This window comes from Gouania willdenowi, chromosome 9, assembly GCF_900634775.1.
Source record: "Gouania willdenowi chromosome 9, fGouWil2.1, whole genome shotgun sequence".
In the NCBI taxonomy this organism is placed as follows: domain Eukaryota; kingdom Metazoa; phylum Chordata; class Actinopteri; order Blenniiformes; family Gobiesocidae; genus Gouania; species Gouania willdenowi.
In genome coordinates, this window is record NC_041052.1 from 28,054,161 (window position 1) to 28,111,113 (window position 56,953).

At 40.0% G+C, this 56,953-nt stretch overlaps 1 protein-coding gene across 5 annotated transcripts; it reads right to left on the reverse strand.

Annotated features, from left to right (window-relative positions):
* Positions 1–1,935: 1,935 nt before the first annotated feature.
* golga3 (golgin A3) lies at positions 1,936–55,556 on the reverse strand. Of its 5 annotated transcripts, none has more exons than XM_028456765.1 (24): positions 55,290–55,412; positions 53,436–53,719; positions 46,344–46,487; positions 43,420–43,532; positions 27,191–27,912; positions 26,971–27,079; positions 26,194–26,500; positions 25,912–26,114; positions 25,682–25,819; positions 25,061–25,222; positions 24,303–24,671; positions 22,163–22,240; positions 20,324–20,587; positions 20,126–20,220; positions 19,642–19,858; positions 10,558–10,701; positions 10,220–10,417; positions 10,026–10,142; positions 9,572–9,711; positions 9,350–9,482; positions 7,095–7,217; positions 6,803–6,967; positions 3,591–3,757; positions 1,936–3,502 (listed from the first exon to the last, which is right to left on the reverse strand). In XM_028456765.1, exons 2-24 carry the CDS (start codon positions 53,566–53,568, stop codon positions 3,364–3,366), a joined length of 4,380 nt encoding a protein of 1,459 aa, XP_028312566.1. In that variant the 5' UTR covers positions 53,569–53,719; positions 55,290–55,412; the 3' UTR covers positions 1,936–3,363. The 5 variants fall into 5 exon arrangements, 4 of the variants coding, with proteins under 4 accessions (XP_028312566.1, XP_028312565.1, XP_028312567.1 ...); XM_028456764.1 differs by having other exon boundaries at positions 46,218–46,487; positions 55,290–55,411; XM_028456766.1 differs by lacking the exon at positions 46,344–46,487 and having other exon boundaries at positions 55,290–55,410.
* Between the last annotated feature and the right edge of the window lie 1,397 nt (positions 55,557–56,953).

Genomic DNA, 56,953 nt, shown 5'->3' on the forward strand with positions numbered 1-56,953 from the left:
TATGGAATATTTTGTCACTTGGCGCAACCTTGACATTTTGGCGCCAAAAAAGGTTGACTGCACATCCTTGACATTGTCCCTATGAGATGACATATGTGTCACTTGTGCTGCAATATTTGCCTAGGAGGAGTTCTCGGACGAAGGAGTTGCGAAAGAAAAATTATAGTAATAAGAACTCCTACGAGAACAACATATCTGGCAATTTTCAATTGCCAAATACAATTTTTTAATGTTCAAAAATGGGGCGCACAGTGACTTAGTAGTTAGCACGTTAGCCTCACAGCTACAAAGGTTAAAGTCCTTGGGTGGACACTTTCCTCCGGGTACTCCGGTTTCTTTCCACAATCTAAAAACATGATCGTTCTCTTGATTGGAATTTTGAAATTGCTCCAGAGGAGTGGATTGCAGTGTGAGTGATTGTCAATGTGTCTATCGTCCTGTGATGGACTGGTTCTCTGTCCAGGGTGTACACCCACTTATCGTCCAAAGGAAGCCGGAGATAGGCACCAGCAGACCCACCACATTTATATGTGGTCATAATGTAAAAATTTGGTAGGGTATTTTGCCCTGATCAATGTCAAGTTATGACAAAGACAATTGTTGGTCATTTTGTCTGCTCTTAATGACAAGTTGTCATGACTACAACAGTGGATGATTATTTTGCCCTGGTTAATGACAAGTTGTCATGGCAAAAACAATTGTTGGTCATTTTGAACGCTCTTAATGATCAATCAATCAATCTTTTATTTGTATAGCGCCAAATCATAACCAATGGTATCTCAAGGCACTTTACAGTAGAGCAGTCTTAAGGACGAACTCTTCATTTTATGGATACACACATATGCGTGTATACGTATATACACATATGTATCCCACACCCAACATGAATTCATCATGGCGGCAAGGAAAACCTTCTGTTAAGCAGCAGGAACCTTGTGTGGATCCCATTCCTATGATGAACAGCCATCCACGTTATGCTGTGTTGGGTGTGTGCAGAGGAAAGGGTGGAGACAGAGTTGTTGAGACTCTGTAACTCCACACTAAGGATCCCACGGACCTGCAAGACAAAAGCCAGAAGGAGTACAGGAGCAAACACACAAGGGAAGAAGCAGACATAGAGGGAGTGTTTGAGAGAGGAATGGAACCCTCTCCGGTCCCTCTCTAACCTAAATGACCTCTCTCTTAACGCCCTCTCCAACTGAGCGTGCCAGACCCCCCCGGCAGTCTATGCCTATTGCATCTTAACTATAAGCTTAACTATGAGCTATGAGCTGGTTCCTAACTAAAAGCTTTACCAAAGAGGAATGTTTTGAGCCTAACCTTAAAGGTAGAGAGGGTGTCTGCCCCCCGAACCATGGTTGGTAGATGGTTCCAGAGAAGCGGGGCCTGATAACTGAAAGCTCTTCCTCCTATACTACTTTTAGAGACAAATGGAACAACGAGTAGGCCAGCATTTTGAGAGCGTAGTGTTCTGGGGGGGATTGTATGGCACTACCAAAAAAAAGACTGGACAGTGTTCACATCTAAATGGACAGACGGTTAACTCTGCACCAACCACAGTGAGACTTTCTTTCTCATAATTATGACTTTGTTTCCCATAATTATGACTTTCCTTGGTGATTAGTGGCGGAAACGGGCTTCCACAGGTTTCTATTGGCAGTTTAATCAGAGTAATCAGTTTATTCACGTCTCTGATCATTAAATCTTCAAGCTGAGAAGATGACTGGTTTAAGAACACTTTGATTAATTACACCCCAGGCCTTTTGCAAAGCCTGATGCATTTTTAAAAATCCAAATGTGTTTAAACACACAAAAGGAATGTAATGGGATCTGGGATATGCTTACCAACTAATGCCACACTGACTAAGCATTTTTTCTCTTCGCACACACCATGCCTTGAGAGCATATTCAGATTTAGTAAAACAAGAGACTTAATTTGCAAGTCATTAATCAGCACAGATTAGTGCAACTTTATAACAAATACAATAACATAGTCCAAGACAAATGTTACCTTAATAATTAATCCTTTCAAGTCTTTGAAAACAGATAATACAGTCCAAATTATTAGGTTGTCTCAGCAAGTTACTGGTCCTGTTAAATTGCTGCAATATATATTCCTCTCAATGAGAAGAACTAATAATGTAGCAAATATTTTCAATATTCATTGTACAATCTTGACAGTTAAGTACAGCTGTTAGAGAATTCAGAACAAATCAGTTTCATATTTTCCAAGTTATACCTTAAATTTAATCTATGTACTATCAACTAACTGTTTTATAAACAATCATAAAAACACATCTGCATATATTAAACTCTGGAAACAAATAACTTATCCCATACCCCAAAAAATGCAGCTTAACAGTAACAAGATTGTTTTTTCCCTTTTAAAGTCTGTACCAATGCAACAAAAGAAACATCTCATTGCACAACCTATCATTCCAAAGAAATACCTTTTTTTTCATTTCACCGTATAACTTTTTATCAATTTCTTGTTGAACATGTTAATACAACAACCATCCATGTTTCATCTACAGTCCTTCAGTAATAAATTGCTTTGATTTACATTTTGACATATTCACCCTCATCACATTGCACAGCATATTTAAAGATTGCTTAAGGCTTTTTTTTTGTACAAATAACTGCAGTCCATGCAAACAAATACAAAAAAATATTTTTGAAGCCCATAAACGTACTGTAAGGAGATATGGTTACATCATTAATGAACACTGTATTATTGAGAATACAAAGTAACAAGCGCGAGCTTAGTTTAACTTCATGACAAGGAGCGATTATGTTTATTAAATGTAGCAGAAAATGATACAAAAATGTAGCTGTGTTAGGCGAATCTGAAATCTACACAGGCATGGATGAATTGAATTGTGGGTCAAAAGCCAAAGCCAGTCAAGTTGTTAGACGGGCGACCATCCCAATAAACTATTTTCTTTAAAAAAAAAAAGAAAATTGACGGTCACAAATGAGCAGCCTTCAAAGTCCCAAACACAAGGGATTTAATTGTTCTTCAAGGAAAATTTGGTCAAACTAAATGTCATACTCAGCATGAACAGAACCCTGCTGCTATTTTCATTCATGCATTTGTATGTATGCATGTAGAAAAACAACAAATGTATAGAGGGAGATCCTCTCAGAAAGAACAAGGGATAAAGTCATTGTTTAAAAATATGATTCTGCAAAAGCATCTCAGATGGAAGAAAAGACAAAAGTTGGCAGCAATTGTTATTTCAAAAAATCCTAATTGAGCAAAAGCCTGCAAAGTGCTTCTGTGGGTAAAACTAGACTATCCCTCCATTACCATCTTGTTACAATTGCTGCTTTGTCTACTATTGTTTTCACTTGAGATGTTACTTAGTGGAGTGATGATGTCATGCTTTTTGGAGGACCCAGTGGATCCAGTCCATCCTCCGTGTTTGCCCATGAGCCTATTGACTCATGTACTGTCACTGTGTGCTCCTCCATCTGTCTCTGCAGGCTGTCCATTTCCTCTCTGGAAGAAAAGAAGAGCATTAGTTTGGGTGTTCATAAAAACTGCTACGAGACAAAAATGAGTGTTTCCGAGATGAGGCATAGCCTACTTGAGCTGTCGCAGACAGGTGTGCAAATTGTTGAGAGGCTCCTTGTTGACAGAGGACGATGGTTTTAATAACTCATCCAGAAGGGAGGGGGGCACTGGGCAGTCTGGGATCTTAACAGGTGTCACTGCATTGGACGAGTTCCCCTCACTCTTCAGCTCAATGCGCTGCTGCTCCAACAGCAACAACAAGACAGGGTTATACTTCCTACAGTACATTTTCTGCATTGAAATCAATAGACCCATTGCAAAAGGTAACAGTAGCAAAGGGTTTTCCTCCCAAACTCCCCTTCTCTTGTATTTCCCCCTTTAATAGGGTGTAACACTGCCCTCCCTTCTTAAGTTTTTTTCTTCTCCTTCTAATAATGTCTGGTTCACCCTTCCCTTGAGAGGACTGGTGACGGTTACAATAAAAAAAAGAAGTAGGCTTAACAAGTTCTTTCAAAGTACTGTAGATATATGATGTACATGATTAATAATAGTAAGGTGTGAGAGGGTCCATGTGTTTATCGGTTAATTTCAGAAATATGATGATATTGTCACACAACACAAAATTTCCTATCAGATTTCAAAAAATTACGAGGGACTTTTTCACTTCTTTAAAATTATACAGATATTGCAGTCTTGCGTAATGGCTGATACCAATATTGATCTGATACGAATCATACATACTTTTATTACTTATTTTGTATTGTGGAATGTTAGAAACGGCTTGATCAAGTGATGTTACTCAAACAAAGAAAAACAGTCAGCAAGAGTAGGTTACTTTGTTAGAGTGTGAACCACAGTCACCTATTGATAGAAGGGCTGGAGCAGAAAATTTTATTGGAGCGCTTATATCAGCGATTTTAGATGCAGTCCGATAAAATCTAATATTCGTTTATAGGGTGATATCAAACCGATATCCGATATCAATATCGGATCGAGACACCTCTAAAAAATACAATATCGAACCTCTACTATTTACTCAAGTTATCTATCTATAATGCAAGAAAAGTCTGTGTGTGTATATGAGCGAATATCTCCCCGATGCGGTATGAGTATGACCTGAAACGTAGTGTTATGGCAATTATTATATTCATCATCATATCGTCAAATGTGTGTTCAGGTGTACAATTTGTCATGTTTTAATACATGATGACTGCATTACTCTTTGCACTTTTGAACAGCTGAGTCATGTTAGATTAAACAGTACAGATCATATTGTATCCACAGTGCAACACAGAGTCTCTGCTGAAGGCCAAACTCAAACTCACATGCAGATATACACGCACACACACGATCAAGGACAGATAAGAGTGGCGCCCAACCTTCCTCATAATATACACGTCTTCATCATCCTCAAAACGTTTCCACTGTTGGGCATCTGACCCCCTCCTTCTCCTCACCTCAGGGTGGAACTTTTTCTGTCATCGGTATAAAGCTAAAACTGTGAAACTGTGGGGGAGTCATGAATATCCTGAGCCGGACACAACACCTTTTGAACCATCCTGCTTAGTACCTGGCCGTCTTTACTCCAAACAGGATGGGACACTTCTTCTTTTTTACTCCTTTTTTATTTAGTTTTATAATAAATATTTTTTATAAAATCATCATGGTTCGACTGGACTCTAACATTCAACCAGAGCAATAAATCATGTCTCCAAATGAGGTCAACCGCAAATTTGCCGTGACAGTAGTCAACGGCTTCCAAATACCACGAGTGTGTGCATCTGTTATTTTGGAGTAATTTGGTGTGGGAAAACATTCAAAATGTTCATTTAAAGATTACGACACTCGGCAATGAGCGCGGTATTGAGTGACGTCATGAACCGGGTTCATGACGTCACTGTGTCACAGTTTGTTTGGGTTTAAACAAGAAAAGGTCAATATTGAAAACATTTTTGTACTGCTAAAAGTTATTTAAGTTAATATTTCATGGTTATTTAATATTTCATGGTTATTTAAAATTATTCCCGTGATCCCAAACTTCCTTTAAATTGCGGGTCATGGACTCCACTTCCTTCTGTGCCATGCTATCTTCAGCGTCCCAAACACAGGAGCTCTCTGAATAGATCATTTGAAACCATCAGCCACTGGTTGTCTCGTTGTTTAAACCATATAACTGTCCGTGTAATTGCTCATTAGCGCGCTGTTTCACTAGAGTCGGTATTGAGCTCAACCCGTTCAATACTCCATCTGGAAAACTGCGCATTCTCTGTTGTGCCGCGCATAAAAGCAAAGATCTGGCCACTCGGTTCAAAGGTAAACAATGATTTTTGTTTTAAAAAAAAAGACAGCCAAATTGTAGATAATACTTTAATTTACTTACTCACTCATGTAGTTTGGAGCATTGCATTTTGTTTTGGCAGTTTTGTCATTTTTCTGATTGGCGCTACAATGTCTATGAAGTTTTTTTTTATCAGCGTCTCAAACATTTCACGGGAACACACGCACACACACACACACCACACATAAGGCATTTATAATAAAAAATATACTAAATGAGTAAAATAAAACAAAAAACTAAACAATATTTATACAAAAAGTACACAACACAACAACAGAATAAAAATATGAAAATGAACACCAAAAAAGACACAAAAATACAAAAAATGACTCCAGAATCACAAGACAATGGAAACAAAAAACAATTATACAAAAAATGCACAAAAAGACAACTGTAAGATAAAAAAAAAAACACAATTACTCCAAATAACATACATTAAAGAAAAATACACCAAACAACAAAAATGTGAAAATGATTCAAAATACAGAAAACTAAATATTTATACAAAAAATGCACAAAAACACAAAGACTCCAAAAAACATACATTACAGAAAAATACACCAAACACCATAATTGACAACTCCACTTAAGCTCCCACTATATGAATACATACATACTTCCGACGGGCACTGTAATAGTTCCTATAAATTATGAAAGGCACCTTGCAAATGTATGGACAGGTTAATTGAGTATTGGATAAGGAAATAAAGGGATATGCAGTGACTGATAAAATTAAAGTCAAATAAAAAATGGTAAACTGGATTATTATATATAAAACACTTGCAAAGCCACTAATGATATACTTTTAAAAAGTGGCACTGCTTTCACTAATCTGGTAATAAATGAGGGTGGTTGCAACGTTTTTGCTGAATTTCAATCCATAGAAAACTAAATATAACAAAATAACAAACAAACAATGGTGTTTTGTTAATAAAAGAATGCGTTACCTGTCTCATACGACTCTGTTTGATGTCTTGTTTGAGTTGCTGGTTCTGAAGCAGGACTGACTTCATACCGTTTCTCAGCTCACCTACTTTAGCCTGCAGCATGAACTTATCTTTTCTTGTACTGCCGAGCTCCTCCTGCACCAACTCCAGCTCCACCTTGATGTTCTGGCACAGAAACATAAATGTTAACTGACAGTAAGATGAGTGTAATATTAAATTTAAGACAAACACACATCTCTGTGAACATCATACCTTTGAAAAATATACATTTATATTTTTAATGAGTGCTTGCCTGCAGAGCAGTCTGTAGATTGTCCAACTCTTTGTGGTGACACTGCTCAATCATCTCCTGCTGTTGCTTCTGAACCTCGAGCTCCCTCTGCCTCTGCTCCACTTCCCATTTTAAGTCCTCAACCTAAGCCAGAAATTAATTTTACACATTAGTGTCTATAGCAGGGGTCTAATTCATTCCAGTTCAAGGGTCCTCTCAATTCGATCATAGGTGAGCCAGACCATCAAAGTCATGGTACAAAGTATAGTAAAGTTTTGGCAATACATTTTTAACTTAAAATAATAAGTACATGAGCAATATGACTTACAGCTAGTTAAAAAAAAAAACAATCTAGTATTTTACTTTATGTTTTCAACAATAACATTCTAAAATGTCTGTACAAACATTTCTACATCTTTGGTGAAATATTGAAAGAGTAAGGAACAAGGATCTGTCGTTTATTTACCTTGTAAAAGTCTACTGTAAAATGTTTAGAATTAAAAAACATAAAATATAATTATAGTGGCCCTTTGACACTATATGTGCACGCTGGTGTTAAGTACAGGTGTAAGCGCTCAAACACCACAAGAATATCCAAACATTGTCCTTTTCTTGTGCTGATTGGCAACTTTTTAAAGTCTTGCCCAATAAATTGCGTTTTCAACAGCTCAAATACACAAGCATACTCCTGACCCATGGTGTTACATACGATAGCACGGTCAAAAGCCATATGGTTTGGAAATTGTTCTGGTAGCTGGAGAGGCGCCAGGTTACTTCTCGAGCACTGCCGAGGTGCTCTTGAGCATTGCACCGAACCACAAAACTGCTCTGGTGTGCTCCCTTCATAGTAAAAACAGCCCCACTCTGACATCTCCATTAATGCATGTCCACAGGTCCCGTTTGTGCATGTGTGATATTCAGGCCTATGTGTGTGAGAAGCATGTCCCTAAAATAACAGAGTGTAAAAACCCGTATTTCCTCCTGGAATTAATAAAGCATTTCAAATACAAAATGGACAATCTGGCTCCTACAGACAGGGCCTCAATTAAAAAAACAAACAAAAGAGCCAAATTTTCATCATTGGTGGTAAATGTACACATAAAATATCTTAGACTGTAATGTTTAATTGGTATTTATGACTAACGTCCATGGACAAGGCTTAGTTACAGGCCTTTCCATAATACTGTATTTTGTCTTAAGAATGGCAGGTCGCCCAAAACCATTAGAGATTGCATCACTAATGAGGTTTGCATATTCATGATGGAACAGCTCATCTATTGTAAATCTCCTCTTGAGCCCAAATAGCCTTTGCTTGGACCTTGGACAAATAGTTTAGGAGTGTCGGATGCTCTTTCCTGAAAAGCACTTTTAGACGTAACGTCCTAACAATTTTCCAAAACCTCATGTCTTCTCTTGACATTTCCTCTTTATCATAAATCTTTTCATTGAAATCATGCAAATACTGACTGTTCAGCAATCCCACCAACTTCCTCACAGCGATTCTGTTCACTGTGGCAGAAGGAAACTCTGTCTCCAAGGTACTACTGCTTCCACTCAGTGGACTATTAATGATCCATCCCAATGGTTCTTGCAGTGTATGGGCCATTCCTGTGGCCGGTACCATATTGGCACGTGGTTCCAATACTTTGGGAGTGTTGGTACCAATCGACAAATCAACATTTGCCTGTATGTGTGGGATGTCTGATTGGTAAGACCATTTATCCAATTCCTCAGTTGTTACCATGGTGTTAGTGCTGACTGGCATTTTCTTTTTAGTCAGGACCTCAGGGAGTTTATAATAGTCATGACTATAGAATCCAACCACCTCCAAATCAACGATTGAAAATGATAGAACAACAATCTCCTGGCTCATTGTGCTCAGCAAAAAGCTGGTTCTTTTTCCAGTAACATTTTATGAATTAAATTATATAGAATAATTTAAATTTTTAAATGCTTTATTTATTCTGTTTAGATAGGGGCAGATGGTTCAAATTTATACTTCTTTCTGCTAATTTTTATAAATTTTTTAATGTACATTTATTGTATGTATGCATGTTCATTTTATCTTTGTTGAAAGAATGAAATACACAAGAAAATTAAATTAAATGAAATAAAATGCCACCTCTGGCACGGTTACGTTTTTGGTCATTTTTACAATTACACTTTGGTTTACTGTTAGACACCAATGATTTATATTATATAATTGAATCAGTCTTGTCAATGTATTAAAATACAAGTATATAAAAACACATTTTCCATTTAGTTAGTATTCCTACCTCTTGGTTAGTGAGAGGCTGCTTGGCCAACTCCTCATCTAGTTTTCTTTGCAGGGTCTGAAGCAGTAAGTAAGCTTCTGACAGCTCTTCTTGGAACTTGGAAACCTCCCGTGCATGTTCTTCATCCTGAGATCTACAACAAGATAGAAAAAAATGTGAAATTGAAATTTTGCATAGATTTTGTAATAGTATTCTGAATCTTAAATCATCCAAAGCTCATACTGTATTCTATTTGCTTCACTCTGCATGTTTTTAACCAGGTCATCTTTGGCTTGCAAATCTTTCTTTATCTCTGTAAGTTCCAGCATGGCTGCTCTGTAGTGCCGTCTATTATGCGCTGCCTCAGCCTTTGCTGCTGCCACCTACAGGAAAAATAGATTTGTATCAGCCAATATTAAGTTAAAGTATATCCCAAAATATATATCAACTGGCGTCAAATTTCAACATTTTAACAACTTGTTGAAAGAGCTTCATAGAATGGGTTTCAATTGCTGAGCAGCTGCATCAAAAACTAATTGTTGTTGAGGAACTATTTAAGGAAAGGCCCATTTCATTCCCACATGACATGTCCAAAGACACTGATGAGTATCAAAAGCTTCACATTGGAAAACCCAAAGCCTTTTTAGTTTATTGAGGACACACTACTTTATAGTAATAAGCTTATTAGATCTTCTACCTGCTCCTTTAGATTGTTAACTTTGGTTTTCTCTTTTTCCAAAGCAAGCTGTAAAGTCTGCACCACATGCTTCATTTGCTGGTCCTCTTCCTCCTTTCGTTTTAAGACAGCTTGAACCTGCAAGAAAATTCAAATATTTTTATCCACGTTAACATCCATGATTGTTCCCAATAAGAGCATGATCCACATCTCACCTGTAAATTAAGATGGACCAGATCTGCTTCCCGTTTTGCTAAAGCTGACTCCAAAATGTTAGCATGCTCCCGCAATGAACTGTGGGATTGTGCCAATCCGGCGAGTTTCCCCTTTTCGCGTTCAAGCTCGAGTGCTAACTTTTTGTTGGCATCTTCTAACTTCCTTATTCGCTTTTTGAAGCAGCGAGATTCTTGCAGCTGTAAAGGCAAACAACAATATTGACATTAAAATGTATTGTGCAAGTAAAGATTCTGCTCATAGGGTGTTTATTTATCAGAACGAAACCCTTTACATTTAAGAGGATATTAGTTCTATTTTATATGTAGTGAACACCAACCTCATCCTCGAGCTCCAAAACCTTCTCTTGGTACTCCTCAAGCTCTGTAGAGGTGAGAGAGATCACTTCCTGTAGTTCTTTCTCCAGCATCATCTTGTTTGCGGTGACGCCCTGCAACTCCGTCTGTAGAGTCTCAAACTTCTCCTGACACACAAAAATAAGCAACACACAGTTATTACTATGACTCTTTACTATGAATTTTCCACAACCTCTTGTCCTCACTGGGGATGAATTGAGATATGCATTAAAAATCTGGTTCACAGAGGGGGACTGTTGAAGCCCCTATTCAGAGTACACGGCTGACAAAGAAATCCTACAGATGTTTGAAAGGCTGGGATCTATCACACTAGAAATAAACATCTACAATTCTACATGAATGGTAGAAAATGACAGTGCACACCCATGATATGGTAAATTGCAGAACTTGCTCTCCTGGTCAGTTCTGGTCAGACCGCCTTAAGTAGGCCAGCAACAGCACACTGATAACGTACACAAAAGTTTCTGCACAAAGACTCACCCATGTTTAAACATTAGCAAAACACTTAAGCAGCAGAATTGCAGTGAAACTCTCTCCCAGCTGGTTAACCTCCGAATGTTAGCTGGCCCATCTGTTGCAACCTTTGACAAATAAACCCTGTGTCTGCATCTGACCAACCACCTCTAAAGCTTAATTCCGTTAGGGTTGTGAATTGGTTGGGTTTTTTGCGATATCACTTACTACTCTGTCATTTTTTCTGGTGCATACATTATGCTTCTACAGGTACTTTAAAACCTCAGAATGCACAAATTTGCAAAAAAACAATGCCGTTTCACTTCCAGAGCCAAGTTGAAACAATTAAATCTGCAGTATGTAGAACCGTGAGACGCTCCACGCTCCCACCTCCCCTCTTGAATGAAACTTAAACCTCCCTTAATGGTATTCTTGTGAATGCTTGCGTGAACGCACAGAGCTGTGGAACTTTTCCATAGTAACGAGTGACAAATGTAGGGACTATCTAGTGTTATACGAGTTTTCTGATGTTTTAGAGACAGGAAAGCATGAATCACTAGCTGCTGTGAGGACAGTAACTAAATGCTCAGAGCTACTCCTCACACACAAGCAGCCGAGCCCAGCTAAGCAGAAATACAGACACTTCACGTCCAGACTGTAAATGAATTGCGTCTGTTCTCTCCAAGTTGGATATAATTATCTTAGATTTTCAAGCAATTTATCCCGTCTGTTATCACTCTCTCTCTCTGACTTGGTATGAGGGGCGGACTGTGCCCACATACCAAGTCAGAGGGACCTTTGCGTAGTCTGTTCCTATCGAACGCATTTGTACCTTTAGACCAGAGGTCTCATTCTCACGGCCCAATGTGAAAATGTAATGTTAGTGTGGCTCGTGTGTTTTATACTGTATTGTAATGACATGCCTCCCAGCCAGTCAACATGCAAAACACATGTAAACAAAGACGAACATTGGCAGAGAAAGCTGCACGTAACAACGATGCTTCAAATGCCATGGGAAACCACAACACCTGTTAAACATTGAATAAACGGCACGTGGAACATAACTCAGTTAAATAGGACCCAGTTTGTTACAATATGAATGGCACTTTACAGCACTGTGCATTGACGATGTCACCAAGGGAAGCACACCTCCGATGGAACCACCCACCTAGCCAGCTCGCACCCGCCGTCCGGCTTCCGAGGCTGGGAGCTCATAGGAGACCTATCCGCCTCGGTTATAGTCTACGAAACATCGGTGTTGTAGACTAGGAAATAAAAGCCAGTAAATAACGCCTCTGTGGCTGCGTCCCATGGTTTATATCGGCTAATGTCTCACTGTCCCGAAGGATAGTAAACGCCCCACTGGCGATTGCCTTTTTTCCGCTCTCTATCTTGGTACTTTCTACAATCTAAAAATGTCATGATGTTCATGTCGTCACAAAATACATGAACACTGAGCGCAAAAAAAGGCGATTGCTGCCGAGTGGTTCATTATCTGCCTTGTTGTCGCCGGAAGAAAAAGCGAAAATGACGTTCTCCGTGCGTCTGGTTGGCTAAACACGTGACTAACATCATTGCTTGAAAAAAAAACTTTATTAGGAGAGCGACAGCAATTAGCCGACATCATGTCATGTTCAAATCCTGCAGTGAAGAGAAAGGCCGGTGACAAGCACAGACTTTCTTCCCTCAAGCCAAATGTAGCTCATGTTCAGGGCAGTTCATGTTCAGAAGAACCCATTTAAATTAAAGAATTGTTAGTAATGACATTTATGAAGATTTAATGTATATTAACCAAAGTTTTGTGTGGAATACCTGAAATTAAAGCTAGGGTTGGTGATTTTCTCCAGATACACTTTTTACATTTTTGGTTGAAAAATTAAGGTCTTATGCGCTCTGAAAAAGGAACGACAAAAATCCATCAACTGTAGCAGCTGTAAACCTGTAATAACTTCGACCAATGGAAAAAAAAAAAAACGTTTTTTTTAACCAATCACGTCTCCCTGCTCGTTCTCGACCCCTCGCATGCACAAGCTCACACTGAAAGTGCGTCACCGCTCGCAAACTGAAAACAGAGTTTTTGGTCATGTTTTTTAAACATATGATGGTAAAGTTTGTTTACTTACTGCTGAATGAGACAACGTTTTTACACAATACAAGCGATGAGCTGAGCTCCTCTTCTGCCACAGCTGTGCGCATGCATGTGAGTGAGACGGAGCACAGAGTAAAGGGCGGAAAAGGCAGAGCCGTTGGGAAGGCAACATTTAAAATCATGCTAGCTTTCGAAAATCACCTACCCTACTTTTAAAGAACTGTTAGTAATGACGTTTATGAAGATTTACATTTTTTACCAAAGTGTTTTGGTATGCGGCCCAGCCTCACCCAGACTCTGCCTACTGTGGCCCCCAGGTAATTTGAGTTTGCGACCCCTACTTTAGACTGTTGCTTCTGGAGACTTCTGCTGGAACGTCAGCTATTGCACTTTCCCTACTCTCAGATCGTGAATGTGCATAGACTGACAAGCAGCTTGAGCAGCCAATATTAACGTCTAAAACAGCTCATGGAGCACTCTGTTGGGAGAAAGATCTCTGATTGGCTGATTGCCCTCTACTGAAAAATTAGCAGTTCAAATTCTAGTGAAGTCACTAGCATTCTGAACCGTCCCCTCCAGGAAGTGCCTGCTGCCTGTGCCGCACCAAGTCTACAGTGAACACTGCAGTGTAGGCACCCAGAGAGAAGACATCGTATCCCATTTGACTTGATCTGAAGTGTTTGTGACCCAATGCAACGCAACGGTTGAGGTGATAAACAAATGATTACCACCTTAAATGCACTATTCCTGTATTTAATATAGATGAGGAGTAGAAGAAAGTGAATTAGCAGCTTGAAACTCCGGTGAGTGTTTGAAGCTGCTGCTGGATGAACTCACAGCGCAGAGACTGACTCACACAATAGCCGCTTAAATAGCCATGTGTTTTACCGTAATGTTCAGTTTTTTGGCTGAAAACAAGAACAGCAATGTGTGGATAGCAAGAGAAAATTGCTTTGGTGATCGCTGATCTGCCTCAGAGCGAGTCATGCAGGAGCCTCGCAGGCAAGTCAGTGTATAGACATGCTCACTCATTGAATATGCATAAGCAGGCAGCAAACAGCCCGTTGGACAGAAAGTCACTTTTTAGAGGGCTAAAACTCTGGAAAACAGGCGAGTTTGGGAAAATAACCGCCAAATACCGTAATTTCCAGACGATAAGCCGTGACTTTTTTCTTAAGCTGTGAACCCTGCGACTAAAACAGTGACGCGGTTAAATTGTGGATTTTTTCCGGTTTTATAAGCTTCATGCCGCTACAAAATTGAGCTCTGTCACATTAGACCAGGTGCAACAATGAAATTGTTAACATTAAATTGTTCTTGCTCGCACTGAATCATTCTGATCACTCATTTTGTCATGATGCACACTGCCTCATCATAGCAACAATGCGGAGAAATGTTGTCAGAGAGAGAGAGAGAGAGAGAGAGCGCGCCCGCTGCAGCAGCAGCGTGGATGAAGTAAAAGTCAGCTAGTTTATAATAGAAAGATATACAGTAAAAAGTTGTTAAATCGCTGGGTTAGGTTTGTTCAGGAAACGTATTAGTTGAAACACGAACATTTCCGTGATACCTAACTTGAGTACAGCAGTCCGCCTACCTGCCCGTTCTGATTGGCCGAGTTGTCTGAAGGGCATCCTCATCAGCAAATAGAGTGCGGCCTATGTTAGGCTGCGGCATTTGAATGGATTTTTCATGGAAAATTGCTAAATTATTGTAACGCGGCCAATAAAACAGTGCGCTTTATAGCCCAGAAACTACGGTACTATGTTTTTGGGGTTCTTAGAACAAATGGAGATGGGTGAAAAATGCATGATATGGGACCTTTAACTTAAAACAACAGACGGGAAGTAAACTATATATAAATAAAATGCTCATGAAAATAGATCATGAATGTTTTTTGGATCAAAATGAGCCTGCTGACTAATGGGATTTTAGGCTCCGTCATGGCAGAAAAGACAAGGAAAAGGAGTTTCATAATGAGAAAGAGGTGTTTGTGAGTGATGGGGCCAGAAAAAGTATAGTCATTATGTGTATATTCACTAATAAATGAAAAGTAAGTTATTTACAGCAGTCATCACTGCTATAATATGTGTGAGTGCCACAGAGCAAGCAAAAAAAAAACAAAACAAAAAAACACCCGAGCCCATTCGTGCTACCTTCACAGTTGAAACTCCTCACATCAGGGAGGCGTGCAAATCTGACTTCAATACACCCCCAGCGCCATCATTCCTGTACGTCTCTGAAATATTCGTTTGCTTGGAAAGTATTGTGCTCATCTTTCAGGCCCAGTTTTGTGCGGAACAGCTATGAATGAGACCCCTGTACAATAAAATGCCCTAAATATAAAAATGAATATAAACATAAAACGCACATACACTGGCAGGACTGGGACTTGTGACAGGCCATGAAATAACCAGGAACATGTTGGCCAGGGGGTGTTTTGAGTTATTTACATATCCTGAAATTGTGGATTCTAAGCTTTCCAATGGTGTCATACACAGAGGAATTAAATTATATTTGAAGAAGTTATGGACGTTTCAATGTTGTCATTCTATAAAGTATAGATAGTATTCATTTGACTTCACCACCCATGTGACCACACCTCTGATCGCCATTTGAGGGGTAAGCGGCTGTGCGGTATGTGGACACTGAATAATATTGCCGGGAAAAAATATAAGAAACTACAGCTAATCGGAGGGGATATTTTCCTATATGAGGTCCATCCAACAGACTGGTCCACAGAGTCCAGTGATTAACTGCTGTTTGTTATCAAGACATCGTGAACACACTGGTTATACACTGGTGGATTTAAAAGCATTTAAATGGAAGGTTACAACCATTTCATGTGTGGATGGGTGAAGGATGTAAAGTCTCTTCAACTAAAGAATCGAGTGTTGGTGATTGTTAAGATGAGTTCAGAATATTATTAAAATGTGTGATGCACCACGGGAAAGCAAATCAGTGTCTGTGTTTGGGATGTGGAATTCCAACAGCTGATTAGCATAGCGATTGTCTGGCTATCGACACATTATTGTTATTGTTTTTGGATAAAAAACTGCACATGGGTACCCATGGCTATTCAAGTGGCTATTGTGAATCAGAAAAATGTGAATGGCACAGGAGCTAAAGGTCCAGTATTATGCATTTTTTTTTTACCATTTGTTCTGAGAACAACATAATGTGTGGTTTATTTTCCCAAACTTGTCTGTTTTCCGGAGTTTAAAGGGCCCATGTTAACTCACTCAGTGCCACTGACGAGATAACTCGTCATTTGCATTTTTTCACAGGGATTACTAGAAAACACCCTGGTGGAGGTCCCTCATCAATATATAAGCTGTGGGGTGTTGTAGTGACCAACTGTGTCCTGAAGATGGCAGCAGTGCACCTTTAGAGGAGAGATTAGCCACTGATGCTACCCAGCAAAGCAGGAAGAAGCAGGAAAAAGGGAGATTATGGCACTACAGACTGATATTGTGACGTATACAGCAGCTCACAGCTCCACATACTAACACATGTGTGGACCTGAGTGGATTATTGATAATGTTGTGATCGTGAGATAAAACCATCAACTAACCGGGCCAAACGGGTCATTGTTGCGTGTCGGGAGGAGGGGGGTGGAGGAGGGTACAAAATACGTTCCCAGCAGCGCACACTCGACCAGAGCAAGTGTGGAACTCATGGATAATGTGGCGATAGTGAGATAAAACCATAAAAAACAGGGCAAGCAGTGAGACCTTGTATGTCAGGGAGAAAGAGGAAGTTACGCGTGTGCAGACTGACGGGAGAGAAAGTTGGAGGAATACAGTAAGAAATATATTCAACTCTGACCCAGATAGCAAAATAATAATTTTGCCATCAAAAGCCTGGTCTCAGTGGTTTTTTTCAATGTTTTATATAAGGAAACAATGTTCAGATGTTAGAGTTGTCACGAAAGCAAAAAAAAAAAGCTTTAAAGTCACTGACAGGGTATTTTTTACAAAAAGGCTTTTTTCTCAGCTTTTTGCTCTGAAACTGAAGATTTGTGTAAAACTTGCTCTATTCAATGGCTGATTACAAAAGAACAAAACGAGTCAGAAACAAATTTTTTTTTTGATGAAAGTAGAGGCTTCAATCTTTCAGAATCTGGTGTCAGATTTCAGATAGTCATAGTAGAAAATATTTTGTGGGTCTTTAAAATCAGTCAAAATGCTCAAAAACGGCTGGCACTGAGGGGGGTAGAAAATCTGAAAATGGCTGGCACTGAATGAGTTAAGCTAAATTGACTTCTCTGTGCTTTAAACATCATAAAACTGCTATTTGGGCTTCATACACATACCCAAAGTGTTTTTTCATTGATTTCCTCAATAATTTGTTAGAGGGTGATTTGCTCCTTTCTTACTGCAGGGCGAGCCCAAACATCAAATTTGATGACGAATTGAACTGGAGAAGCCGCACCTCCAGGAAGCTCTTTGTCGTGATTGACATGTAAACAGACACGCCCACGAAGGTGAACATTTCAGTGTCTTTTGCGCAGTGCTATGTATGTATTTTCTACAGTCTATGTATGTACCGGCGAACGCCCAACCCGTGCTCTGTCTCGTGTTTAAAGCAGCATGAACTCGGCTACGGAGTGGGTGGGAGGAGGGCGGAGCATCCACTGGCCCTACGTCACCGTGCAGGGAGGAGGAAGTCAGTGTCCCGCAAATCAGCCTGTTTGTGTAGAGTTGCTCAGAAAGTGACTTTTCAGAGGCTAAAACTCTGGAAAACAGGTGAGTTTGGGAAAATAAACCTCAAATACTATGTTTTTAGAGTTCTTAGAACAAATGAAGATGGGTGAAAAATAGCATAATATGAGACCTTTAAGCCCTCTGAAAAGTCACTTTCATGACGCTTCTAAAAACAGGCTGTTTCGGGGGCTTTATGCATATGCATGAGTAGGCATGTCTATAGACTTCATGCATTGCTCTTGTAGAGGGTGATCAGTGATCGCCATAGTGATTTTCTTTTGCTATCCACACACACTTAATTGTTTTCAGCCTAACTACACATTACAGTAAAACACATGGCTATATAAGAGGCTATTGTGATTGTGAGTCTGACAAACAATGCTTTAGAGTGTGTGTGCACGCGTAAACTGTCATGCGAGTCAGCTGTTTTGGAGATTTAAGCTGCTAATTCACTTTCTTGTCATCCTCTCCTTTTCTGACCACATGGATAGTCCATTTAAGGTGATAATCATTAGTTTTGTCCTACCTCTGCATCGCATTGGGTCACAAACACGTCAGATCATGTCAAAGGCAATACAAGGCGATAGACCGGTTACTAAAAATTAAACTAATTGTGAGCAATCACACTGTGCTTCGGATTATCTATACACTGGATTAACTATATACTGCAAGTAAATATATTCTCAGTGGATAAAAGGACTAGTGGTTAAGGGAGCAGGTTTGTAATTGTAGGCTCACTGGTTTGAATCTCCCTGGTCCATCACTGTGGGATGTTGATCAGTAACTTATATTAACCCTAACTGCTCACTGGGTGCTACACCGTGGCTGCCCACTGCTCCTCAGGGAGGGGTTAAATGCAGAGAACACATTGTGTATGTAGCTTTATATATATGATAATAAAGTATAATGTACAGTATGTTCTATATTAAACCACAGTGTTTGTTTTACCTGTGACGTAGTTTGAAAGGGAGGAGCTCACATTCTCATGTAGAGTAGGAGGAGCCGGGATTGTCAGGAGGAGGAGTTTCCCCCTTATTATAACCCTTTTTACAAAATGTGGAATAACAAGGAAGGGATGAATCATAACTTTTTCAACTTTGGCCCTTTGAGGCTAAAGGAATGTTCATCACTATAGCAAAACCCTTATAAAGTGGATTTTTCATAATACTGTGCCCCTTTAACCATTGTCCTGTCCAATTTTGCTTGTGTGTGTTCACAATCAGTTTCACTTTTAGCAGCCGTATTCCGTCTCGTATCGCCTTATCAACATTTGTGGCTCAATGCGATGCAGCGGTAGGACAAAACAATGAACTGTCTTCTTAAATTAACTATTTTTGTGGTCAGAAGAGGACAAGAAAGCAAATTGTCATATAATTCGTGAAAGCGGATATTTTGGAAACAACGGTTCATAATGAAGCGCAACAAAATGTGTTGCTCCGTGTGAATTTGTAGTAGCTCATGTCAGTTCTTGACGCGTGAAAAATTCACCCTACGAACCAACATAAATATACTGAATGCTTTCACTCTTGCGAAGCAACTCAAATGTTTACGCGCTGCTACGCACTCCATGAATATGATCATATTCGCTGCCTTCGAGGAAGATTTTTTGATTGTCAAAAATGTCTATGAATGGTACGCGCTGTTACAAACCTTCTCCAGCTCGTTTGTGCTTCGTTGACTGTCACAAATTACAGAGAATTGACATTTGTAATGTGTCGGAGCTCTGTGCAACACCAGCATTAACTAAGAAAGTGTGCTATAGCTGTGCTTTTCTTAAAATGATTGGCAGGTGTTCATACTACCTGTAAGGCCTGGCTGTTCCCTCCATCTTCCAATTGGGATTTGAGTTTACCCAGCTCAGCTTCAGCCGTCTCTTTGTCAGTCAGAGCCTCCTGAAGCCTCCTGCTCAGAATACCCACGGCATTCTCGTAGGCCTTGTGTTTTGCCTTCATCTCCCTCTGAGCACTGGTAAGGTCTGTTCCCAGCCGCTTCATGCGCACTTTTTGCTCTGAGATGGCCCTGATTTAATGAGGGAAACATTGACACCGTCATAACATCACATAAGGTTAAAGAAAACAAACAGATAAACATAAACCAATTTGTTAATATTGAATTCAAAATGCATACTGACATAGTTAAATGTAGTAACAGGAACTGAGTAACATAACTTCAAACTTACTATATATCTATAATCAACACTTGCTGACAGAGAAATTATATCTTGTCTGAGTCCATACTCTTTCGATAATTTAAGCTTCTGAGAGCTGTAATCTGCCGATGACTCACTTCTTGGCTTCTGCTTCCATTTGTTCCACTCGTTTCCTTAGGCCTACGTTCTCCTGCGTCACTGCTCCCAGCTGGTTCTGATCAAACTGTAAAGACTGGGTCGGGAGAAAAACTCATTACTACCAAATCTGTAACAATAACAGATGCCTGTCCCACTATAAATCCTGCAATATTAACTTGCAGACCAAACCTACAAACCTGAATCTGGTGTTCTAGTTGATCTCGTTCTTTCTGGATGCTTTGCAGATGGGCTTCCATGCTAGTCATCTGCTCCTGGACTCTCAGTGCCTCCTTTTGCAGTCGGGCCTGCTCCAGCTCTGTCTTTTTCTTCTCACCTTGAATACTCAGCAACTCCTGTTTTAGGTCCTTCACCTCAACCAGTAGGCGCTTTTTGGTGGACTTGAGCTCAGTGATCAGCTGGTCTTTGGAACTGGCATCCCTGCGGTACGCCTCCACCATCACCTTCAAAATCAATACCGAACACAAGGGTATTTATTAAAAACATCCGGGCTGTCATATGATGAAGTTTGCAGATGACACAGCTGTGGTTGAATGCATAACCAACAATGATGAGTCCGCTACAAAAAGAAGTTGGAACATTGTAGTATTATTATTATTATTTTATATTTCTATATTTGTATTACTAATGTTTTTCTCTTGTATTTGTTTTACACTATTCTTTTACTCTATTCTTTAAGGGCCTAACGGGGACGTAGGAACATTATTTCATTATGTACATGTTTTGCAGATAATGACAATTAAAAATCCTTGAATCTTTCTATAGCATACTGAAGAAATTACATCAACATCTAGGTTTTGTAAACCAGTTAAGTCTGATTCTGTCTATGAGGTACATCGCAGGAATTATTATATATATGCATTTCATATATGACCATATTTGTTCAACTGATGAGCACCCATTTCCAGGAAATTGACTTATTTATTTAAAGCGTAGAATTGATTTCTGTAATTTAGGAAAACATATGATACAAAGTTGAACTAGGATTGTTCAGAGATAGAGCAGAAATGAAATTTCCAAAAAACCAATAATATAGTATGACATTGATTTCTTAAGTTATGTTTGCTTTCCAAAGCTGTCAAATTTTGGGAATAATGACCAGTATAATTGTGAACATTTCATTGAACTGGTTTCTGATGCATATCTGAGACAGCATTTAATTGATGTTATGATAATGATGATGGATAAATATTAATATATTTTGAAAGAAAAACACCACCAAAAAGAAAAAAAGGAAGAACATGAGAAATATGTTCATAATAAATATTATGTTAATAATAATGTGTTTTTCTGATGCAATGGTTTTTGTACGTGATTACAGAATCTCTCCTAGTCAGTTCTGGCCAGATACCATCATACAATGACAGCATTTACCAAGGAGGCTCTGTCATAGTTATGACTACCACAATCAGCAACATACAAAACCCTGAGACCACAGAACAACGGCAGATTCATTGAGACACACACATGGAAATCTCTGAATCCCAGACCGGTCTGCTTCCAAAACCCATTGACCAAATAAACCAGGCCACAACAGTTTTTACATCTTTTATGTTAATAGTGAAAAACTAATAAACAATAAATTATGAATGCCTCTGTAGAACACACAGAGGCAAGCTACAATGGTGTCATGTAAAAGATTTTCAATATTCGTGAATGGTGAAATAAAAATCAAGAAGTCGCATAAAGGAAAATATTATATATCCCAAGAAAGAGTAATCTTTATACTATAGATTTAAACAAAGATCAGATTTTTTCCCCTACATTCCCACAGTGTTATGGGCCAATGAAAATAGTAAAAAAAATATAGTTTCTTTTTTTTCCAATTTCAAGAGACTATCACCAAAGATGATACTGAGCTGAGACGAAACACGAAAGAAGGCGGCAAATTGTTTCCTCTTTCTTAACTAATGAAGTTTTTACTCAAGTTTCTGCTCAATAGTGTCCTACTGTGTGGGACCCCACTGTGTGGGTTCTCATGTGAACAACATGAAAAAAAAAATCCATGCATGTTTTACCTTTTGCTGTTGGAACTGCTCCTTTAACTTTTGTGTTTGTTTCTTTAGCATATTGTTTTCCTGTTGTAGAGCTTCTATCTGTAACATGACAAAAAAAAATTCATTATTAATCTTGTGAAAAGAATCCCCCCAAAAATAATCATAGAGTGGAATTTATGCTGAACAAAAAAAATAAACGCAACACTTTTGTTTTTGCTCCCATTTTTCATGAGCTGAACTCAAAGAACGAAAACATTTTCTATATACAGAAAATACCAAATCTGTCGTAATCTGTGTTAGTGAACACTTCTCCTTTGCAGAAACAATCCATCCAACCTCACAGGTGTGGCATATCAAGATACTGATTAGACAGCATGATTGTTGCATAGGTGTGCCTTAGGCTGGCCACAATAAAAGGCCACTCTAAAAATGTTCAGTTTAATCCCACAGCACAATGAAACCGATGTCACAAGTTCTGAGTTCAATTGGCATGCTGACAGCAGGAATATCCACCAGAGCTGATGTTCATGAATTGAATGTTCACGTGTAACCACCAGCCCAGGTCCTCCACATCCAGTGTGTTCACCTCCATGATCGTCTGAGACCAGTCACCAGGACAGCTGCTGCAACAATCAGTTTGCATATCCAAAGAATTTATACACAAACTGTCAGAAACCGTTTCAGTGATGCTTATCTGAATGCTTGTCGTCCTAAACAGGGTCTCAACCTGTCATAAGCAACTTCTGAGTGGGAAAATACTCACATTTGATGGCTTCCAGCACATTGGAGAGGCGTTCTCTTCACAGATGAATCCTGATTGTCACTGTTTAAGGCAGATGGCACACAGCGTGTGGCATCATGTGGGTGAGCGGTTTGTTGATGTCAACGTTGTGGATCGAGTGGCCCACAACGTTGAGACTATGGTATCGGCAGGCGTATGTTATAGACAATGTTCAAATCTTTGATTTCAGCCCTCCAAAAAGACTTGCCAGGCAGCACACAATGTCATAACTTGAGTTTGTCTTTGTTAGTTTCTATTCAAACTTCATTGACCACAGTTCACAGGTCATAAACCTGAAATAGATATAGAATAAATGCATCATCACAACACACCTATTACCAGTGCTATCAGGCTGATTTAGCAGTTTCTACATACCAACGGGCACTATGATCCAAGTAACTAGTGCAGTGCCCGTAGTCCCACAATTAGATTTTGATGTCCACCCGTGAGTTACCATGACTAGCAGTCAAGGGCTGTTCTAACTTATCCTGAGTTACCATTACTACCTGTCAACATCAGTTCATTCCATTTTAACTTATATTAATAATGAATATTAATTATTAAATGTCTAGACCTGCTAATCTTATTAAGTGACCTCGAACCGAACAGACAACAAACACAGGTGCATTTCATTGATGGCATTTTGAATGCACAAATACCGTGACGAGATCCTGAGGCCCATGATTGTGCCATTCATCCACGACCATCACCTCATGTTGCAAGGATCTGTTTACAATTCCTGGAAGCTGAAAACATCCCAGTTCTTGAATGGCCAGCATACTCACCGGACATGTCACTTATTGAGCATGTTTGAGATGCTCTGGATCAGCGTAAACAACAGCGTGTTCCAATTTCTGCCAATATCCAGCAACTTTGCACAGCCATTGAAGAGGAGTGGACCAACAATCCATAAGCCACAATCAACAACCTGATCAACTCTATGCGAAGGAAATGTGTTGCACTGTGTGAGGCAAATGGCAGTCACACCAGATACCCCCACCCCAACAAAGCAAAAATGCACATTTCTGAGTGGCCTTTTATTGCGGCCACCCTGCCACACCTGTGCAATAATCATGCTGTCTAAACAGCATCTTGATATGCCACACCTGTGAGGTGGGACAGATTATCTTGCAAAGGAGAAGTGCTCACCAACACAGATTTAGACAGATTTGTGAACAATAGTTGAGAGAAATAGGTATTTTGTGTATATAGAAAATGTTTTAGATCTTTGAGTTCAGCTCATGAAAAATGGGAGCAAAAACAAAAGTGTTGCGTTTATAATTTTGTTCAGTGTAATTTGAGACCCCTTTTAAAAACTGATCATAATCATTTTATTTATTGTTGTATTAGGTTTCCTTTTCCACACCTTTTGGGGCATACCTGACTAGCCTTGACCTGGACCTGCTGCCTGAGCTGATCCAAGACATCCGAGGCCACCAAAATATCCTCCCCAAGCTGCTCAGCCCCTTCATCCAGTGTGTTTTTATCCACCCGGGCAGCCTGCAATGCAACCTCCAAGACTATTTTTTCATTCTGCAGGTACTGAATACTGTCATCCTTGGCACTGCTTTCACTCTGTAGCTCTGCTAGCTGAGCCTCCAGCTCCAGGTATTGGGCCTCGAGCTGGTTGATAGACTGTTCTTTTGTGTGTAGATTCTCCTGAGTGATTGTGAACTTGTGCATCAGCTCCAGATGTTCTTTCTGAAGTGACTGCAGCTGCACGTCCTTCTGGGTAAGGGTTATCTTTACCTAAAAGAGACAATAGTTTAAATAAGTGGTTCCCAAATGGTCCGTGTTTAGGACACTCCTTAAAAAAACACCACTTGTTAAAAAACATCAAACTGAACCAAATTCAATAAAATTTCTTATTTCACAATTTGTTAAATGAAAAGGCTATAGTTATTGTGAATTTACAATAAAAGTCAGGTGAAAGTGCACCATCGGACATAAAGAGGTAGCAGTTAAAATCCAAAAATGTAAGCAAAATATCGTGTTTTAAAATTTTGCACTATTTATCAGCCTCTGATTTCAAAGGTCATGTGTCAAGTGTTATCTTTTTTTAACAAATGATAAGAAAACCCTTTACATAGATCCAAATTTCAGTGGAAAAAGTTTTTTGTTCCATCTTTTAGAATTACCTGTTCAAGTTCCCTTTCTAAAGTACTGGCTGTGTTTGCCAGTTTAGTTAATTGCTCTTTTTCTTCCTCAAATTCCTCCAATTTGTGGTGCAGGTCATCTTCCACCATAGTCTTTGCATCCTGGATCTGCTTGTAAGCAGCTTCTTGGGTCAGCATATCAGCCTAAATCACAGATGGTGAGAGTGAAATAAGCAGGCTGGGTAAAAATAATATATTTTGCTTCAGGGTGCCTTTCTGGACACTTAATGTCACCATACAGAATAATTCAATAACTATATGTTCTTAAAGTAAACATAAACTGTAATAAGGGCTTTAAAAACAACTTGTCGTAGTTTACAAGTTCGTTTATTACAGTTACATTTCGCACAGTCTTTTAAAGCGATGTACAACAAGAGCAGTTAGGTTAAAGAACTTGCTCAAAATCCCACAGTGATGGCCCAGGTTGGATTCGAACTGGTGACCCTTCGATTACAAGCCCGCTTCCTTAACAGTTATTCCGCCACCATTGTAATAATTGTAATAGTTTAGAGTTAAGGATCTTGACTAAAATATGAGAACGAAAATGACAGTGATCCACACTGACGAACGTGTCTACAAAAAACACTAAGATGGTAAATATACCTCAATGTTTTGCAATTGAGCAGCAATACGCTCCTTTTCTTTGATGGAGCGGTGCTGGGTTTCTGTGAGATGATGAGACAGGGTCACATTTTCCAGTTTCAGGTGTTCCAAAACACCAATTTGTGTCATCTGCCCAGCCTGAGACAAAAAAACAAAAAAAGGAGAAAAATTAATTAGTTTGTGATATCTTTGATTTGTTCATGTAGTCAAAAAGTCAGAGCAAACTCTACCTGCATGTTGGCCATTTCACTTTGCAATCGCACCCTTGCCTCCTGGGCAACAGCAAGTTGCTGCTGGTACCACTGCCTGACCTGTTGGAGGGAATCGATCTCAGCCTGGGAGGTCTTTAGTCGGCTCTGTAGGGTGTTGCGCTCCAGCTGCACTTGATGGATTTGGCTTTGAAGACCACCCATCTGCTGATGCAGCTCTTGAACTGCGGCAAAGTAGAATCAAAGAGTGATGACTTGGATCGTTACCGGGTATTCTCAGCTCTGTTTGTCTCTTTTAATCACCTGTGTTGTCCTTTGAGGATAAAATGTTTTGCATTTCCTCCACCTTCCCATTCAGCCTGCTGTATTGGTCTTCAGCAACCTTTAGGTCATTGCCTAAAGAGGCCAGACTGGCATTCTTAGTCTGCAGGCTTTCCTGGAGCTCCACCATTGCCTTCTCCAACCGGCTGCAGTTTTGGCGCAGAGTATCAACCTCTGAATGCAGGACACTGTGCTGCTCCTGGCTGATTTTAGCTTCCTCTTTTCTAGCCTGCAGCTGAGCATTCACAGTTGCTAGCTGGGCCTGAAGCTCTGTCTTCTCCTTGAGAGCCTATTAATAATAACCACAACAAATAAGGTTCTTTCTCAGGACACCAAGACTCAAAACACAGATACATTAACAATTATTAAAGAAACTAGTCAAACCAGTGCCATTTTTGTAGAAAACTGAAATGAGAGTGATAGATATTTACTGAACATTCATACTGAATTGGCAAACTGGTAAGGTGCCACCTTAGACCTAGACTGGGCTAGGATACTCTTGCTTTACAACCCCTGAGTTGGGCAAGGATTGAGGAATACTGGATTCAATAGGGCTGGAAATGTCCAACTTTAGAACCTTTGTAAATTAAATGGTTTAAAGTAGCAAGAAATTAAAAGGGGAAGAGATGGTGGTTGTGCTAAACAACGCAAGGGATGTTTGAAAAATACTTCATTTTTACATTATTGTGCAACTCAGCATTTACTCAACATTTTAAAACAAGCACAGGATTTACTCAATGAAAGAATAGATGTGATCACCTGGCTAGCTTCCGATGATAGAGATTCCAGCTGACCCTCAAGTCTCATTTTTTCCTTAAGCACTTGGAGCATTTCATCATGGCCCATCTCAGAACTCTCCAAAGAAACACTGGACAAAATCAAAATAGGCAGTGTTTATTCGACTAATCTTATTTTGTCTTGTTTTTTAAAAGTTTTTTTTTTTTTAAATTAGTCTATCCTTTTGTAATCTGACTGATACCTGCTGGAGAAGCTGTCCCTGCGGCAGTGTGACATTCCCATCTCCTTCCTCTCCTGCTCAATGAGGAGCTGCTCTTCACTGGCAGCCTGGAGCACCTCCTGCAGTGTGGGGAACTGACCCATGGCCTCCGGGACCATCTCCCTCCCCTCAACCATATATGGCCCCCGCCGCCTTTCTACAGCTTCAGAGAGCAAACCGTATGTACCCCTGGAGGAGACACTGCTGTAGGAGGAGCTATCGCTATCATTCCCATCGTTCCCCTGCCTTACTCCTGACTCACTGACACTAACCTCAGACACATTATCTCTAACTAGAAGAGAAGCAGCGGTCTGAGTGCCCTTCTGACTACTGCTGCCAACTGACACCAAATTGGTCTCAGAGATTGTGGATACAGAGCTGATGGTTGACTGAAGGAAACTCATGCCACTGTCTGCCGTCTCTATCGCACCTGCTCCAACTCCTCCTCTATCACAGTCACTCTCAGGAGACTTATAGTCAGCCAATGAATGGATCTTATTGTGGTGGGAGGACTTGGACTCTTTCTCCCTGGTGGGGGGAATTCCCAGGCTTCCCAGCTTAGGACCACGGGGAACACTGGTCCTCAGGAAGGAATACTCCTTGGTCATGGCTACTGTGTTTGCCCGAGGCAGTGCCTCAGGATGGAGCATTAGTTCTGGATCCAACGTACTGAATGGCCGGTTCTTGGTGGAGGTACGATGAGACTAAACACAGAAGAAAAGTGCAATGGTTATCATAAATTCAGCTCAAACAGTTGTTTTCAAAATGACATTTAAAACTAAATATTTCAGGTATAAATCAGTTTAGTTTGACCCAATAACAGAAAGAACAAAGAGTGTAGTAGCACACTTGAATGTAGGGCTGAAACAATTATTGATGTATGGGAAAAATCTGATTACTTGCTTAATGTAAATTATCTGGATTAAATCTTTGTTAATTGTAATTAAGTCTGACTGCCTCAATTGAAAGTTGCACAAGCCAAAACACATTCTTTTGTTCCAATGATTATTTATGCTGCACAGCAGACACTCTTGTCAAGACTTGACTCTTCTTTAAAGTTTTTGGTAAATGATCAGTTGGTTACGAATCCTTTCTGCACTAAGAATAGTCCCCCGTGCAAATCAATAAAATAAAGATATTTACTCAACGCAGCTACCCACCATCATAAAAGCTTTCCTTTCATGTCTGGATGCCCACCAGCTTGTCTGATTTCATATCCGATTTGTGAGTTTCTGCCAATTATCCTAACCAATTCTAGAAGGCTTCTCATCCTAGCAGATTTCATGATTCATGTCTGTTTTCCTTCTTTGGAACTTTTTTCTTTTGAGTTTCTCAATTATATTCATTCATTATTCTCATGGACTGTTAGGTCAGATTCGGTTTCTTTATCTGTACCAGGAGGTAAAATTGTTTCACTGACAAGGATATGGCATACCAACATAAAACAGACAAAAGCAACCTTAGAGGACCAACATGGGGCATACATGATCAACAGTAAAAACTCAGCTGGACAATTTCTCTTAGATCAGACATTGCAGCTGTCAAAAGTGACAAATGTTCACTCTGGAAACAGTCTGTGATTGCTTAATGACAAAAGTTTAATTTAACAAATTACTTGCTAGCGGTCTCTACAAAAAATTAGGTCCATCAAAGAGCAAATCAAATTTGTTGTTAGGAACATAAAAAAACAAAAACAGACCAAAAACATGTTAAATTAACACTACATTTAATTAAACTTGACAAAGATTATATCAAGTGTAACAAAGGCTAAAGCAAAAGTATTGTTTGAAGTCAGTCATCCCTTTTTTTGTACTTGTAATCTCTAATTCTATCTTTACCATTTAACTTTATCTCACTCTTGAAGACTGATGATTTACAGTATATCTATTTATGTGAAATGATGCATATGCAGCTGTTAGCTCAATAAACAGAAAACTTTCATTAAGCCATGCTTTACTTTCAGAACAGTCTAATTTACTCTCTTTCAAAATCATGTTTCTTCACTTTACACAGATATCACAAAACACAAATACTCCAACAGTAGTGTGCCCCTTTGTACAGTTATCCATACAAGACAACACAAACTCCCTTTTCTTTTTAAGGAAACAATGTGCAAAAACAAACACACATTTCTGTTTAAACTAGTAACAGATAGACATTGGTATTCAAAAGTATTTACATGATCAGCGCAACTTTCAAGCAGTCTATATGTTGTTGTTTTGTTGATGACCACACAGTGGCCCTTATTTATCAACCTTGCGTGAAATCGGGTGCAAATCTGAGTGCACGTTTGGTCATACGACAGGACCATTGTGTGACCAATCCCAGCATACAAATGATCGGGTGTTGATAAATGCGGCAGATGAAAATCTACATCCTCACATCAGAGGAGGAGCAAAACAAATATTTGCTTTCTGAACGTGAGAAAACTGGACTTAGGAGCTCATTTAAACAATCTGTGAAAGAGAATCAGCTACTGAGCAGGTGAAATCTGCCCCCGTGTGTGTTGCAAGCCACTTCACAACAGAGAAAATGGAGAGACGCACAAGAATAAATATCACATTAAAAAAATGAATGATCGAAAACCTTAAAAAAAACTTAAACATGACTAAATGTTGTCCCTTCAGCCAATTTCACCTATAATTCATCACATTACTGATTAAATACTGAAGCGCAATTTTAAAAGTTTAAGGTACACTTGACATTTTAAAAGCATGAATGAGATCCTATTTCCTCCATACAGCTGCCACAGGCTGCGCAGCACACATTAAAAGGTGCTTTATTAACTAATATGACATGGAAAAACTGATCAGACTAAAATTAATGTCATATTGTTTTCTGGGGTAAACAGCAGGATTTCCCTGGTCCAAAATAGAGCAGAAGAAGCATTGCACCCCATGGGCGCACATGGGTGAACCTATGTGCTCCTGCTCAGAAGGTTTATCAGCGGTGTTATACAATATTCCATAGAAAACCAAAGAAGTGGTAAATGTAATAACGTTGGCTTTTTTAAAATTAATTTTATTTTCTTTAATTTGTTTTAATAATCTGTTCTGATTTGTTCTGAATGTGTGACTGTGTTTAAATGAAAGCTGCGGTTTCATTAACATTTTATTTTCGGTCTCACTCACATTTTGCTGTGTTGTACCAAAAATCCACTCACTCAGATTAGCGTACATGAGCTCAGATCTCACGTCAGATCTTACTGTGTAGTACGCTCACGTCAGAATTGATAAATATTGAAACTTGCCTGAATATAGCCATACGCCCGTCATATCCACAGATCTGGACGTACGAACGATTGATAAATGAGAACTAATGTCCTGGATAATCTTTGAGTGGATGAGTTCTTTCATGCTACAGATTTCAGGGCAAAGTCTCTTATCTGCGGCAAATTTTGTGGATTTGATGGCAAAAGTGAATGATATGTCACATAAAATGCACAATGTTGTTTGGGAGCAATCACCTGTGTAATCTCCGGGATAGAGTATGGCGGTCTCTCCAGCAATGTACTACAAACAACTCTCCTGATTGTCTTTGATTGCCAACCTACTGTATATGTGAGAGTCTTTGTTACGTTCCTTATGGTGGTATAGGAGCACTAGCAGAACAAATCAGAGCCGGTCTGGGGGCGGGGCAAATGACTGGGCCCTTTAAACCCAAAAAATAAGGCTCATGATAACATAATTTTACAACATACACATGCCCACAACAGCGGGGCTTACAAGCTTCGGCACCACAAAGAGCAACTATATCATTTTGATGTCCATCAAACGGACATGAAGTATAACAAAACAAGACAACAACAAAAACATTAGGCTAAATGGTCACTAATAATAAAACACAAATTCAAAGCAGTTCAGCACCATGGATAGCGACTGCATCATTTTAATACCTTTAACCATTTAAACTCAGAGCCTGTAAGAGTAGCTATAAAGTTTAGTAAAATTGGCATAGCGGCTCACATGCTCACAAACACAATTTCAATATGAAGTACTATAGGCCTACTCACCACTATTTGAAGGGCATACAACAAGCCTTGCGCGCCGCAAACTCATTGACGATGCTCTGTATGTCTGTACGCTCTCATCCTCTATGGACGACATGGTAAGTCCACTCAGACTCTCCTGTCCCACTGTGCTCCTCAAGTGGTTTTTAATAAGTTTTAACTTGGAGAATGAGCGGGGCAGTCTATATTAATTTCAATGTGGACAAACATGATACACATGACTGAGGTGCACGCACATACTCAATGCAGAAAATATCTGATAGAAAAACCCAGTGTATAAAAGAAAGAAAACCTAAAAGCATACAAGTCTCTAGATGCTGAAACAGAAGGTTTCAGTGTTGTGTAATGTTGTGTTTATTTAGTACAACAAAATAAAGACTTCATCAAACCAAGCACTAATCATTTAACTGAAAGAGAAAGGCTTACAACAAACCTGGGGATTCAGTTAAATCAATAAATCACACATCCCAACATAATCCAACAAATAATGATCAACTAAAGGTCCACAGACCAACACATTCCTCTCACAGGAGTATTACAAGCATACAAGCTCACAAGCGTAATCAAGATGACAGACAGACCACAAGAGCGTGGCCTGCTGGATCAGGAAAATGGCAGACGGACAGCAGAGCACAGTCTTCCATTTTCACTCTTTGGTGTGTCTGTAACTCATGCTTCAGGGAGTGAAGGTCAATCCTAATGTAGCTCAGGTCATTGTGTTCCTTCTAGGGATGTAACGATTCACTCAACTCCCGATACGATTCGATTCACGATACTGGGTTCACGATACGATTTTCTCACGATTTATTTTACAAAATGGGAATGTTGACAAATGACTTAAAAATATTCCTTTATTTTTTTGGGAAAATACTATACTATTTTCCTTTTATTTTTCATTGTCAAAAGAATCCCTTGATAAACTATGCAAAATGATGCAATTTAACTAAAAATAATCTTGAATGAAATACATAAAGGAATAATACAAATGAAGAAGAAACCTATTAATTTAAATTCGGGTTCTATAGTAAACAATTCAAAACTGCATAATAGTTCTTTTTCTTTTTAAAAGTGCAACTGAAAATGTAGTTTGTGCCTTAACAATTGGACTTTTAAAAAAAAAAAAAAAAAATAGTCATTTCACTGTATTTACGTTAGATATTTGTTTAGACCAGCAGAGGGCGCTGGTAACCCAGTGGTCGGTTGGCATGCAGTTATTCCACCAGTGAAGAAGAGAAGCTATGCTAGCAGACAGAGCTAATAGAAAAACGTGACTTTTACAGATATTCACGTAATATTACAGATATTCTTTCGGTGCTAAAGGAGTAAAGAATCATTTATGAGCATGTTTAACAGTAAATGGCGGCCGGAAAGAAAATAGTAGCAGATTCCGCCCGTCACGTCCGCTTCTGGAAGGATTAATATATAGCGCCCTCTGCTGTTCAGAGCATCGATGTGAACCGTGGTACCTATGAATCGATTTTTAACTGCCTTACGATTAATCGCTACATCCCTAGTTCCTTCCTTCAACTTGAAAAACAGTTTTCAAATGAGGGAAGAAGATAACATTTCCGAACCTCCCCAAATGAAGTCATCCACATGACATGCAAGGAATAGTATCACATTGGAAGGGTCATATAACCAGAACACAGGTGGATGAACTCATGACACTGTGCCTCTCAACTGCTGATGGTTTCTTTGAGTACTAAAAACATTCCGCAAGTCGATGCACACCTTTTCTATTTTAATGAGTATCATTTTGGTTGTCCATAGGCATTTCTGATTGGTCAGATGTAATCACTTGTAAATTGCTCATCTGATCTAAGATGACTGATCCAGTTTGCCCTGCAACTAAGGATGCACCAATCGATCGGCCGACTGGCTGTCTTAAAGTCCGTCATAAAGTCAGCCACGTCCACCAGGTCATGTGTGCATGTGCGTGCTGCCCATGCCTCAGCTACACAAAATATTAACAGTCACGGAGGCACGTTTAGCTTAGCATGTCTGCAGTTCGGCACAAAAAAGAGCAAAGGATCGCAATTTGGAATTCCTGTAATGCGGAAATAAGTCCTGGTGAAGCTGCAAACAAACGCTACCTCATTCACTATAAGACACCGCCACACCGCTGAGAGTAGAGCATTTTAAGCTAGAATTTAGCTAATGCTAATGGCGCAAACAGCAAGTGGAGGGCTGTTCGTGCTTATGAGTAGTGAAAAGAGCAAAGCGACTATGAAGAAAATGATGGAGTTCATGGCTTTGTACATGAATAATAACTAATGAACAAGTGTGAGAAAAACTAACCTGTGCCATGTTCATTCTGTCATTACCCCTTGACTTATGAAAATGTTACACCTGATGCACTTTATTATTTTTTAAGAATGTTTGACTTTTAGGAGCATTATCTTGTAAACTGTTGCAGATTATTTTTAGATTGATATTTTTACATTTAAATATCCACAAAGCTGCTGCATTTGGACATTTTTAAAAATTTTGCACTACAAGGAAACCTAAAACTCAGGACACTTAATTGGTCATTTAAGATGTTTTGTTAGTTTGTCCTGTAGATTATTATTTTATCATCTACCCCGAACCCTGTGATTTCCTTTATTTGTTAAACCAAAATACTGCTATGCACTTTATTTTTGGCAAAGACTTGAAAACGGGTCTGCAGTGTAACCTGATGTTTAGTTTGTTTTTAAAATGTGAAAAATGAAAGACTAAAAGAAGTCATATAATGTAGTATTTTGGACTATGGCTGTGTGGTTTCAAAACTATTGAAAACATGGTTTTGATGCCAGAGAAAGATCATTGGCATTTTCTTTGACAGGAGCACTATTTTTAACTGTCTCCTCCTGTATTGTATACACATAATTTGGATTCTGGTGTGGTTTTATTGTAGTCCTTTTTTTGTAATTGTTCAATTGAACAACTGAACTGTGTTAAACGAGCTTCTACCTTACAAAGCCTGGAGTGATATCCCAGGACATAAGTGCCACCATGCCACAAATACTACTGCAGTTTGACGAAGACCACACATGGATGCATCCATTCACTGCAGTTGATCTGCTTGTAGTCGACTTTATCCCCTGTTACAAATTTCTCATCCACAGGTCAAAGTGTTTTCCAAAGGGCTTTTTTGCTCCTCTCAGAGAATTTGGCTTAATAAATGCTTTTGTTGTAGCATGCAATTTAGTGAGATTCTGTACTATCCATGCACTAGGGGTGGATCTCCCTCGAGGCAGGGGCCTTTCAGTCAGCACTAATGGGAGATTTGGGCTTTGTCCCACCATTAACCGGTAACGATTGGAGCCATGAACATTGTGCAAAGTGTAATTGGCCATCATTTGACGTCCAGCAGGATTTCAGTGAGTGTTTGATTATTCCTTTCCACTACTCCATGGACAATATGCTACTGAACTCTCCTCCATTGTCATTGAAGTCTGTGTGGCGGTCCATGAACAAATATTCAACTGTTAATGAAGTGCTTTGAAATTTCTCTAGGTTTCTTGTGGGTGACAATACTTCCTCCACTAAAGTGTGTGAAATGGTCAGTGACATGCAGAATTTTTTAATTTATCAACTGAGGGAGGTTCTGTATTGACAGTACTTTACGTTTTTCTTGTGATGTCATATGTTGTCACAGTAAAAACTTCCTCCTCTTCTAGGATTCTGGTTTAACGCAGTAATGTCCTGACGATGTTAACTGTAATTTGACTGGCTGCTTGAACATGGTGGCTTTGTCATTCCGTGTGTGGCCACATCGGCCTGCCATTGCCCGGACTCATTAAATCTCAGAAGCTAAGCCAGGCTGGGCCTGGTTAGTACTTAAATGGAAGACCACAGAGAATACCAGGTGCCACAGTGGAGTGGCAGTCACTCTATTGGTATATCATTGTGTCCTTGGGCAAGACACTTCACCCACATTGCCAAGTATAAATGTGGTGTGTGCATGAGTGTTGATAGTGGTTGGAGGGGCTGACGGCACAGTATGGCAGCCTCGCTTCCGTCAGTCTGCCTCAGGGCAGCTGTGGATACAACAGTAGCTTACTACCACCATGTGTGAAGGGAATGAATAATGCAATGTAAAGCGCTTTGAGTTAGTGACTATTAGTAATCAAAGAAGCAAATAACCAATAATTGGAGCAGATATTCCTTTGCGGTGAAAAACACTTGGCGAATAAGAGACATTCTAACACTTAACTTTGTTTAAATGCCTTTACCTAAATGTATATTAAACAGCTTTTCAGTTTCTGCAGCTTCTCATGTGGCCTACATGCCCACACACTTCTTACTATTATCTCTGACTATTTCCCTATCAATATTATCAGTAATCTTGTTTTAAGTGATCAAAGCATGCTGCACACAGAGCGGACTGGGCCAGATTTAAAAATCTGTAGGATTTATTGGTCCCGAATCATGTCCGGAGCAGTCCTGGCCGTATCAAAAATATGTATTATTCCAGGACTGATCCTGGATGGTCCCGGACTGATCCTGCCTGTTTTTAGAGTGTGGGAATCCTGCATGTTCGCAGAAAACAGGAGTGGTACCGGAAAACTGCTTGTAAAAATCACGGGGAACATCAGCTGAAATAAAGCCTCAGTCCTATGAATAGTAAAAAGAGCTGGTGCTGACGTCCCAGGACTTTTGGTGCAGTCCGTGCTGACAGAATCCGCTCTGTGAGTGACATGGTTTATCATGGGCTCACAGTAACATTACTAGCAGTTGTAACTTGTAGAGGACTGGGATGCTTATTAAAGTGTATTGTTGTGTACATACATCTACTGATGCCTCTGGACACATCATCAGTTATGTGCCTGGTCTCATCGGGCGTTTCGGGTCTTTCAACATAATACGCCCTCCTCCAGGTGACCCAGCTGTGGCTGATCAGGCCCCGGCTCGTGTCCAGATGGCTAACTAGCTACCATGACTCCATGGCTCTCCTCTCTTGAGCCACAGCCATCTTGAGGCCCTCTCTGCCGCGTCAGTGGTACTGCGAATGGCTCTCCTCCTTCTCTCTCCCTTGATGCCCAAACAGCTGAGTGCTCTGGTTAGGGAACGAGCTGCAAAACCCCTACATCCAACCTCCACTGGGAAACACCTTGCTCTCCAACCAGCCCGCTGGCAGTCACTGACCAGTCCCGCATATTTGGAGAGCTTCCTCTCAAAATCAGGCGATCTTCCCACGGGATGGTCAGCTCCAGCAGCACTTTTTTTTTCACCACTTGCTCTCAGAGGAGACGGACGCTATTTTTTTCCCTCTCCCAAATTTTCCCTGCTTGCTGCTCTTTTGTCTTGTTTTGTCTTGTTCAAATCTAACAGGAGCCTCTATCAGCATCCCAATCCTGAATCTAATCATGGAATTGATTATCTGGTCTTTCTTCGCTTTTGGTCAAATTTCTCTATTAGAAGGACGGGAAATGGGAGAGTTCACAAGTCCTGAGGATGTGGAAGACATCCATCACCAGATTGGAATGTATGATATCGGGTCTTATGCTGATTGGATCTGGCATTTTCCTGAATTATCGCAAAAAATTGGATTACGTTGGCAGCACTATTGGAAGCCGCAGTTAACGAAGAAAGGAGCCAAACTCTCTGAACTCTCTCAGATGGATTCCACCGTGGAACTTTAAGAGGAGGATAGTTTTGTCTCACAGGATATGGCCACACTATTGGATTACTTATCGAACTGACCAGGAACAGTAGGGCTGGCAGCCATGTAATGGCTAGCCCGTCTCAAAACACCTTCTCTATTCTCATTCGGCCCCCCCCTGAATGAGCAGCCTGTGGTCTGTTTTCTTCTCTCCAAACTCTCCAAGGACGGAATGCTGATAAGACGCTCTGACCTTTCCCTCACTTTTCATGTACACCTGGTCCCGGCTCTGCCAACGAACTCTCGAGGTCATCTCTATGTGAGAGTCAGCAGCAGAGTCTGAGTAAACAGGCTTATCTCAACGAACACTTTCACTCCCCCTACATCACTACATATCCTATATTGTCACTGTCTCTTCTGGCTCCAACCCTCCTCCCTCCCAGCGGTTGGTCAGTAGGAGGCGCACCATAAGGGCAGCGCCACACTGTGGCTGACCTGCGAACTACCCATCCTAAAGACCCATCCCCTGTGCTAACGTGCTGTTGTATTGAATTGAATGTTGTGTTTGTGGGTTTCTGTCGCAATGTTGCTGAAGAGTTTTTTTTCATGATCCCAAACTAAGCCCCTCTCTACAAGGGCCTAGTTTGGTTTTTGCCTTTTTTTTATCTCTTCTTCCTCCCCATCGTTTGTTATCCCATTTCTCATCTGAATAAGGGGCGCCGCCCTGGTGGCGAACCACAGTTCTCCCGCTCCTGTGCTCCCATGTTTATGATTGTCTTTTCATGTTTTCTTGGACGGGATGAAACTGAAATGTGATTTCGTTGCTCTGTAACATGTGCAATGACAAATAAACTCATCTCATCTCACTATTTGCTTACTGGCCTCAGACACAAGAACAATGTCTGGTCACAGGGTGGTGACTGCATTGTGGCCGGGAAACTTCAGCTGATGCTCAAGATCCACCAACAGCTGCCAGTCTTTTGCAGAGGTTAAGATTCCTGCAGAGGTACTTCTGGCCGGGGTTGGCTGCTCCCCAGCTCTGACAAAGGCGATGGTTTCCTTGGAGGGTCAGGCACGCTTCGCGTACACAAGTCCTTTGCTGATAACTTCAGCGATGGTCTTAAGAACCTGGTCATGCCTCCAGCGATACCGCCCATCTCCAGCTCAGCCTCGTGTGACCACTCCCACCAGGCTCCTCTGGCGCAGCCTTGCCTCTGCCTCTTGAACTGTGTTCTCTGCCCTCCATTTCCTTCCAGTTCTCACTTTGATCCCTGCTTTAGTCACCTTTGGATCACGTGAGTCCCTGTACTGAACCACTTCTCTGGCTCTTGGGACCTTAAACTCCTCCTCCAAGGATTTGAAGGGCAGCTGCAGTTTATTAGTGTTCCCATAAAGAGCAAGGCTGCTCAGGCACTTCGGTAATCCAAGCCATCTCCTGAGGTGGCTGCTTACCCTTCTCTCTAAGCTCTCCACTGTTGAGATGGGGACTGCATAGACAAGGAGGGGCCACAGGATCCTGGGTAGAATGCCGTGTTGGTATACCCAGGCTTTGAACTTTCCCGGGAGTCCTGACTAGCCCACGGATTTCAGCCAGCCATCCAATGCAGTGCAGGTCAACTGGATAGAAGTTGAGTCTCTCAAGGAGCTGTCAAAAACCTTGCCCAAACTCTTGACTGGCTTCTCTGTGATGGTTGGGATGGCTGTGCCAGTGATGTTAAAACGAAACTTGTCCTCTACCTTTCCTTTTCTCAGCACCATGGACCTTGACTTGGCTGGTTTGAATCGCATCCGGGCCCAGTCCATTACCTTTTCGAGTCCCTTCAGAATCCACCGACAGCCTGAGACTGATTCCGTCATGACTGTGAGGTCAATCATGAATGCCCTGATATGGGGTTGCCGCTGTCTAGATTTCGATAGGGGTCCTCTGCACTCTGGCTCAACAGACTTGATGAGCATGTTCATGGCTAGGGAAAATAGTGTCACAGAGATAGTGCACCCTGTGATAATACCAATCTCTACCTTGTGCCAATGTGATGTTATTGCTCCCGAAGAGACCCTCATCCTGAAATTGGTGTAATAATCAGCAATGAGGTCTCTGCACTTGCTCGAAAGTATAGTGGGGGCTTAAGAAGAGTTGTCAATTATGGCCAAATGAGTATGTGTTTGAAGGTTGGATGTACAAAGAGGTGTACATACTCTCTAGTGTTATAATTAGGTATATTTGCAGGTGCAAAGTAAAATAGCGTGTGCGATTTCTCTGGTTTCATTCTATGGGACACGCATGATAAATTGATAAATAAAGTTTGCACCAATGTTTGCTGGACTTAAGCAAATGAATAATAAATGTCCCGGAGCATCCCCTGTCCTTAGACCCTCCTTTGGCAAGGAAATGCTCAAAAAACCCAGTGGGAAAATGAATTACACACGTCATGTACATCCAACATACTACCATAGAGAAGTGACACAGAAGCAGGTAGGTTTTACACCAAAGGCGGCCCTCTCCATTTATTCAGGCAGAGGACAGCCACAAAGGAGCACACTGAGTGAGTCCCATTGTGGCTGGATTTGTTTGTACAGAGCAGCAGATTCTTCTGCTGCTCTGTACGCATCCCCACATGCTTTTGTTTTGCTTTTCCTTATTTACATAAGGTGTGCATTATGTTATAAGCACGTTGTGAAAATATCAGCGTTTATAATCTTTCCCTGTACGTTATAGTAGTAGTAGAATAGTAGTACATGGCTCTCAAGTTTTGAACTCAGTTCAGAGTGAGACTTTGAAGGCAGTGGCGGTTTAGGTAGAATCTGATAAAAGACATACATTTGTACAAATAAAACTATTTATTTAGCATTTAACACTTCCTAGTGCAAGGGTGCTTATTGTGTGTGCGCGCGCGCATGTGTGGGTATGTGAGGTGTGTGTGTCTGTGGAGCCCTCTCTCTCCCCTGTCACCGGCTCCGCAGAAAAACACAAACAAGCGAGACACATCTCTGGAAATTTCTCTGAGTGAGATGTACTGTAATTTCCGGGCTATAAAACACACTGTTTCCAATAATTTATCAATTTTTTAAAGAAAAATCCACACAAAGGCCTCAGCCTAAATAGGCCGCACTCTATTGGCTGATGAGGGTGCCTTTCAGACAACTCAGCCAATCAGAACGGGCAGGTAGGCAAGCTCCTATACTCAAGTTAAGTTACAGGGAAATGTCCATGTTTTAACGGATATTTTTCCTCAGTGCCCCACGTCTACATATCAGTCCATTTACAGCTTTTTATAGTCACTTTTTACTGGAACCAGACTAATAAACCGCTTCGTCCACTCTTCTTATCATGAACTATCTCCACTCCGTCTGTCTGTCTGTCCCCCTTACGAAGCGTCTCCAGAGTCCAGGGCACTGATCGATCCAGGACAAATCTAACATGGTCATTTAACGACTTTATGCTGTTTATCTGTCTATCACAAACTGGCTGACTTTTACTTCATCCACGCTGCTGCAGGCGCTCTCTCATGTCTGTTTGCGCTGATTTAAAAATAAAATTAAAATAAACGTTTTGAAATCACCAAATAATTCTAAAACAATGCATGCACACACTCAACTCAAAAAAGTTTCACACACACACACACAACAACAACAACACACACACACACACGCACGCACGCACGATTCGATTCACAATACTAGGTTGACGATACGATTCTCTGACGATTTATTTTACAAAATGGGACTGTAGGCAAATGATGACTGAAATTCCTTTATTTTTTGGGGGAAAAAAAACTAGAAATACTGTATTATTTTCCTTTTATTTTTCAATTCACAATGCAATTTAACTAAAAATAAATCTAGAATGAACTGAATGAATAATACAAATGAAGAAGAAGCCTATTAATTTAAATTCTGGTTCTATAGTAAACAATGCAAAACTGCATAATAGTTCCTTTTCTTTTTAAAAGTGCAACTGAAAATGTATTTATGCCTTAAGAATTGGACTTAAAAAAAAAAAAAAACAGTAATTTCTCTGATTCACGTCAGATATTTGTTTGAACCAGCAGAGGGCGCTGGTAACCCAGTGGTCGGTTGGCATGCAGAAATTCTTGCAGTGAAGAAGAGATGCTATGCTAGCAGACAGAGCTAATAGAAAAACGTGACTTTTACAGATCTTCACATAATATTACATGGTCTAAAAAATGTAGACAATATCGTTTTTTGTCTTTATCCTATAATTTGTGAGACAATATATTGTCCAGCAAAATCTGTTATCGGCCCAAGCCTACTCATATCACTTAAAGTTGGTCAATGCACTGGCACGGCTGTTTTCACTCTTGGTAGCATCCCAGCACCGGCACAACCAAAAATTGGCTTTGCATTTATTCTTCTTTTTGTTGTCCTAATTTCCTTTTCCCTTGCACTTCCCCCACATTTGGGAGTAACCCTGCCCTTCCTTTTTATATGTTTAGATGTATACACCACTTGGAATGTCCCGATACTAGGGATGTAACGATTCACTCAACTCCCGATACGATTCGATTCACGATACTGGGTTCACGATACGATTCTCTCACGATTTATTTTACAAAATGGGACTGTAGACAATTGATGACTGAAAAATATTCCTTTCTTTTTTTGGGGGAAAAAACTAGAAAATACTGTATTATTTTCCTTTTATTTTTAATTGTTAAAAGAATTCCTTGATAAACTATTCAAAACAATGCAATTTAACTAAAAATAAATCTTGAATGAAATAAATAAAGGAATAATACAAATGAAGAAGAAGCTTATTAATTTCAATTCTGGTTCTATAGTAAACAATACAAAACTGCATAATAGTTTTTTTTTTTTTTAAGTGCAACTGAAAATGTATTTTATGCCTTAACAAATGGACTTTTAAAGAAAAAAACCGTCATTGCACTGATTTACGTCAGATATTTGTTTGAACCAGAAGAGGGCGCTGGTAACCCAGTGGTCGGTTGGCATGCAGCTAATGTAGCAGTGAAGAAGAGATGCTATGCTAGCAGACAGAGCTAATAGAAAAACTTGATTTTACAGATATTCACGTAATATTACAGATATTTTTTCGGTGCTAAAGGGGCAAGGAATAATTTATTAACACGTAACATTAACATGTAAGAGTGAAAGGCGGCCAAAAAGAAAATAGTAGCAGATCCCGCCCGCCGTTACACTGCTGGACAAGAGAAGGGATACATATAGAGCGCCCTCTGCTGTTTAAAAAAAAGTACTGCGATTCAATTTTCAAAGTATCGATGTCAATCGTGATACCTATGAATCGATTTTTTTAACTGCCTTACGATTAATCATTACATCCCTACCCGATACAAATTTTTCACTTCCGATATGATACCGATATTGCAGCCTTGCGTATCGGCCGATACCGATATTAATACGATACAATATTAGCACGAATCATACATACTTTTATTACTTATTTTGCCGTGTGGAATGTTAGAAAAGGCTTGATCAAGTGATGTTACTCAAACAGCAAACAGAGAACAATAGTCAGCAACAGTAGGTTACTTTGTTGGAGTGTGAACCACAGTCACCCATGGATAGAAGTGCAGGAGCGGAACATTTTATCGGAGCGCTTATATCTGTGATTTTAGATACAGTCCGATAAAATCCAATATTTGATTTCTGGTTGATATCGGACAGATATCCGATATCAATATCGGATCAGGACACCTCTATACGCCACAGAATAATCTTAGGAGACAAATGACCCTGGCGTTTGCCGTTCTGGGTCGGTAAGGGGGAAAATCAGGACACAAACAACCTAGAGAACTTTTACATATTCTTGAGTAATGGCATTCAAACTCCAAGGTTGTAGTCAATCACAGTCACACTATCTTCCCTCTTTGTCCGGTTAAACTTGGTGTATGCCATGTACTGACAATCTCCTCTTTCAAAAATACAGAGGCCGACTTCACTAATAATTTAATTATTCTGTCACCCCAACAGCAGGCATCGCCAACGCGCTGTCCAGTGCTCTTCCTGCTAGCAGCAAGGCTACTGCCAGTAAGCTTTTTTTTTCCCAGGTCTGTGATCAGTCTCCAAACTTTAAACTCATTCTTCCAAATTTTATAGAACTTCTTTTCATCAAACAAAGGTAGAACTCTGTTGTTATTTCCAGCAGCCATCCTCTGTTACCATTGTACAGCCACTGTAATACCAGGAACTGTGTGCTGCACCAGGAATCCTTCAACTTTTATGAAAATGTAATTTGATCATTTGTTGTACCAACAGGGATGAGCTGTTCCCTGTCGGTTCCTCATTGATTGATTCAGCCTAACCTTTTTTTTCCTCTTGTTCACATAACTTACCTAAATAATTTAGCTATAAGCCAACTTCAGGTCTACACTAAATTATACCACAAAACAAAAACAGAAAAACCTGAGAACAAAAAAATGAGCAATGGCGAAATGACCAAACCAACTGACAAATAAAAAAAGATTTCAAAGGACGGCTGTTCCTGAAAAAAAAAAAAAATCTATCCAAAACTGCATCAAAACAATGAAAAAACATTTATAGCTGAGAAGATCTACCATTCTGTGAGCAGAAAAATACTAATAAGTCAAACATGAAACAAAGACTGCATTTACATACCCTTTCCTTGTGTCTCTGTACTCTGTACTGTTTGAGTTGCTCTTCAAGACGTCGGCGAGCCTCCCAGCGAATTTTCTCCTCATTCTCCATCTCCAGAGAAGGCTTTTCATTTGCTGAGAAAAGAGAACAGTTTAACAAATGTAAAATCTCTGTCCCTCAAACACTGATACTTACCACAATGAATTGTATTTAAAACACAAGCTTCATTTTGACTATATAAGCTCAGTCAGATTTACTGAAATCAAAACTCAACTAACCCAATAAAAGGTACCTGTGGTGGATTTTAGCAAAAGATCATATATAATACTAGAAGCATTGTTTGGACATTTTCTTCAAATGTCCTTTTTTCTTAATAGCACAAATTGTGTTTGTGATTTTGATAGTCTCATAATCAGAGGGTTCTTTGAAGCAGGCTTTTGGTTATTACCTAATTTGCTTGAAACTGAGGATATTAAAAAGATACGTCTTTTTGATTAAGGCTTTCAGAGGTGTAAGAAGCATAAATAATATCGGTAAAAGAAAAGTCAGACTTTACATCTAAAGTTTGAACAATTAATTATTTGATATTCCTTCAGAAAATCTTCAAGTATGGACAGGACCAGAAGACCTGAACATAATCTGCAAAAGCTCCACACTCACTCCAGCGGGAAAACCGTAAGCTCATAAACCTCCATTTTTGGTGTAGAGTATTAAAAATGTATCTTATCAAATTATCAGACATAACTTTTTAAAACAATCTTTCACAACCAAATTTTCCCCCATTAAAAGAAGTACCTGAAAAAAAAATAGTTCCAAAAATGCTCTGAATGCTCCATTTGGTACTTTCTCCTAAAACAGTTTAAAAACACTAGCCAATGAGTAAAACCCGCAAGAGATAAGATCTCTTTGAACAACTCCATGCAAAACCAAATTACAAACTTCCAAAATGGGCACTACTACTAAACTAAAGGAAGGCATACAATGTGCAATTCTTGGCCCATTTTGATCCAATTTTTCACTTGTGCGTCTATTTTTGGGATCGTGCGAGTCTCTGCTAGATCGTGTGTCGTGCATCGTGTAGTATACAAGGGGTCACGAGAAGCGATTAACTCCTCACGACCTGCTCCCGATCAGCAATCGTATGGTTGTAAGGAAATCAAATATGTTTGAAATCCAGTCGCTCCTCATGAGGGTGTCTCACTGTTGAATCAGTGCCACAGACCGGCTTACCTTAAACTCTCACACTGCGCATGCACAAACACCGTAGGACCACTGTAAAATTGACAGACTGTACTGCCCACGTCTAACCAGCTAGTTCCTGGTACATCACATCGCCGTCATTTCTTTTTTAAAGCTCTTTTTGCGGAGATTTGCAAATGTCTCTCCACTTCCGGGTTCTTCTTCTTCTTCATCGTCTGTTTTAATGGCGACGCTTCAGAGTTCTTCTAATTTGTTCGCTGCATTTCCAGAAACAAGACCCCGATGTGTCGTGTATGGACGTACAGTGTGAGGAGTCAGATCGTGTCAGAGTGTCGGTCCGTACAGTGTGAAAATATGCATCGTGAGCTGCGCACATTCGGGCTCTGCACTTGAGTCGCACAGTTTGAGCTGGAGCTGAGTACAACGATTAAAAAAAAATATCACAGTGTATCCCAGCCTTAAGGCTTTCTTGAACACCTCCTAGTGCAGAAGCCTCGCTTTCACAGACAAGTAATGGTGTGGTCACATCCTACACCAATGCTGGCTGTTGAATTGAGTTCAAATTTGTGATAATGGTGCCTGTCACAGAGTGAGCTGTGATGCTCACACTAAAGGCAGTGGGTACAGAGTCAGCTATTGCCAGCAACCTAACATCTATGTTGACTTGTCGCAACTGCCATCATTCAATTCATTGTTCTGGTTACTGATTTCACAACTTCCACTGTGCAGGGAAAGGCCTACCAGCATTAGTAGTTGTTTGTTAGCAAGCTAACTCCATAACACCATATTGCCAGCATCACTTCCAAGTTTCAGGAAACCAGAGGGACTAAACCAAGCCATGCAAATAGGGGTGTTTGGTGGGCTGGTGTAGGAACAAAATCTGTACAGGGGTGTTTGTGTAATTTTGTTTGTTATGGATTTTAAAAACTATTGGAGGTGAATCAATTAATTTATGATGTACGCTTAGGTAATTTATGTTTTGTCATTTTGCATGTTGTTTATGGAAATTTATTTTGTTGTTGAGTTAATTGATTTCAGATTGTGTTTGGCTTGCCTGATGGAGGGGTTACAGGTAGAGGCTGCCTCTAAAGGAGGCCCAGCCTCTGGTACAAGGAGGAACCCTGGTTGAGCAGAACCAACTAAGCTGACAGCAAAACAAACAGAGGGTGAAGTAGTTTATGTTCAGGAATTGGAAAATGTAGCCTAGCCCCCCAATGCCCTTTTCTTTTGTGTTTTACTGTTTCCTCTATATATATATATATATATATATATATATATATATATATATATATATATATATATATATACAGTATATGGCACCAACCAAAGAATAAACAGACACACATTTAAATGGGATTCTACTCTCAAGTCTGTCTATCCTGAACTTAATCGTGTGTCCTGAGTCGCTGGAAGTCGCAAAATTTGAATCTATATGTTTTAACAAAGCAGCTGCATCTATAATTACTACCAAACATAACTCAGAGATCAGTTACAAAAAGTCAAACGAGAAATCCATCCTTCCAAAATCAGAATGAATTGCCTTAGGGAGGACACACGGACACACACAGACACACACAGACACACACAGACACACACACACGATTTGTATATATGCTTACACAGTTCAGTCTCCTGCATAGGCATACTCAGTCTGAGTGACAGCAACGCATCACCCTTGTGAACCGTGACATCAGAACTATCCCCCTTAGACTTCTCTAGCATCACAGCCTGATAAGCTGCCACACCTGTGGGGGGGTCTGGTGTCTGTGAGCTGACAGGCACGCTGGTACTCTGAGGAGGTGCTTCTAGAAGGAGGGACCCATTTACCAGAGTATCCTCTGCAGCAGGGAAACCATTTCCATTAAGAACTACAACAGAACTGACAGGACCTGTGGGAGAAGCAGGAAGAAATGAGCCATGGAATTTAACAACTGGTAACACATTAGCCATTACTTGTGGATGTAAGTCTTAAAAAACTGGATGGACAGCTTTGGCACATGGGAAACATTTATACGACTCATAGGCAGTGGTTGAGCAGTAGTTCCCAACTTCTCTGGCTTGAGAACACACCACCATGAGCAGTGCAAAAACTCTTTTTAATGAATGTAATTATTGAATTGCACAGTTACAAATGCACATTGAATGAGATTAGTAAATAATTTACCGTAATTTCTGGACTACAAGCCACTACTTTTTTCTCATGCTTTGGACCCTGTGGCTTAAAGGGCCCATGTTATGCCAAATCAACTTTTCTGTGCTTTAAACATAATCAAAGTGCTATTTGGGCTTCATACACATGCCCAAAGTGTTTTTTTCATTGACTCCCTCAATCGTTAGTTAGAGGGTGATTTGCTCCTTTCTTACTGCAGGTCGAGCACAATCACCTCGCTCAAATTTGATGACACGTTCCCACTTTGATGACGAATTTGACGCGGCACTGAGCTGAAGAAGCCGCGCCTCCAGGAAGCTCTCTGGCGTGATTGACATGTAAACAGACACGCCCACAAAGGTGAGCATTTCAGCATTCTTCGAGCAGTGCAATGTATTTTCTATAGTCTATGTACTGTATGTACCGGTGAATGCCCCGTCCCCACGTCTCATATTTATAAAGCAGCATGAGCTCGGCTACAGAGTGGGTGGGAGGTGGGCGGGCCATCCTCTGGCCCTACGTCACTGTGTGGGGAGGAGGAAGCCAGTGTCCCATCTATAGACATGCCCACGCATGAATATGCATAAGTAGGACGCAAATCAGCCTGTTTGTGTAGAGTTGCTCAGAAAGTGACTTTTCAGAGGCTAAAACTCTGGCTAACAGGCGAGTTTTGGAAAATAAACCTCAAATACTATGTTTTTGTGGTTCTTAGAACAAATGGAGATTGGTGAAAATTAGCATGACATGCTAAACAGTGACGTGGCTAAATTGTGGATTTTTCAGGGTTTTATAAGCTTCATGCCACCACAAAATTGAGCTCCATCACATTAGACCAGGTGGAACAATGAAATTGTTAACATTAAATCATTCTTGCTTGCACTGAATCATTCTGATCACTCATTTTGTCATGATACACACTGCCTCATCACAGCAACGACGCGGAAAAATGTTGTCAGAGAGAGAGAGCGCCCGCAGCAGCAGCAGCGTGGATGAAGTAAAAGTCAGCCAATTTGTAATAGAAAAATAAACAGCATAAAGTTGTTAAATCACTGCGTGAGGTTTGTTCAGGATTGATCGGTGCTCTGGACTCTGAGGCTGATGGAGACGTTTCTATAAGGAGAACAGACAGACGGAGCGGAGAGCAGAACAGCCTGGATACACGCTGTATCCAGACTGTTCTAATCTCTGCTCCGTCTACAGTAAAAGTCAGCCAGTTTGTAATAGTTGCATAACAGCATGAAGCTGCCAAAGAAGTGATCGTGCCCGCATTCTCAGAGTCTGACTCGCTGTGATCGCTCCGTCCGCTCTTCTTAACGTGAACTACCGCGAAGCGGTTTAAGGTTCAGAGTCAGGACCTACGCTGGGGGCATGCCCTGAACGTGACACAGAGGTTGGCCCTTTTATTTCTGCGTGGAGGGAACGCCTCGCTATGCGATTGGCCGCCCTGCCGCTAGGGGGTTGTGGCTGTGTGTTATTGTTACGAATAAGCATTAAAAAGCCCTTGTTTATTATTTAAGGTGGAAACGATGGGGATGTTTACGGATTCATGGCTCACAGCGCTAACAATGGACTCGATTGTGGAATTGGATGGTTTCCAAGTTTTACGCGGTGACAAACGACGGAGAGCGGTAAGCGTAAAGAAGAGTCTGGCTGCGTTTGTGTGCGGAAAGGAGGAGCTGCTGCTGGTTCTGTAGCAACACACACATACTTTACTGACTCAGAATCACTGCACATTGTTTGATTGCAATCATTGCGTCACACGCTATTATTCAGCCTTGCTTTTAACTCACAAAACCGGAGGCCGAAAATTGCTTTTTTTTTGCAATGTTCGGCCGAATATATTCGGTGGCCAAATATTCGGTGCATTCCTAGTTTTCTCCCTCCTTTGTTATTCCACATTTTGTAGAAAGTCAGCTCCAACCGGGCGAGTTGGATTTTGCCCACGGTGGCAGGTGACGTCACCTAACACGCCTCCTAGAATGTGAGCTTATTTTTATTCTTCTTATTCTTGAACCAGTGTTTTTTTATGTCAGTTATGTCAGTTGTTCAAGGCATATTATTGCATTGAACTTGCATTATTTCTGTTACTTGTCAGCGCTCGGGTGTGCGTTTCCCTTTAAATGTTCTCGCCGCAAGGAATTGTAGGTCAGCATTATCTCATCTCCTTTACTAAATGATGCATCAGTGTTTCCAAGACTAAAGGAGGTAAAAAGGAAGCATTGAGCGTCTTTTCCTGAGCTTAAAGAGAACTCGGACGCTCTTTATCATGGCCATCATTTAAACACTTCCGGGAGTGAAGGAACACGTGAAACCTAACTTGAGTACAGCAGCCCCCCTACCTGCCCGCTCTGATTGGCCGAGTTGTCTGAAGGGCACCCTCATCAGAAAACAGAGCGTGCCTATGTTAGGCTGCGGCATTTGTGTTGATTTTTCTTATGCTGCGTTCACACTGAATGCGTCTTCTGCGGCACCGGACGCATCTGCTACAGGAAACGTTCTGCAGGATCAAAAGATGTCCCTATTCTCTTCAGATGCGCGTTTGAAGCAAAGCACTGCCCACCAGCGACACATCCAACTCAGTGAGTTTCACTGCCTGCTGAAGCTGCACTCCTTTTTCTCCCCTCATAACCATAAACCACCAGTGAAAAAAGCCGGTGTGACTAGTGGCTAATGCAATCCTAGCTCAGTGCAGACTTTCAAAAATGAAAACTACAGAGAGAACTTTTAACTGCTATTATCTACTCCTCGCTGATTCTCCTCCACGCCAAATCCTTCCAAGCCTATCCCGGTTTTAAAGGCCGTGTCATACAGCTCCAGGTGGTCTCACACAGTTTCTACTCCATGGTTGAATGGGTGAACAGACCGGTGTCTGTGTTGACGGCCTGATGTCATCATCAACAAAGACTCTGATTGACTTTAGTCATGCGAAACAGTCACAGGAATTCAATATTTTCAACTCTTGCAAATGTGCAAATATGACGAATTATCGGGAGCGTGCTCGCACTGCCAACGCTCTTGACACGCGGATTGGACCGCCGCACAGGAAAGATTTCGCATCTGGGACGCATCGCACCATTGACTTTGTATGTAATCTGGTCGCACGAACATTTCGAGATGCATCCAGTGTGACCAAAGTGTTAGAAAAAATTTTAATTATTGTAATGCAGCCAATAAAACAGTGCACTTTATAGCCCGAAAATGACGGTATATTAAGTATAAGCTATATACTAAACCCAAAGAAGTTTAAATTCAGAGTTTCCAGGTTCAGCTCAAAAAATTTGAATACCTTTTTTGCCACTCATTTGAGAAAGACAAACTCACATGATATAATGAAAACCCAAAATTCAGTGTCTCAGAAAATTAGAATATTGTGAAAAAGTTCAGTTTTGGAAAGTCATGGTGTCACACCCTAATCAGCTAATTAACTCAAAGCACCTGCAAAGGTTTCCCAAGCCTTTAAATGGTCTCTCAGTCTGGGTCAGTAGGCTACACAATCATGGGCAAGACTGCTGACTTGACAGATGTCTAGAAGACAGTCATTGACACCCTCCACAAGGAGGATAAGCCACAAAAGGTTATTGCTAAAGAAGCTGGTTGTTCACAGAGTGCTGTATGCATATTCATAGAAAGTTGAGTGGGAGGGAAAAGTGTGGGAGGAAAAAGTGTGGGAGGAAAAGGTGCATCAGCAAAAGGGATGACCGCAGCATTGAGAGGATTGTCAAGCAAAATGCTTTCAAGAATTTGGGGGGGCTTTACAAGGAGTGGACTGAGGCTGCAGTCAGCGCATCAAGAGCCACTACGCACAGACGATTCCTCGACATGGGATACAAATGTCCCATTCCTCGTGTCAAGCCACTCCTGAACAAGAGACAACATCAGAAGCGTCTTACCTGGGCTGTAGAGAAAAAGAACTGGACTGTTGCTCAGTGGTCCAAAGTCCTTTTTTCAGATGAAAGTAAATTTTGTATTTGGAAGTCAAAGTCCCAGAGTCGGGAGGAAGAGTGGAGAGGCTCAGAATCCACAATGCTTGTAGTCCGGTGTGAATCCACAGTCTGATGATTTGGGCTGCCATGTCATCTGCTGGTGTTGGTCCACTGTGTTTTCTGAAGTCCACAGTCGACACAGCCATCTACCAGGAAATTTTAGAGCACTTCATGCTTCCTTCTGCTGACAAGCTTTATGGAGATGTTGATTTCATTTTCCAGCAGGACTTGGCACCTGCCCACACTGCCAAAGGCATCAAAAAGCTGGTTAAATGACCATAATGTTACTGTGCTTGATTGGCCTGCAAACTCGCCTGACATGAACCCCATAAAGAATCTATGGGGTATTGTCAAGAGGAAGTTGAGAGACACCAGAGCCAACAATGCAGATGACCTGAAGGCTACTATCAAAGCAATCTGGGCTTCCATTATACCTGAGCAGTGCCACAGGTTGATTGCCTCCATGCCACGCCGCATTGATGCAGTAACTCAATGCAGAAGGTGAATTTTGGGTTTTCATTATCTGCAAGTCATAATCATCAAAATTTCAAGAAATAAAGGCTTGAAATACTGTGGGGCAAAAAAAGTATTTAGTCAGCCATCAATTGTGAAAGTTCTCCCACTTAAAAAGATGAGAGAGGCCTGTAATTTTCAGAAAATCACATTGTGGGATTTTTAATGAATTAATTGGTATATCCCTCGGTAAAATAACTATTTGGTCACCTACAAACAAGCAAGATTTCTGGCTCTCACAGACCTGTAACTTCTTCTTTAAGAGGCTCCTCTGTCCTCCACTCATTACCTGTATTAATGGCACCTGTTTGAACTTGTTATCAGTATAAAAGACACCTGTCCACAACCTCATACAGTCACACTCCAAACTCCACTATGGCCAAGACCAAAGAGCTGTCAAAGGACACCAGAAACAAAATTGTAGACCTGCACCAGGCTGGAAAGACTGAATCTGCAATAGGTAAGCAGCTTGGTGTGAAGAAATCAACTGTGGGAGCAATTATTAGAAAACGGAAGACATACAAGACCACTGATAATCTCCCTCGATCTGGGGCTCCACGCAAGATCTCACCCCGTGGGGTCAAAATGACCTGCAGAGAGATGGGACCAAAGTAACAAAGGCTACCATCAGTAACACACTATGCCGCCAGGGACTCAAATCCTGCAGTGCCAGATGTGTTCCCCCCTGCTTAAGCCAGTACATGTCCAGGCCCATCTGAAGTTTGCTAGAGAGCATTTGGATGATCCAGAAGATGATTGGGCGAATGTCATATGGTCAGATGAAACAAAAACAGAACTTTTTGGTAAAAACGCAACTTGTCGTGTTTGGAGGAGAAAAAACATCATACCTACTGTAAAGCATGGGGGTGGTAACATCATGCTTTGGGGCTGTTTCTCTGCAAAGGGACCAGGACGACTGATCCGTGTAAAGGAAAGAATAAATGGGGCCACGTATCGGGAGATTTTGAGCGAAAACTTCCTTCCATCAGCAAGGGCATTGAAGATGATACGTGGCTGGGTCTTTCAGCACAACAATGATCCCAAACACACCGCCCGGGCAACGAAGGAGTGGCTTCGTAAGAACCATTTCAAGGTCCTAAGGCCTCATTTTTAAAGACAGCGCACGTACAAAAGAAAGCGTACGCCACATATGAGCAAAGTTTGGGATTTATAAAAGTGTCTTCAAAGCAAAGAGGTTGAGACAGACCACACAGTAAAAACAATGAAAAGTGCACAGCAACAGGGATCTTTTTGGATCTTCTGCACTTCCTCGTGACTGTACTCAATCCGTATTACAAAGACCATTACTTGAATGTGGGAATAAAGCAGCGCTCACAAAAAAATCATCCAGGTTGAAATGGACGCAGAGAACCTGCTTGGAGACGGTTGGAGAAGCAGAGCAGAGAGCTGACAGTGAATGACTGTTCAGTGCAGCAGCTCATGTTCTCAATAAGAAAAGGAAAATACTTTACTTTGATAAAGCAGAGAAGCTACTCTTCATCAAGAAATTCAATGCAAATTGTTGACTGTCTTTTAGCAGCACAGTCAGTTATAGGCCTTTACATTATCAATTAATGTATGCATGAGTGGGTCAAGTGCAACATATTGTGTATTTTTATGTATTTCAAATTGTGCATTGTTGTAATGTCAGTGCTAAATATTGTCCTACATTTGTAATTGATTTATTCTTTGAAGCATTAATATTAATTTATGCAATTGTAATGCCTTGATTTTAGTGACATTAGTACCGGTACACTACACAGTCATAGCCATAAATGCAACAGTACTAATAGTTGGCATAATACATTTTTTTCAGTGTTTTAGTTTTTGGCCTTGGCTTCCTTAAGCTAGGTTTTGGACAAAAATTTTCATTTTGATAAATCCCTAATATTTAAATCTTTTTGTTAGCTCACTTTATCTGCTTTTACACTTTGAGGACAAAATGTTAACATGATACTTCAAATAGTTATAGACTGAATTAATGTCAATCTAAATGTTTGTGCCATTATCACAAACCTTTTAAAAACGTTGTTGAACATGTTGAAAATGGTCATTCAACTCAAATTTCTAGAAGTTCTTATTGTAACACTCATTCAGTTGTTCTGTCTCCAACAATTAGCACAGAGAATAAAAGGTAAATTTTTACATTGTTAGAAAAAATCATTTTCCATCATGACAGGATCACTACTCACCAGTGTCAATATCATCTTTTGTATATTGAAAGTTATCCAGTCCTTGCTTCAGCTGAGTTCCATGTTCCACTATCTGGGCTTCATTTTTGTTTTGTTTTATTACTTGATCTTCTTGATGAATAACAGCCTCCATCTGAGTCTTCAAATTATTACAACTCTATTCAGTTTGTAAGACTTGCGGTGCTACTCGGGCACGTTTGACACACCTGTCTCACAAGGGCATTTTTGTGAGAAGGCAGGCTGATAAGATGCATGTGTCAAAATCCTGGAACTCTTCTGAACACCTGTCATGAGATGAAAGTGTTGTTTAAAATGCAGAAGACCCCATAGGAAGTATGGAGTAAAAACCACTAAATCACAGACTTGGAAGGTAAATAAAAAGCGAGTAAGAAGGTCCAGGCCATTCTACTTGTACTACAGGTTAGTCATACTTACTATATACAATTAGCTATAAGAAACACATTTATTTTAATTAAGAGAAAAAAATCTTTGTAATTAAAAATAAATATGTTTTATACACTGAGGGCCGATTTCACTAAGATCTGAAATAAAGGGTAGTAAACCCGGTGCGTCCCTAAATCCTTTGGTGGCGCTGTTTGCTCACATGCTGTGAGGAATTCACTACGTTGTGGCACAAAAATGTGCACCTGACACTATATTTTGCCTTAAGTACGCTAATGGGAAACTGCAATGGTAAACAGAATTATACATGTAAATAGATCGATCAAGTGAGCATTGGGACACAGCCACATGGGTTTGAGAAAAAAGGTAGCTTAGATTACTTCAATTAATAATATTTTGCCACATGGGTTTGAGAAAAAAGGTAGCTTCGATTACTTCAATTAATGATATTTTGCTTTGCTACAATGTGGCAGCACACTACAAGTTTGTCTAGTTTATTGTTACTAATATAAGTCATAGTATTTACACTACAATACAGTAACATACTAGAAAAGAGAGGATATTCTTCTTTGCAATTACGTAATAAAGCAGCTTTATGAAAAGGCACAAATTCGTATGCACAATTTATGCAAAAATCATGCATTAAGCTCAAACATTAAAAACTAAATAGAAAGATTTGGGATTTATCTGCAACATTTATTATTTTGGGCCAAATATTAGCTTATAGGCGTTGGACCATTTTTTATTTTTTTTAGTTTTAATGGACATTCTGACTTTCTTCTGTTGTAAATATGACTTGCGTAAAACAACTTCTGACATTTTAAGATATATTTTTATTTTATTTTCACATTTTTGTAAAGGAAAAAGGCTAACATTATGCTGTCAAAATATGTTCACATTTTCAACAGTAAAGAATATTTCTTCTCAATTTTTTTCCACTCTAAATCAGGACCGAAACCATTTGTTCGTTTTGGCTGCTCCTAAAAAAAATAGATAAATCTTATTCAAAATAAAACTGTGGTTTCATGTATGACCACATTCTTTAGTGTGTCTAAGCAATAGATCGCATTACTATGATAACAAGCCGATACACACACGCGCAATGTAACATTTGCACAGAGGCAGAAGTAAAACACAAACGCGCTTATAATAACTCGACCTCAGGGTAATTAGGTGCCCTTTGGTCGGTGTTTAGCAGCAGATAAAGTAGCTGACACACCAAAGAGGACGCTAATATCACAGGCTAACGAGAGGCTAACCAGCTTGTTGTGTTTACGAACAGAATTGTCAGGCGAAAGCTGCTAAGCGGCTAGCTCAAGCAGCCAGGGCCACTAGAGCGTTGATAACCAACACGACACACAAATATCAGGATTACTTATATCTTACGAACGTCACGTTAAAATAAGAAAATGACTATTTTGTTTGACGTTAATAAAGACAATATTTGCTCACCTTAGTGAAAGCTTCGTCGTTTTCTACGTGGCTGTTTGGTGTCCGTCCTATAAATGTTCGACTGGAAACAATGAGGAAATAACTTATATTTACCCAGTAAAGCGCATAGATAGTCGAAATAATCTATAAGACTATTAAATATCCAGGTTACCTGATGTAATTATAATTTGAGGAAAAAAACGTGTTTTGTTTACCCAAAAATAATTATCACATAAAACTTTGCAAGTCAGTAGTCACAAAAGTAACCCCTACGAATTATTCTACTGTACAATGCAGACTAACTAAAAAGAAAAAATCACATTATTTAACAGCTTTTATACAAACTACAGTACAGGTAATGGCTATATTTACAATGGCTGCGTCCGAATAGTCCATCCTACCTCCTTTCCTATCCATTGTTCCTTAACTCCCGAAGTGTTTACGTGGTGACCATGATAAAGAGCGTCCGAGTTCTCTTTAAGCTCAGGAAAAGAGGCTCAATGCTTCCTTTTTTAATTTTTATTTTTACCTCCTTTGGCCTAGGAAACGCTGATGCATCCTTTACCATTTTTTGTCCTCCAAACTTAATTCAGACATATAAAACAGTAAAATGCAAAAAGGGCAATTACAACCGCCAGGGGAAAACATACAGAGGTAAAGAGTAAAACATTAAACAAAAACATTGAAGAGAACAAAATAATCAAAAGTCTTGATGGTTTTCATATTAGTGGAGTGTTTGATGGTTTTAACATTGTTTGACTTCGTTTTCAAAAATAGAAAGCAGAGGTTTCTGTTTTGTATAACGACACTTGTAAATGTGCCATTGAGCCAAAAGTATAATAAGGTTAATTATATAGAATTGTTCTTTTCGCATAGATGGATATTCAAAATGACCAAACAATACATGTTCAAAACATAAGAAGAAGTAAGGTTCAATACAAGCAGAGACCAGATTACAGATGTCATTCCACATTTTGTTGGAAAAGGGGCAGAACCAAAACAGATGGATAATGTCTTCAGGGTGTCCTTCACAGAAACAGCAATTTATATCAATTTCTTTTTTTGAAACGTTGTAAAAATTTGTTGGAAAGGTAAAATCTAAGAATCATTTTGAAAGATACTTCTCTTACCTTTTTGTTTATGATATACAGTATCTAGTTGGCAGGGTCCAAATCTTTTTCCAGTTAAGGTTTTTTATACATGAGTTTCAATAAGATACGACATAAGGAGATGAGAAATCTTTTTGAAATAAAGAGCGTATTTGATAATTACTGTTGCGTGTTGAAGAAAAGCAAATTTGACCAATTTCAGTTTTAGTGGGATCAATGGGTAATAATGTTGGTTTCTGTCCTGCTGTACTTTTAAATAACATGATCACACCAGCAGAGATCACATTTAAGGAATTGTTAAACTATATTTTGAGATTAAATTATGATATGTCATTAATGATCCATCTAAATTAAGTAGCTGAGAAACCAAAATGATATTGCAAGAAAACCAATTAGGTAGAACAGGGATTTGTTTTTGTGTAAAATGTCTCTATTATTTTAGATGTAGTACTATTTGTGGGGAGAAATTATGTTTGTAGATCAATGGCCAAGAGAAGCATTTGTTTGTGGAATTTGGATAGTTTAAAAGAGATATTTTCAATATTATAATTACATAAAAGAAGAAAGTTTAAACCT

Coding starts and splice junctions, on each gene's coding strand:
- golga3 (XM_028456764.1), bottom strand. CDS start 53,568: ATGGAGGCTGTTATTCATCAAGAAGATCAAGTAATAAAACAAAACAAA. Junction 46,488..53,435: donor AAAAGATGATATTGACACTG/GTGAGTAGTGAT, acceptor CTTCTCCCACAG/GTCCTGTCAGTTCTGTTGTA. Junction 3,758..6,802: donor AACAGAGTCGTATGAGACAG/GTAACGCATTCT, acceptor CTGTTGGAGCAG/CAGCGCATTGAGCTGAAGAG.